At 34.9% G+C, this 72089-nt stretch overlaps 2 protein-coding genes across 2 annotated transcripts in view; both read left to right on the top strand.

The window, feature by feature from the left end:
• ARSH (arylsulfatase family member H) overlaps window positions 1–7151 on the top strand; it is a 37772-nt gene extending 30621 nt beyond the window's left edge. Inside the window, exons 9-11 of the mRNA XM_027842433.1 lie at window positions 1687–1849; window positions 2812–2933; window positions 6757–7151. Coding sequence (XP_027698234.1) covers window positions 1687–1849; window positions 2812–2933; window positions 6757–7124 — 653 coding nt within the window. The 3' untranslated portion in view covers window positions 7125–7151. The remainder of the gene's footprint in view (window positions 1–1686; window positions 1850–2811; window positions 2934–6756) is intronic.
• Window positions 7152–32172: 25021 nt separating this feature from the next.
• ARSF (arylsulfatase F) lies at window positions 32173–68703 on the top strand. The gene is made up of 11 exons (XM_027842439.1): window positions 32173–32219; window positions 33135–33189; window positions 34844–34993; window positions 36258–36379; window positions 47564–47695; window positions 52927–53350; window positions 57107–57243; window positions 59150–59284; window positions 64414–64576; window positions 67626–67747; window positions 68342–68703. Exons 2-11 carry the CDS (start codon window positions 33176–33178, stop codon window positions 68701–68703), a joined length of 1761 nt encoding a protein of 586 aa, XP_027698240.1. The 5' UTR covers window positions 32173–32219; window positions 33135–33175.
• The last annotated feature ends 3386 nt before the right edge of the window (window positions 68704–72089 follow it).

The following is a 72089-nucleotide window of genomic DNA, read 5'->3' as shown; positions in this document are numbered from 1 at the left end:
AGCCTTTTTACAGCAGTACCTATAAAAGTCCTCGTCTTGGGATTGCTTTAAGGACCAACAACACATTGTTTTATAATATCCTAGTAATAAAAAACAATTTAAAGCTAATATGGTGAAGATGGATAATGAATTATATCATTTTGGGTAAAAAAAAAAAAAGGTAGAGCTAAAAACGAATACTCTCACATGTGACTCCTCAGCTGATTGTGACCATCACTCCTACCAAAAAAGAACTTAAATCACTTTCTGCTTATGGTAGAATCAATAGGATGAGGATGCAGCCTCCTCAGTCTCCAAGCGGGCATTACTTATTTGGATTTAACAATTGTTTTATTATTATTTGAAAATTGAATTCTATTACTTTAGTTTGTCTCTCAAACAGTTCCTAGTATATATATATATATATATATATGTATGTATGTATGTATGTATACATACACATATATTATTAAATAATGATACAGAGCCACTTGTCCTAGAATATATTTAGAGTAAGGAGACATGCGTGTATAACACATACATATACATCTATGAATGTATATCACATATACATATACATGATATGCATTCGTGTATATACACAGGTTCAATATATACATACGTATGCCTATACATACACATGACTAAAGTAGTACAGAGTGATTTGTATAAATGTACATTCATCCAAATAGCTTCTCTAAGGGTCTTCTGATTTTTGAAAAGTATCTGTAAGGCTGGAGGCTTTTCTGTCTATACTGTACAATTTAATACTTTTATTCTGTTTATTAATTACTCTGTGTAGTTACGTATACATCTTTGCTTTCCAATTAGATTTTGAACCCCTTTTAGTCAAACCATTTCTAATAGTATTTTCACAGAATAGGTGTTCAAAAAATAGTCATTAATTACTGATCATAATTATTTTATCTACATAATCTAAACCTTAGATACAAATAAGACAATTTATTTATGAGTTTCCTAGTGAGAATTTGTTTTGATCCAGATTTGGCTATAACATTTGGCATGAGAGCAACCTTTGTATTCTGCAAGCATGATTTTCTAATTCATAAAAAAAAATTTTTTTGGAAATGTTGTTATTGTAATATTGCTCCCATCCTAAATAGTTCCCTGTTGGCTATGGAAGCTACATTCTGTAGCCTACAAAAGAACCTATTTTATAGACTTCCTGCCTACTATTCTCTTATATGAATCCTTAGATCCAGTTAAAATCATCTAATACTTATACCCCAAGCATGATTTGTGATATCTTGTTGCTATTTTTTAGCTTTTTCCATCACTCATCTCTTTCTCAAAAATCTGAATGCCTTTCCTCATTCTCTCTATCTCAAAAATTACTACAGATCTTTTTCCTCCATCAAGATGTCCCAGAACACTCTAGTCCACATGAATCTCTGAATTTATAACAACTTTCTAAATCAATCATTTGCTAATTTAACTGAATATAATCCTATGGCAACTTTAGTAGACTCTTTGTCCTATTCATTAAAAACCTTGAGGTTTTAAATTCCCAGGTGCAATGATGAGGTTCTTAAGAAAATTTATCTTAAATTTCTTTGTAGTCTCCATATTGCCTAGGAAAATGCTAGGGCATAGTATATTATCAAGAAATTTTTTGATTTTTGCTTCAATAAATCTATGTACATAAGATCATGCCTAATTATTTGCACTACTTGTTATGAACTTTAGGAGGCAAAGGAATGGGAGGCTGGGAAGGGGGAATTCGGGTGCCAGGAATATTTCGATGGCCAATGATCCTTCTGGCTGGTGGCGTGATTAATGAACCTACAAGTCTCATGGATATTTATCCAACATTGTCTTATGTGGCTGGAGCAATATTGCCACAGGACAGGTACACAAATTTATGATAATTTACTATTTAAATGTATTTTTCTGCTTAAGTAATATTTGAGACCATATCTATAAAATGTGAAGATGCATATTTGTAAATATTTGTGTGTGTTCATGCATCAACACATAGTTAATACAAAATGAAATAGATATTGAATGTGACTATTTTATTTTACACTTTCACAGGGTCTATGCTCTACAAATATAAGATCTAAAAATGTTGGCCTCTTGTTATACCTACAGGGGCAAACTTATCCCCTTGTTTTAATTCCACACCAAAGCTAAGCCTATGTATTTATATTTGAGTAAAGTAAGACAGATTTGATCATTCCAAACACTAGACTCATGAAAATAGCTTTGGTAATGGTGAAAATATTATTTCCAAATTTGCACTGCTTTCAAGGCTCAAAAACTACTGACTTTCAGGTTACTTGGATTACTTCCAGATTGCCCAAATTCTATGGGCAAGATTGTGCCAATAGAAATACAATTATATATCATATTCAAAAGAAAAATACAATATACTTCATGTCCAATTCAAATTATGAAATGAAATTTGGGGGGTAAAGAATGATGAAATTTCGATTGAAAATTCTAATTCTTATCCTCAGCTGACAATTTGTATGTTCTTTTAACATATATACTCCAATATTGAGTTTCCCATTCTTAAAGTTGGGGTCTGATGACCACTTGCCAGGAACATTGTAAAAGACATTTGTGTTTCTGGTGTGGATTGGACTCGCCCTCCAAGGGCCCTTAAAATTTAGACTACATATCTTGCCTGGAGATGTTAAAAGACATTAGGTGTATAATACTGATTTTACTAATATATTTAAGGTGAGAAAATTGTGATGCTTCTTTAACATTTTTGAGATGATGGGCTATATTAGATCATTGAATTTACTGTGCATCACCTAGGATATTCTTCATTTTCATTCTCTTCTATTTTTTTTTCAATTTCAGAGTGATTGATGGCAAGAACCTGAAGCCTTTACTACAAGGTAGAGTTTTTCGATCAGCACATGAATTCCTTTTCCATTACTGTGGAATATACTTACACACAGTACGGTGGCATCAAAAAGACTGTGAGTATTGAGATATACCTGAATGTGCATAAGATTTATTTTACTGTGATAACTTCCTAGATTGCTCAACAATCAAATTACAATAGTACAAATTAAGGATTTTTTTTTCTACTTGAGACAAGACAATGTGACACAAAGGGGGAAAACATAACTACAAGATTTGATTCTTTTAGTTAAATGTATTCAGACAAGCATTTTAGTTTAGTTATACACAGTTGGACTAATAGTGATGTCATGGTGATTTGTACATGACAAAGTGCAAAAGAAAAGAAATGTCAGTGTATAAGTCAAACTGGAGTAATTGATAAAAAAAAAACAACTTAGTTTCTTTGAATTTCTTGGTATGTTACTCTCTATTGCCTTCTTTTAAAAACTTTGTAGTGTTTAATCTCTCCTGTCCATTTTTACTCACTAGAATTCACATAAAAACAGAACTCAATCAAAGGAACAGCTAATCCTTTCCTAGTAGAGTGTGACAGGTGAAATCTGAAATAACTGAGGCAACAAATGTTTGAGCTTTTGAGCATACTGATTTATCAAGCAAAGCATGCTGATTGCATAACAAATCAGGACCAATCTTCAGCTTGGCACTGGACCCCAAACATAGGGGGAGACATTTTTATATGTTAAAAGAAAGCAATGAACAATATATAAACCACTATACAAGATTAGGTGATTTGATTTCTGATTGAAAGAAAGATGATGGATTTTACAAGTTGGGGTGGTGAGTTCCTGTCAGATTGGGAGATGGTCATTGGGTTTAGAGGTCTTTCTTTTCCCATAAGTGGGAAATGCTGATTAATTGCATCCACCTGTATTTTATGAATAATACATGTGGCAGCACATGATAGAATAAATGTTAATCTGATTGGTTCTCTTGATTTTCACACTAAACTAATTCCAAGACATCTCTCTGTTTCTTCAAAAGAAATCCCATTCAGGGTCTTTGGCGTATGGAGAAATATAAATATACTCTGTTTTCCAATTTAGATTTTTTTATCTAACAGAAAATTATGTGATTTGCCCTCATGCAGTTTATTATAGTGTGGGATATCCATCTCATCAGTGTAGACAGGGTCTCTCAAAGCAGAAGCCTGTCTGCATCAATAAAATTTCTCTGCTGTGGAGGGGAAGGTGCTCAGAAAGTATTCTCCATATAACGGCAGAAATATTTTATATCTGTATTCGATGAAGGTGAATTTTCCTTTTCTGTTCTTTTACTTTTATTAACCAGAAGGGGGCATATATTTCAAGAGTGGAATGAGTTTCTTTTGTTATTATCTTGGCTCAAATACTCCTAGGATCTCATTAGGAAAAGTGAGAATAGAATAAATAATTGGATTCTGGATTCTCATTAGGTCCCCTTGGTGATTGTTATTATTTGGGCAATTGTCAATCCATTACATATTGGTCATTTTAGAAGAATCTCATAAAGATCATAGCTGTCCTAGCTGACCGGGAATCCCCAGGCTAATTTACAAGGCATAGGGGTGACATTTCCCCAACATAAGCTATTTCTTCTTTGAATTTCCTTCCAGAAAGAGTAGGTGGAGATGATTGTACCTTCACTCATCCTTTCTGAACATAGCATTGCTTGAGAGCTATTTCATAATTGGCACATCCTTGAAAAACTTTATGATGCAGCTGCAATATTTTTTACCTGATAGTCACCCAGAAATGACAATCACCAGTCAGTTCACATGAAAAAGAAAAGAACTGTGAATAATCTTTTCATATTGTATTTGAAAAGAAAGCAACTGTGAATAACCTTTCCATATCTTATTTATATCCTCTTCAAATATGATAGTTTGAAAAGTGATTTTATAAAAGGAATAAGAAAGATAATACTTATTTAGTAACACATAACATTTCTTGCTTTTCTTGACTGAGTTAAAACTAGTTCTTAATTGAGTCTTTTAATTCCTGTGAATAAGGAATAAAAATTAGGAAGCATTGTCCCAAAGCCTGTGTACCTTGACAGATACTGTGAGTCCTATTGATCATGTGTTGTATGACTAGGGCTCAATAGTAAATTTTTTTTGTTCCTTGGCTACTTTGAGATTTTATTGCTGGTATACTTCTTTTTTGTTTTTACTAAATTCTTACTGATAACTTTTGTTTTTATAATGCTTAAATTTCCTTGAATCCTTTTGTCTTTCTATTTTTCATCCATTTTCACAATGAATTTTTTAAAAAAAGAAAAAGGGGAAAAGGAAAAAAATGAGCACAACTGATCAATTAAAAAATGACACTATGTTCAGTGTTTCAAAGCTATGCAATCCCCACCTCAACTGTCACCCCTGACTCTGCAAAGGAATAGGGGGAGCTTTCTCCCCATGTATCTTCTTGGGAGACAAGCTTATTTTCTGTAATTTTGCAACATTCATTTTGATTGTTTTGTGATGGTTATTTTTTCCATTCACTTTGTTTAGATCATTGTCTATTGTTTTCTAGGCTCTGCTTACTTCACTTTGTGTCAGTTCATGTAAGTCTTTCTGTACTTTGCTCTATTCTTCATATTTGACACTTGTTACAGCGTGGTAATATTCCATTCTATTCATGCACCACAATTTGTTTGGCATTTACCAGTTGAGGGATGACTCTTACTCCTTCTCCTACTATGACTACTGGCAATGAAAATAAACAACTAGCATTTACATAGTGCTCTGAGGTTTGCAGGTTTGTTGTTCAGTTGATTTCAGTTTTGTCTGACTCTTTGTGACCCCATTTGGGGTTTTCTTGGAAAGGATACTGGAATGGTTTACCATTTCCTTCTCCAACTCATTTTACAGATGAGGAAACTGAGGCAAAAAGGGATAAGTGGCTTGCCTAGGGTCACACAGCTAGTAAATGTTGGAGGTCAGATTTGAAATCAAGTCTTCATGACTCAAGGCTCAGTGCTGTATACACTGTGCCACCTAGCTGTCCTATAAAGTTTGTAAAATGATTTATAAATATGAGCTTTTATCTTCACGACAACTCTGGGATTTTTTAGTGCTATTTTTAATCCCTGTTTTACAGATGAGAAAACTGAGGCACAGGTTAAGTTATTTGCTCAGAATTGCACAGTGTCTGAGCCTAGATGTGAACCTAAGTTTTCTTGTCTCCAGAGTCAGAGCACTATTGATTGTGCCACATAATTGTTTGGTTCTTAGTTTTTTGGTGCCATGAAAAGTGCTGCTATATGTATGTTGGTATATATGAAACCATTCTTTTTGCCAATGATCTCCTTGGGGTTATACGCCTAGCAGTCAAATCCCTGACTGAAAAGGTGTGGAAATTTTAGCCACTTTATTTGCATAGTTCTAAATTGATTTCCAAAATGGCTTACTAATTCGCAGATCCACTAATGATTAATTAAATAATAAAATTAATACTAGAGGATTTCAAAGGTCCCCTCTAGCCCTAAACCTTATGATCCTTAATGAATTCACTTACGTGGCATCAACAACTTCACTAGATTTGCAAAAATGTTTAGCTTTACTAATCTTTCCTGGACAGTGTCAAAAGGGCTTTAAAACTCCTCCAACATTGAGTCCTTCCATCTAACATCATCTCTTCCAATTTTCTGGAGTGTCATATAAAATCTTAGGGTTGTTTTGACTTTTTTCTTTATTGTTAGTGATTTGGAGAATTCTATTGGTTGGTATGCATCTAATATATTTTAAAGTTTCTTTTTCAGTTTGTTGAGGTGAGGAACAGAGAAAAATAGTTTTAAGTGATAATACCTGAGGAAAATAACTTTGCTTTCAGAAACTTTTGGAATATTGTAGTTTACTTATATTTATTCCTATGCCTTAATAACTGACTTACCTTTTTCCAGGTGGTACAGTGTGGAAGGCTCATTATGTGACTCCAAAATTTGAGCCAGAGGAAGGCAGAGCCTGCTATTGGAGTGGTCTTTGTCCATGTTCTGGGGACGTCGACTACCATGACCCTCCTTTGCTGTTTGATATTTCAAGGGACCCTTCTGAAGAGCATCTTCTTACTCCTGAAAATGAAGGGCTCTTTGATGCAGTGATAAAGAAAATGGAAGAGGCGGTAAAAGAGCACCGGAGAACATTGATGCCAGCCCCACAACAGTTCTCTGTATTCAACACCATCTGGAAACCATGGCTCCAACCTTGCTGTGGGACTTTCCCATTTTGTGGCTGTGATAAGGAAGATAACACTCTACCTACTCACCTATGAGGAAAACAAGCTACTGGTTACTGAGATCTGCTGTACATATTATTTGAAAGTAAAAGTAAGCATGTATGAAACAAATTAACAGCTTATTTTCATTTGGAATCTGAAAGAATGGCTTTAGGAGCTTTTTCCTTTGGCTATCAGGTTTTTATCCTTCTTTTTTTCTCCTAGGAGCTCAATAAACCAATTTTTTTTTCAGTATAATAAACCCAATGTAAAACATTTTGTTAAGTTCTAACTTTAAAATGTCAACAAGGCATTGCATATCAGGACTTGGTTCAAGATAACACTTTGAGAAATCTTATAATTTGATCAAAATTGCTTATACTTGTAATATCTCAATTTTAAAGTTTAAAAATATTTTCTCTAGCAACTTTTGCTTGCAACTTATAACATGTTCAGTTTTGCATGATCTGCTCAATTTAGTAGTAAATAATAATTAGCATTCAATTTCCATTTGAAACTCAAGATATTTACCACTCCAGTGACTGACATGAAGGAAAGGCAGGGAGTGGCACTGGTATTTCTTTGGAACTCAACATTCTGCTAATCCAATCTCAGCACATGAAAACCACTCCAGACTATTCTACCAGATTCCTGTGCATCTGTTTACCTGTTTTCATGGTTTTATCACCTTTCTCCCTCCTTTCTGTCTTTGATGTTTTCTTTTCCTTCCCTTTCTTACTCTCTGTCTCTAACTGTGTCTGTATCTATTTCTCTGAGTCTGTTTCTCTGTCTCTGTGCCTCTGCTTTATCTCTCTCTGTTTCTGTCTCAGGCTATTTCTGTCTCTCTTCTATAAGCTTAAAGAAAATGCAAGTAGGAGGTTTGGGAGTAGGGTGGATAAGGAAGGGAAATTCTAGACAGAAGGAAGGAGGAAAAGGGGAAAAAATCATAGCACAACCTTATTTTCATTATCTCTTCTGCTTATCTATCACTAACGCTTTATTATTCTCTGTGGAGATTTACAACACATTCTGGAACACTTCCAGAAGACAATAAAAAATTCATTGTAAAAATAGTTGTCAGCATCATATCATGTTCTAGAATTATTAGCAGCATAAATGAATGAATTAAAGAAAGAATAAGAAAAATGAAAAAACTAGCTTATTATGGGGAATTATTTTGGGGCATGTGCAGAATAAGAAGCTCTTATTATAAAGACAAATTGAGCAATACTTTTATGGGTCATCATAAAATTTCTTGCTTCAATTACTCCCTTTCTTTTCATTTCTTTATTTTAATTTTATATTTAGAGCTTCAAGGGATAGTGTAGAACTTTTTTTAATTAGTTGCTCAGTCACCCAAGCTGTGATTTGACAGTGTTATAGAAATAAAAGGCATTAGATAAGCATACTTTTGGCATGCACTTTGACATTTATCCAATTTCACACAGGTGAGTACAGGGCTGTAGAAAAAACATATCCACTCTTTAAACAAGGAAACACGTATCCAAGAGGGTATGATCAACACACCCTTTCAACAAATCCATCATTTGTCCTTCAAGCATTATACTCTCAATGAAGAGTGAATTGCTTATTGTATTTGGTCAAAGCCCATGCCTTGTGCACTCCATTAGTAATATCCAAGCATCAGGATGATGCACAGATTTATTTGCTAAGCATTTGTAAAGTTTTCCTTTTAGTTCATTTGTTAAATATTTGGCAAGTACTTTTTATGTGAAATGTTCTCATAAGGTTCTAGGCTCTGGGGAGATTAAAAAAAAGATGAGTAACAAATGCCCCCTGCCTTCAAGGTTTTTATAAATTAGTAAGTGATATGGAGACATGTTAACAAATAAATGTATTACAAATTGATATGACAAGTATATAAGAAGAGTACAAAGGATAGAGGACCACATACATGTGAGATCATGGAGGCTGGTAACTTAACATCCCCCATTTCCCTTCGCCTCCAACAAATCCAGTCCATAAGAATTGAATGACAGTCCCTGCCCTCAAGGAGATTATAATCTAATGAAATTGTTAGTGTTCTTTCCATAACTATTTCGTAGGGTAAGTGTCCTTTGCAGTGTTGATTCCTCTTTTGTTTTCCAGTTCCCTGACATTTCAAAAGCTTTCTAGGTTTCAAGAAACCTAGGTTTCATGTCATTCAGGTATTTTTCTCATGCGGCAAGATGTGGCATCTGTTTGATTTTCACAATATCAGGTGAATAGAGCCAGAGAATAAAGCCATCAATAATCTTAAAAGTGATTCAGTTCAACAAATGTGGGTTATATAACTATTATATGCCAGCTGTCAGATTAGATGCTAGGAATCCAAAACAAAAAAATAAAAGCAATCTCTAACTTCAAGAAGCTTGCATTCTATTGAGAGGTTTGTCATCAGTCCAAATGAATGGATGTGTTTCTTTAGAAGTTCTATTCATCAACCTGTGCCTTTTCCTTTGTAAAATGATAGATTGCTCAGTACCTGGAACTCAGGAAGCACTACGTAAGTGTTAATGAGTGATGATGTCAATGATAGGTGTGATCAACTATCTATTTATCTATATTTAACCTACTCTGGTTAGCAAAGTTTGGTAATATCTATAGTCTCTTCCAAAAAATGTTGAATTTTAACCACCTACTTGTAACAACATCCTGTGAAAAGGTGCCATCTCTCTATGGAAAGGAAAGAATCATAGCTTGAGAAATTTTATGACAAAGGTAAGAAAAAGAAAAGTATATAGCCCCAGGAAGGTGGCAGGTTGGTAAAGAGGTTCACTTTCATCTGATTCCACCAATAGGTAGAACAAGTCCTTTGAAATTGATCATATCCCTAGATGTACCCAGAGAATTTCATGACACTCTTGTAACATGGAGAAGAGAATATTTAGTTTGCATTACAGTAGCTTTCAAGGATGGTCATGTTGAGGAGAGAAGGAATTTGTTGAGCTTGGTCCCAGTATTCAGAAAAGTGATAGAATATGCAGAATCAAATTTCATTTTTACATCAGGAAGAAGAAAAGATTTCTCACAGACAGAGCTGTCTGAAAGTGAAATGGTTTCTATCAAAAAGTAGTTAATTCTTTACCCTTGGAGGTCTTTAAATAGCTAAATGCTTTTCTGGGAATCCATTCTTCAGGCATGAGTCTGACTAGATAGCTTCTGTGGTTCCTTCCAATTCTAAGATTCATGGTTCATTGCATACTTCAGAACAATGCTAATGAGCTACAAGCACCTTTTCCCAGCATTTCAGGAATGCCATAACCCATCTTTCATAAAATTGAAGTCATTGTTCCTTCCACCCCCCTGGAATGTCACATTCCAGAGGCCATTGCCTCTCCAGCCTAGTCACAGATAAGACAAAGGGAATAGAGAAGACTGAGCTCCATCAAGGAGGATAAGATATGTCATGTTTTAGTTCTTGATCAAACATGTAAGATATGTCATTGTCTTGCCACAATTCCTCTCTTTACTACAATCTATGTTCAGGCTTCAGAGCTGGAAGGAGGCTGACTACAAACCAATATGAAGTCACTGTGGTTAACATAACTATGCCAAAGCTCCTGGTTGCCTTCCTCAGAGAGTCAGCAGCCAATCGACTGAAGAGTGAAAACGGAAGAAAGGATCGCCAGATTACAACTTTAGCCCAATCACTGCAAGCTTAGAGCCTCACCTGGTCATTTACTCTCATATTCTCTTGTCCATTGCATAACACTTCTCACAAAAGATGGTCTGGCTTATTAGCACTAGTACTGATAACAACACATATCTTGCTTAAATATAGTTCCATTTACAAAAATCCCAAGGACAAAGAACAGAAGAAAAGATGCTATGTAAACATGCAAATCTCTATTATAAACAGCCTATTTTTAAAAAGAATATATTAAATTTAAGAGAAAAGTATCAACACTGTCCTACTTGTTTGTGTCCCTTTTTGAACTTCTTTTTGATTCCTTTTGAGCATTTTATATTTCAGTGACATGCTTTTATTTCTTTTCTCCTTTGCATTACTATCAATAACTACCCACTACCTCAAACAATACTTGCCCCTTCCAAAAAAAAATCCTCCTTTGTAATAAAAGTATGATCAAGTGAAATAAACCCAAAGAAGCAATAAAAATATCTAATAAAGAGAAACTGAGGCACAGAGTTTCAAGCACAATCAATTTATTAGCAAGGCTAGCAATTGTCAGTAAAAGGTATCCAAATTTTCTCAGCAACCAAGGACAAAACTAACAGCCAGAGAAAAATATTTTATTGCACAGTTACTATATTTATACTTAGACATATTTCGCTTCTGATTGGTTCATGCCCTATTACCTCGGTTCCTCCCTAGGTGGTCTAACATCACTTGACTAATATCCTTTGGAAAGTCCCAGGGTGGGCAAACATCATATGACCAGATTGACTTACAACCCTTGGAAAGTCCTAAACTTGGTAGTTTCTGAGAGGAGGAGGCTTGTGATCTATATGTTTGTACTTAGGGATGGGTTTATAACATTTGTGGTTGGAAAAGGAGAACTGAGAACAAGGCATCTGGAATTGTGTTCCTTTGTTGCCAATGTTGTCAAGCAGTTTGCAAGAAATGGATGGCAAACTACAAGGGTACAGTACACAACTGAAGTTATAGGCTGAAGGGAGCTCAAATTCATGCAATGAGGGGTCAAACCAATACTTAGTAGAATGATCAAGTCCATTGAAATACAGAGAAAACTTATAAGACTCAATCAGTTCAATATGTATTAATGATCAATCAATTTTAAATCTTACAATTTCACCCTTTGATCCTTTGAGGAAATTTTCTCAATAGAGCACTCATGTCAATAGTCAAGCATTCATGCAGTTTACCATAATACAGCAAAAGCAATAATTACAGAAGCAACATAGCTAATTAAAAGAAATATGATTGATCCTTTCCAAAGCAACTCTCTAATGCTTGCTATCAGTACAATCAAAAGCCAAAAGACAACTCTAAGTGTTGTTAATATTGTTAGTGTCCTTAGGATCCTAGTAACATGTCACTTGCTAAAATAGCAATATTGGGAACCTGGAATCATTGTTCTGATTCTTTTGAAATATGATGACAAACCTAACATTCATAGGGACCTACAGCTTAAGACAGAGGATGTTTAATAAAAAGCACATATTACAATTGCTCATGAACAGTCCGAAAGTCCTTCTCCAATGCTGGTTGAAGTGTTCAGTAGCTAAGTAGATCTTCTCAGGTTGTTTAAGTTCCACTAGTTTGTTGAAAGTTCTTCAGTGTAAAAGTTCAAAAGTCTAGTTGGTACTATAGCCCATGAACTTTGGAGTTTATTCAGCCTGCATTATAATTCTTAGATATAGAAAGCAACAGATGTACTTTTCTGGAACAAGCTGCATTCTCTCTTTTTTTAAATTTTTTTAAATTTAAAAAATTTTTTTTTTGTTTTCAACATTTACTTCCACAAGATTTTGAGTTCCAAATTTTCACCCCATCCCATCCCTCTCCCCACCCCAAGATGGCATGCATTCTAAATACCCCTTCCCCTAGTCTGCCTTCCCTTCTATCTCTCCCCCCCTTCTCTTATCCCCTTCCCCTTCAATTTTCCTGTAAGGCAGGATGGATTTCTGTACCCCATTTCCTGTATTTCTTATTTCCCAGTTGCATGTGAAAACATTTTTTTAAACATGTGTTTTTAAAACTTGGGGGTCCAAATTTTCTCCCTTCCTCCCTCCCAACCAACCCTCACTGAAAAGGCAAGCAACTAAATATAGGTTATATATGTGCAATTATGCAAAACACTTCCATAGTAGACATGCTGTGAAAAACTAACTTTATTTCCCTTAATCCTATCCCTCCCACCCATTTATTCTATTCTTTCTTTTGACCCTGTCCCTCCTCAGAAGTATTTGCTTCTGATTACTCCCTTTCCCAATCTGCCCTCCTCTCTATCATTCCCCTACTCTCTTGTCCCCTTCTACCCCTATTTTCCTGAAGGGTAAGAAAGATTTCCATACCCAATTGAGTGTGTATGTTATTCCGTCCTTAAGTTAAATCCTATGAGAATAAGATTCACTCATTCCCTCTCACCTTCCCCCATTTCCCCTCCACTGTAAGAGACTTTTCTTTTTTTTTTGTGGGATAATTTACCCCATTCTACCTCTCCCTTTCTCCTTCTCCTAGTATATTCCTCTCTCACCCCTCAATTTTATTCTCCAGGTATGACCCCTTCATTTTCAACTCACCCTGTGCCCTCTATCTATCTATCTGTATCTATATATACATAAATATAATTTTTTCCACTCCCACTACCCTAATACTGACAAAGGTCTCATGAGTTACAAATATCATCGTTCCATGCAGGAATGTAAACAGTTCAACCTTAATAAGTCTCTTATGATTTTCTCTTTCCTGTTTACCTCTTCATGATCCACTTGAGTCTTGTATCTGAAAATCAAATTTTCTATTCAACTGTGGTCTTTTCATCAAGAATGCTTGAAAGTCCCCTATTTCACAGAATGACCATTTTCCCCCCTACAGGATTATACTCAGTTTTGCTGGGTAGGTGATTCTTGGTTGTAATCCTATCTCCTTTGCCTTCCGGAATATTATATTCCATGCCCTGCAGTCCCTTAATGTAGAAGCAGCTAAATCTTGTGTTATTCTGATTGTGTTTCCACAATACTTAAATTGTTTCTTTCTTGCTGCTTGTAATATTTTCTCCTTGATCTGGGAACTCTGGAATTTGGCTACAATATTCCTAGGAGTTTTCCTTTGGGGATCTCTTTCAGGAGGATATCGGTGGATTCTTTCAATTTCTATTTTGCCCTCTGGTTCTAAAATATCAGGACAGTTTTCCTTGATAATTTCTTGAAAGATGATGTCTAGGCTCTTTTTCTGATCATGGCTTTCAGATAGTCCAATAATTTTTAAATTCTCTCTCCTGAATCTATTTTCCAGGTCAGTTGTTTTTCCAATGAGATATTTCACATTGTTTTCTAATTTTTCATTCTTTTGGATTTGTTTTACAGTGCCTTGATTTCTCAAATTGTCCCTCTCTTCCAATTTCTCCACTCTAATTTTTAAGGAAGTATTTTCTTCAGTAATCTTTTGGACTTCCTTTTCCATTTGTCCAATTTTGCTTTTTAGGGCATTCTTCTTCTCATTGGCTTTTTGGACCTCTTTTGCCATTTGGGTTAGGCTATTTTTTAAGGTGTTATTTTCTTTAGTATTTTTTTGGGTCTCCTTTAGCAAGCTGTTGAGTTGTTTTTCATGATTTTCTTGCATCACTCTCAGTTTTTCCTCTACTTATCTTACCTGCTTCTCAAAATTCCTTTGAGCTCTTCCAAGGCCTGGGACTGATTCATATTTTTCTTAGATGCTTTGGATGTAGAAGCTTTGGCTTTGTTGTCTTCTTCTGGTTGTATGTTTTGATCTTCTTTGTCACCAAAGTAAGATAATATAGTCTGACTCTTTTTGCGCTGCTTACTCATGATCCTTTTAAAACTTTGGGTTCCAAATTTTCTCCCTTCCTCCCTCCCCACCCACCCTCATTGATAAGGCAAGCAACTAAATATAGGTTATATATGTGTAGTTATGCAAAACACTTCCATAGTAGACATGCTGTGAAAAACAAACTCTATTTCCCTTAATCCTATCCTTGAGATTTAAACTCTTTGTTAAGGTAAAAGTCTGCTTCCAATGTGAAGAGTGTACTGTCCCAAGCTTGAGGATATAGTTGTTTTCAGAGATACTTCTAGGGACCTGTAAATTTTCAGTTCTTCCAAGGTGGTATGATAAGGGGCGAGGTGTTTTCTCTCCACCACCACAACAAGCTCCACCACACGAGCGCTCCTCCTCCCCCCAGGACCACCCCTTAGAACTGTGACCCAGATCCAAGCTCCGGTAAAGCAAGACATTCCTGCCTCAGTACTGGCAAAGAGATCCCTGCAATCTCCCTCTGATCCACCACTCGATTGCCCCTCAGTCTGTGGGCTGGAAGCTCAGGAAAAAGCCGAGGCCTTGGGCAGCTCTCGAGACTTGCGGCTGAAACCTAGCTCCTCTCTGACCGCAGTCACAGACTTTTCCCACTGACGTTCCATGTAGTCTTTGGCGTTCCTGGGTTGAGAAGTCTGGAAACTGCCACAGCTGCCCGCGATTCAGTCCTCTGAGGCCTGCTTCAGGGTTGCTGCGGCTTGCGCGCCCACGCCGCACTGTGCTCCTCTCCCTGCCCAGCAAGATATGTCTTTCTGATCAACCATCCAGGCTGTCTTTGGCTGGAAATTTGTTCTGCTCTGTCTTTTTGTGGGTTCTGCTGCTTTAGAATTTGTTTAGAGCCATTTTTTTAGGTATTTGGAGGGCTTTGGGAGAGAGCTCAAACAAGTCACTGTTTTCCCTCTGCCATCTTGGCTCCGCCCCCCCGAAGTCGCATTCTCAAGTTGTGAAGAGGCTCTTCCATCCAGATCTGCTTCTTAGGTCCCAAAAGATTGTAGGAAGACTTAATACAAGTTCAATATAATTTAATACCACTTTCTAGCTCAAGCCTTATGGTTTTGATTTTATTAATAGAGCTGTAAGAAGAATATGAAATTAAGAACACATAATGCAATTGGAACTTCAGAGAATCTCAATTTTTACATCATGAGGACCTGAACTAGAAAATGTGTCTTTCTTTCTCTTAAAATTATCAGATGAATGCTTCAAATAGGAAAATAATTTCACCGTCTTCACAATTTTTAAGGCAATTTCACATGTAAAGTTCTTTTTGATTTCAAAAACTATGTCATATCTCCCTCTAATTCTCCTCTTATGATGATACTATTCCTATATCATATACATGAATAAAACTACAACTCTGAGGAATATCATGGAAGATATTTCATATTTAAATCCTATAAAGGCAACTCAGTGTTTCAGTACTAGTGGCTGACTGTGTGTCCTCAATCTTTAGGATGTGATTCTATTTTATAAGTTGAATGCTTTAATTTGCACAAAATCCCAATTTTCTAAGTCATAATTAAAGAAATTTTCTATGAAAGGAAAAGGAGGTCCATGGTTTTAATAATGATATAGAGAAGCCATAGCAAAGGAAAAACTCCCTTAACTCTGTTTTGATTTCAGGCAAATGTGACAATTTGTCAATTAAAACTCCACAAGTTTTAAAGTCCAGGCTCAAAATTATTTAGGTGGGAAAATTTCCTGTTGAGGAAGGAAGTAGTTCAATGGAAAACCAAGTTAGGAGGATTCTACCTGCAAAGTCACCCTCTCAACTTTCTCCACCTGTACATATCCCCCTGTAGCAGTCTTTAGATTACAGGAAATGACAGCCCCTGGAATGGTGTATTCTTGTCTTTGAAATCTTATAAGTACACATGAAATAAAAAATAGAAATTAAAGTCTCAAATGCAAATTAAAACCACTCTAAAGTACTACCTCACACCTGTCAGATTGACTAATGTGACAACAAAGGAAAATGATAAATGTTGGAGGGGATGTAAGAAAAATGGGACACTAGTGCATTGTTGGTGGAGTTGTGAACTGATCCAAATGTTCTGGCAAGCAATTTGAACTATACCCAAAGAGTTATAAAATTGATTCTTTGATCTAACAATAACACTGCTAGGTCTGTACCTCAAAGAGATAAAAAGGGGGTAGGGGGAAGGATCTATTTATACGAAAATATTTATAGCAGTTTTTTTGTGGTAGCTAAGAATTAGAAACTGAAGGAGTGTCCATAAATTGGGAAAATTGCTAAACAAGTTGTTGTATATGATTATAATGGAATATTTTTGTGCTATAAGAAATGACAAATAAGATGATTTCAGAAAAAAACTGGAAAGACATGAACTGATTGAAGTGAGCAGAACCAGGAGACCATTTTACACAGTAACAGCAGCATTGTGCAAAGAAGAACTATGAATGACTTGGCTATTCTCAGTAACATAATGATCCAAGACAATCCCCAAGGACTTGTGGTGAAAAACACTATCCACCTCCAGAAAAAGAACTGACACTGTCTAAATACAGACTGAAGCATACTATTTTCATTTCCCTCTCCCTCCCTCCCTCCCTCCATGTCTCTCTCTCTCTCTTTCTCTGCATCTCTCTCTCTGTCTCTGTCTCTCTGTCTCTGTCTCTCTCTCTCTCTGTCTGTCTCTCTCTTTCTCTCTGTCTTTCTCTTTCTCTCTTCCAATCTTCTTGCACAAAATGACTAATATGGAAATGTTGTACATGATTGCACATGTATAAGCTATATCAGATTGTTTATCATCTCAGGGAGAGGGGAGGGAAGAGAGGGAAAGAGAGAATTTGGAATTGAAAACTTAAAAAACCCCTGAATGTTAAATTTTTTTTACATGTAATTAGGGGGAAAATAAAATATTATTTAAAAAATTAAAGTCTCGCAAATTTTATCTTAAATAACAAAACTTCGTTGAAAATATATGAGAGCAGGACATAACTATTGTATTCTTGTGACAATAATCATTAACAGTATTGGTTTTTTATGTGTATATATATATATATATAGTATTCATTAACAGAGTTTTAAAATATTCAGTATATTTGTTGGAAGCAAAATTCACTCTAAATAAACATATGATAGGTTTTAATATTTAGAAATGCTACTCACCCATTGGTCTGCCTTATAGATAGGATGAAAGAAAGGGGAGTACATCTGACCATTTTAGGTGAGCTTCAGAGTACAGTTTGCTAATAGGAGTTTGAAGTTCTAGGAAAAGCTTTAACCCATCAAGTAAGTTGAAGGGAGACGTCCTGCTGACCAGATTTAGCCACACATATGACATTAATGTGTAGATGTTCACATGAGATATAAAGTGAAGGGTGACCACCACAAGAAATGGTGGAGAGATAAAATGGTTAAATGTTTGATAAATTGGAAAAGCCCACAAATATCACATTCTGGAGTTTTACACAAATACAGTGGTTACTAGCTCACACATACAGTTCATACAGTTAATAGTTGGTTCAAAAATGTAACTTCACTAACTACTAATTATTAACAGATATAATTGAATGATTTTCTAAGTGGTGTTAGATGAAACACACTTATTATTTAAAGTTTAACTTCTAAATTTTTTTATTTTGACTGGGAGAGCTCCTAGCTCTTTAAATTGCAGCACCTCAGAGTTTTACAACATGCTGTCAACAGGGCTGGTGAAATCTTGTAACTGAAGTTAAGTAGGAAGTGATAAGGTACCTCACACACAAACATCTCTTGCTTTTCTCTCAAAGGTAAGTCATTTATCATTATTATTATTTTCTTAATTTGAAACAAAAATACTTCCTTAAATATCAACCTAATAATATGTATTTAAAACATGAAACTTATTAGTAATTAAAAGAAAACAGTTTAATAGAATGGATTTTAAAATTATGTTATAGGGAAAATCATCTATCTTATCTCTGGTATTTTATTAATCATATCCAATGACATCTAAAACCCAGTATAGAATTATGCAGTATGGAGTAATTACAATCAATTAAAGAAGTAATAATAGTTCACTTATACAGTATTTACAAAATGCTAGGCTTTTTTTCTCTAATAATATAAAGATTAAATAATTTCAGACACTTGCTTTCTGTGGTACTTCAGAATGTTTAATTTTGGATTTCTCCATTATTTTTTGAACCATTGCTAACTTATATTATAGGGCAGTTATAAATAGTAAGACTCAAGTCTTTCCCTTTTGAAGGCTAGTTTAGAGGAAAATATAACCCATTGAATATTGAGTAGTTTTAAAAATAATCTTGCTATCTTTTAGCAGTCCAATTCATGATACAGCACTCATTTTAGTCAAATTTAGTCAATTTCAAAGTAAGTTCTCACTGTTTTAGACTTTTACAACATAAATTCTTTCATAACATCAATAAGATACTATAATTTTACCCACTTATGCACAGTTACAAGTTTAGATCACAGCTCTGATTGGATGAGTCCTCAAACCTCTTATTAAATCATAAGAATTCTACATTTTAAGACAAAAGGCACTTCATTATTAAAATTTTAAAAGACTATTATCACATTCATTTTAATAACTCAATAGGGAAGTGGCATTTCTAACAGTATTTTGCAATTTTTTTGAGAAATTTCACATAATGGTATGTAATTAAAAACCATATTCTCCTAATTAAAAGATAACTCATGTTTCTAATCACATCTAATATTCTTCCCAATTCCACGTTACAAGAAAAACTACAAGCCTAAAGATTATCTTTTTAACAAAATACCAAGCACTTCAAGTTCTTCTCAAGTCAAATTTCATCTATGCAGTTGGCTAAATCTTAATTTATCCTTCTTAGAAAATTATTTATGTTATTGCCTTTGATATGTCATTTAATCCAAAAACCCAATAACAATAGTCAACATTTATATAGTGCTCATTATGCTAAACACTTTAGAATATTCTTATTTCTCCAACAACCTTGGGAAGTGGGTGCTATTATTTATTATCCTCTTTACATATAAAGAAGACTGATTGAATTCTCTGACATACTACAATTATAACTTAGTTTCAGAACAAAATTTTGGCAAGATTGAATCCAGATTTATAATCTCTAATGATAACAGATAAATTTTTCCAAGAGCCTATTATTTTCACCTCATACTTTAATTTTTCAAAATTCACTATTTTAAATACATATTACTAAATTTCTTAACCCCACAAATTAAAAATGATATTGAGACTATAATTGCTGAGATGTGATGAACAGTAAACATCAAATTGTTTCTAATTAAAATAAATGTAAATTAAACAACTGCACCTTTGACTTACATATACTAGTATACTTATATACATTTTTTTAAAAATTTTAAACTTACATATCAATTTCACTAGGTTCTTTGAGAGTAAAGCAGATTGTGCTTTACACACACAGTAGTGTGACTTGTTTTATAAGTTCATGCTCTAGAAAATGTAAGATTACACTTCCAAGTGATAAATACTTGTTTTACATTGTAAGCATCCTAATTATATGCTATAAAATCTTTGTTTTAATACTCAAGTCAATGAGTCAAAGAACTCACTGAATATTTGAAATAATGAAGTAATTTGAAAAAAAAAAGCTCTTTCAAAATGTCTGTATTTTGTACTAGTATTTAAGTCATGTATTTCTTTTAATTTGATTTTTTTCTAGTCTAAGCATCCTCCATATTAGGTGAGTACACACTTAATTGACTCCTATACTCTTCTATCATACTACCTTCTTGCTTAAGTCTGTCTTCAATAATTCTTACCCTAACTTATAGACTCACTCTTATCGAAATGCAATTTTGAATTAATTTTGCTTCCACTGATTTGAACATAAGTTTACAAAGTTTCTAATTTACCTAAACAAGTGATTTAAAATATAGTGGTATTTCAAAATTTCACTTACTTTTCAGTTACTTTCTGATTTTAAAACAAGCTTTCTTCTTGGCCATGGTCATACTGCAAACTGTGAGAATTCACTAGTTCCAGTTTGCTTTTTCTAATCAGTAAATGCTCTCTGGGGAAAGAATAATAAAAGCAAATTTTACAAAAATAAACAAACCACAATTTGAAGATTTATAAAAAACAACCTTTGACCTCCAATTAGTGTATATTATCACTTTTTGCAATGAGGAACAAGGATTCTTGCTTTCTTGTCTCTTGTCTGCCCACCCCACTCCCATCCCTGGGTTACCCAAAGCCAGAAAGGCAGAAAGAGGAACCCTTTTTTTTTTTGAAGACTTTTTACAATTCTACAGAAAGTTTTTATTCTCTATACCATTTTCCTTTCACTGATCAGACCATAGGAAAAGTTTGATTTAATTATCAATACAGAAACACAGATAAACAGACCCATACGTGGATTTGCTAGCAAGGTTTTTTTTTTACTTATCTCTAATCAGTTTATTCAAAAAGTTTACAAGCAACCTTAAAGTTTTAGTTTGCAGTAATTGAGAAATCCCTTCTTTGAGCCATATTAGAGACCCATATGAGATTTCATGTAATTTGTCAGCGGAACTTTTTGCCCTAATAGCAATCTACAAAATCCCCCCCCCTTAAATACCTGGTGGTAGAGTCTTCCTCTTTCACTCTCTTTAAGAAATTTTCTGCAACTGACAGACCGATTCATACAAAGAAAAGAGAGAAAACAACAACAAAATATGGCTTGCTTGACCTATGGGAATTAGTGAGAGTTAAGTTTCTGCTAGCTGGGAGGGTACACTACACTCTGCCAATTTGGAAACTATAGGCTAGCCTCTATTTCCCTTATGAGGGCCACACCAAATGGGAGGACTTTACTCTACCCTTGAAGGGGTTTTTACCTGCCTTAAGAGGGTCTTCCCAACGGCTTTTAGGGAATGACTTTCTCCATCCGGACTGTGGGAGTTCCCAACTGGGAGCTTTAAGACTTTCCCCAGTAATATGAAGGTTCCTACTTACCTTAGCTCAGAAGTTTTTGAGTTAAACCCAAAGGGTAGTCCAAATTCCCTTCCCTGGAGAAGTACCCTGGAAGGTTAGAGTCCTTCACTCCCATATGAGTTACCAACTGACACATAAAAATCTGTGATAAAGAGAAACTGAGGCACAGAGTTCTGAGCACTATCATTTTATTAGCAAGGCTAACAATTACCAATAAAAGGGATCCAAAGTTCTTCAGTTACAAAAGACAAAATTGACAGGCAAATCAACTCTTTTATAGCATTTGCACATTTACTATATTTAAATATAGACATATCTCACTTCTTATTGGTTGGTACCCTTTTATATCAGTTTCTCACCAAGTAGTCTAACATCACCTGAGTAACATCCTCTGGAAAGTCCCAAGTTGGGCAAACATCCTATGATGAAATTGACCTGGAAAGTCTTGCAGTTTGCAATTTCCAGGGAGGGATAGACAGCCTGTGGTTTACATGCTAGTACTTAGGGATGGATTTAGAACATTTGTAGTTGTAAAGCACAGAGAAAAGGGAAACCAAGAATAGGGCATCTATAGTTGTTTTCCTCAGTAGCTAATGTTGTCAAGCAGCTTGCAGAATGTGGGTGGCAAGCTACGAGAGTGGAGTACACATCTATTTACTTAAGTGAGCTCAAACTCACACAATGAGCAGTCCAACCAATACCTAGTAGATTGATCAAGTCCAATGAAATAGAATGGAAACTTATTAAGACTCAGTCAGCTCAACATGTACTAATGATCAATCAATACTAATGATCAGTTAATTTTAAATCCCACACCACAAATTGTCCATGTCTCAAAATGTATGCCTCATTCTGCACCTCTAGACAATTGCTTCTCTGCTAAAATCTGGGAAGCATGCTTTATCATTAGTTTTTCAAAGCCATGATAGGTCATTGAACTTATCAGAATTCTTAAATCTTTTACAGTTGTTTTTGTTTACATTATTGTTGCTATTGTGTAAAATATGGCTCTTCTCACATTGCTATGAATCAGTTCACATAAGTCTTCTTAGGCTTCTCTGAAATTCTCCCTTCATTTGTAATGGCTAAGTAACATTCCATTATATTAAAATTTATTCATATCATAATATCATATTTTATTCATTCATATATCATAATATCATAATTTATCATAATTTATTCAGTCATTCCTTAATTGATGAGCACTTACATTTTTTTAAATTCTTTGCTATAACAAGAACAAAATGCTGCTATTAATAGTTTTGTCCATGTGAAACCCAACAGTTCTATGAATTCTAAGGGTCTTGGAAAAAGTAATGTTAAAAATTCACCATACTCAAAAAAAGCTATCAGGCCTTGAATACCAAAGGTAAACTTCATTGCTAGCATGCTACACTGAAACAAACACTGGAGTCAGAAAACTTGGGCTGATAAACTGGCATTGCTCTTTCATATCTGTGTGACTTTAGCCAAGTCACCTCAGTCACTAACACTGGGCCTCAAAATTCCTCATCTGTAAAATGAAGGTGTTAGACTAGATGATATCTATGGACACTTTGAGCTTTGACATTCTGTGATTCTGGATGAGCCTTATATACACTGGATCCATCTGGTACTCTGTTAGATGGAAGAAGAATTCAGCTACAACTGAAGGTTTTTGGACTGCTTGGGTTCTTAGCAGGCCATGGTCAAGGGACGTCTGTTAAATGAGAAAGTTGATCTAGTTAATATCTAAGGTCTCTTCTGGTTTTAAAACATCCTCTCTCCCCAACTACCTCTTACCTTTGCTCTTTGTGTTACAGATTGATTGCTGTAGAATTCCTGAATTCTATTGAATTCAGTATTGATATATACTGAAGATCACCCTAAAAAAGATATTGGTGTGAACATCTAGCCATCTAATCCACTTCATATTGCCATCTGTTCCACTGAAATCCTGCCTTTTGTCCTTATCTGTAACATTGCTCTCTGGACAAGACCTCCGTGGACCTTGCTCCTATTCCTCAAGGAAGTTAATTAACTCAACTTTTCTACTTCCCTCCTGAGTCTGAGTTGTCCTGATTGGTGAATGAATGAAAAGTCACCTAACTCATTTCTGGTTAATTTTAGCCCTGCTTCACTTTCTATCAAGTTATCTATCCACATATCTTGCTAATTACCCTACTATGCACAAGAAGACTTCACTTCAATCCACATTCCATATCTTACTCTGGGAACAGTGACATAATCGATACTACCATTGTTCTTACATTATGTGTCAGGAAAGAACTCCTTGAGATGAGTCTATCTTGACTTTTAGACATCAATAATCCTCACAGATCAAGTCACCAGAGACTAATTTGAAGTTTCCTGCATTATTCTTATCAAGGTACATGTCCAGGTTCATAGGTGGGAGATATTTTAGTACACTAAAACAAAAGTTCCCCTGACCAACGCTCATACACACTCACACACATACACACTCCAATGGATGTATGATTCAGTATAATAAATACATGTTTGACTTGACTACTTAGTGATATGCTAAAAATAAATGAAAAAGTCCCTGACTTCAAGGAACTAATAAAGGCAATATAATTTCCTAAGTAACAGCACTAACAAAAGCAATGTAATTTCATAAATAAGAGCACTAACTGGAGGACTCATGATCAACCTCCTATAAAAACTGGAACTAGATCTGATTTTTTGAAAGAAGCTAGAGCTTCTATAAGGAAGAGGTAAAGAGGAAATGTTTTCTAGGCACAGTGCACAGTTCATGGGAAGGCACAAAGATGAGAGATGGAATGTCATATATTGGGAACAGCAAGTAGTTCAATTTAGTTGGAACACAGAGTTTGAGAAAGAGAGTAGTGAGTAATTAGCCTGGAAGGATGGGCTAGGGCCCAATTGTGAAGGGCCTTCAAAATGAAACAGTTTGCATTTTAGCTTAAGGACAAGAGGGAGTCACTGGCATTTCTTATGCAGGGGAATGACCTGGTCAGACTTGTATTTTAAGAATAATGACATTTTGGCATTTGTGTGGTAGATAGAAGAAGGGAGGGACCCAAGGCATACAAACCATTTGGGAGACTAATACAATAATCCAGAAGATAATGAAGTGCTGAGCTAGACTGGTGAACAGATCAGATGAAAAAGATAACGTTGAGATAGAATTGATAAAATTTGGCAGCTGGTTGGATGTAAAGGGTTAGCAAGGGGTAAAGTCAAGAAAAATCAGGAATGACTCCAAAGCTGTTTGTTTCAGTGACCGACAGGGTAATGATGCCCTCATCAAAAATAGAGAAGTAGGGAGTTTTGTGTGTGTGTGTGTGTGTGTGTGTGTGTGTGTGTGTGAGGTAGATAAAAATTATGTTTTAGGTGAATTAAATTTGAGATTCTTATGGGATATCCAGTTGGGGAAATCCAATAAGACTTGGGAGGACAAGTATTAAGTCAGTACCTACCTTGTGCCAGACAGTATACCAAGGGCTTTACAAATATTATCTTGTTTGATCATAGCAACAATCTGGGATCTAGGTGCTATTATTATCCCCATTTTATAGTTGAGAAAACTGAGGCAGATAGAGGTTAACTGATGCCCAGGATCACACAGCTAGTAAATATTTGAGGCACTATTTGAGCTCAGGTCTTCCTGACTCCAGTCTCAGCACACCCTATGATGTGTCATCTAACTGTTTCAATAGGCAGTTGGTAATGCAAGAGTAGAGTTCAGGAGAAATATTAGGATTAAAAATATAAATCCTGGAGTTATTAGCATTGATGTTACAGTTAAACATATGGGAGTTGATGAGAACACTGAGAGAGAAGATGTAGAAAAACAAATAAGTTGGCCCTGTGACACACATATGCATAGTGAGTAGAATAAGGATAATGATATTGCAAAAGAGTTTAAAAAGTAGCTGCCAAAATTATAGTAAGAGAACCATGAAAGACAAATGTGATGAAAACCCAGGCAGAAGGTACATAGGAGAAGGAGTTGGTGAATAGTGTCAAATGCTACAGAAGCAATACATACATACATATATATATATATATGTATATATAAAGATTAAGAAAAAGAACAATTAGTAAATACTAATTAAGAGATAATTGATAACTGAGAAATAAGTCGCAGGCAAGCAATGAGGTCTGAGAAATGAGTAGGAGGTGAAAAAAAAGGGCTGAGTGCAGAGAACTTTTCCTTCTATTTGACTGAAATGGAGGAGATTATGTAGATTGTTTCAAAAGTCAGTGCTATTTTAAACTTTTGTGATATCTTGTATAGGGTAGTAGCTTAAGGGGATGGTAGGATCAGGTGATTTTTTTTTTTTAGGATAAGGAGCTCATTTTTGAACAATTAGGAAGGAGTCAATGGATAAGGAATAATGAAAGATTAAAAATTAAGGAAATAGGCAAATTCCTAGAGAAGTCAGAAGAGGGTGGAGTCAAGTAGAGGGACTACTGTGTTCAGGCATAAGGGGATATCTTTCAGCCTGGAGGAAAGAAGGAAGAGGGTAATTTTGGAGTGATTTGTCATTGTAATATTGGGAAGAAGTGAGAACTTCTGACTGATGGACTCCTTTTTGGTGAAATAATTCTTGAGGTCGTCTGTTGAAAGAAAAGGCAGAAGGGGTTTTATGGAGAAAAGAGATTTGAAGTAGACATTAAGAGGAGTGAACTGAGAATCAATCAGGGATGAGCAATATTGGTGGGTGGAAATGAGTGGGCCAAGTCTGCACAATTTTGACTTCCTCCTGTGTTCACATCTAGGAGCAGAGAAGACAGATGCTAAGATTAATTCAGGGTTGGGCTTTGGAAAAGGATGAGTAGCAATAGGACAAAGGGACAAGGTATTTAAGAATAGAAGGCAGTTTAAAACGAAAAGGGTTAACTACAAAATCAAAGATTTTTAAGGGAGGAAAGTGAGGCCAGAACAGAATAATGGCTTGGTAAGGCAAGAAAAGTCTGGAGAGTGACTAAGGGCTGCAGTGATGGTAGGTTGGAGAAATGGTTTAGAACAGGTATGGGGAACCTGTGGTTTCAAGGTCACGTGTGGTGCTCTAGGTCTTCAAAGGCAGCGCTTTGACTGAGTCCAAGTTGTATAGAACAAACTTAGATCTGTTCTCCAGCAAGCACTTCAATATATAAACTTCCCACCTCTTTTTTTCTTATAGTCTCATGGATGACACATTTTAGGCCACTTCTTGCACATTAGTAAAAAATAGTTTATATATTTTTTTCAAATGTATGTTTATGCAAGCTTGCCTGTTTATACACGTGTGTATTTTAAAAAATATTTATACACATATTTAATACCTTTAAATCATCATTACATTGTTGTATGATCTATTTCCTCCCTGTAGAGTATTTTTTACTTAAAAATTTACATATCTCTGAAAATATGAAGAGGGGAAAAATAATTTCAATTACTTCTTTATTTTTCGGTTAGGCAATGCTTTATTTTTTGGTTAGGCAATGGAGTTAAGTGACTTGCCCAGTGTCACACAGCTAGTAAGTGTTATGTGTCTGTGGCCAGATTTGAACTGAAGTCCTTCTGAATCTAGGGCTAGTGCTTTATCCACTGCGCCACCTAGCTGCCCCCTTAAGTGTTTCTTTAAATTCACCTATATTGAGTTCCAAATTCTCTTTCTCCCTCCCTAAAATAAATAAATAAATAATTTACTTTACTTGGTTAATGAAATCTTTGAATTTAATTATGTATGTATGTATGTATGTACAATGTTGCTCACTTCAATACTTCAGAGATGATTGATTTCATTAGTCTGAATACACCCTCAGTTAACATCACAATTGCTTTAAAACTTAGATGGTTTTAATCAGTTGGGGGAAAAAGTTAATCACTTTATGTGAAGTCTCGTGGTTTTGTCAATAGATACATCATCTGTCACTGATCTCAACCAAAGTCCTTTTCAGTTTGGCAAGACTTGACAGAGAGATGACTCTACCATCATGGCGTTGAAGAATCTAGGGCCACCTCCACACAAAGATAAGGCATCAGAATAGAATTTCAGTGGAATATATTCATATACAAACAGATATAAGCTATTATTATAATTAATATCTCATTGATACAATAATATAAAACACCAATATATAATAAACTTGTTATAGGCAACTAGATTTGCAGTAGATAAGTTGTTGGACCAGGAATTAAGAGAATCTGAATTCAAATATTGCCTTAGACACTTACTAGCTTTGTAACCCTAGGTAAGTCACTTAACCTCTATTTGCTTCAATTTCCTCAACTGTAAAATTGGGATCATAATAGCACCTACCTTCCAGGATTGTAGTAAGGATCAAATGAGATAATAATTATAAGTTATTTGCAAACATCAAAGCAATGTATTAATTATTACTATCATTCAAAAAGTGTGTAATAGCAGAGTACAATGCCATGTTAAATTATATACTATAGCATTAAAATACAAGTGATTTAATAAAGAATATATTCCTTAATATATTTAATGTGGGATGGTGGAGAAGCACACCACATGAGTTGTTGCAAGACATAATGAGTGATAAGAATAGCAAAGACAATCTGATTTTTATTCATATATGTAGTTATACTAAAGTTGCTTTTAAAAAACAGTAGACTGTTGAAGGCTTTTAATAGTGGCTTTTAGAAATTAAGGTAAAATGTTTACTAAAAATTTACTTAAGAAAGGAAATAAAAGTTTACTTATGAAATTTGGTTTTGTTTGGGCTGATTATACAAGTGTAGCATGAAGTTTATTTAAGAATGTCTTCAGATATCACATTTATTTCATAAAAATGCCAGTGCTAAATCCTGAATTTATAGTTCCCTGCTGCAGTTTAGTAATAGATAAAGAAAGTGGTATAGTGGATAGAGCCCTGGGCTTGGAATCAGGAAGACTCATCTTCACGTGTCCAAATTCAGCCTCAAACACATAATAGTTGTGTGACCTTGGGCAAGTCACTTAACCCTGTTTGTCTCAGTTCTGCACCTGTAAAATGAGTTAAGAGAAGGAAATGGCAAACCATTCCAGTATCTTTGCCAAGAAAATTCCAAATGGGGTCACAAAAAGTCGGACACAACAGAAATGACTGATCAACAACAACAAAAGCATTATTTTTAATATGTGTTACAAAAATACAGTAAAATTTTGATTTTTACAGTAGATTACTGTATAGTTTACATATTGTTAAAAAAAGTTTTGTAGCAATCATATCCAATTTATTTGGAAACTATTCTAAGTTCATATTCCTTTAAACTGACTGGTTGGTAACAGTTCCTTGAGCACAGAGAAACTTTCTTCTTTGTCCTTTGTATCTCGCTGTAGCACCTAATAAAATACTGAGAAATGATCTTGACTCATCATGGAATGAACTGACTGTATTCAATCACAAAGGCAATAGAATCAACTGACCACTCTTGGTTATTTAATAACCAAATATAAAAAGAGAGGAGTCAAAGAGCTATAAGACAATCATTTTATTAAGTGACTTTTAAGTGTAGCCTAAGCCTGTGCCTTAAGAATTTTTGCTTGTTATTGATTAATGTATTCCAGTATCTACTAGGCTTTCTTTTCTTTTTTATACAAAGATCACAAAGTTAACATAGCCATCTTCTCACAACTGTCTATGGTAAATAATATAAACAAGTAGTACTGGTACTTTGGAGATTTTAAAAAAAAATTTTAACTTATACTTGAAGATCAAAATATAACATTGTTAATAATATTGAAAGATGCCATTAATATTATTCCATTTTGTATTTGGGGATGAATTAAAAAAACTTTATTAGGTTATTTTATTCAGTAACCATTCTATTATCAAATACAGATGTGAAAAATTGTATAAGTAGATACAGTTTTCTCTGTGAAGAATGGTTTTCAGATTTTGAAGGATGATAGTAGAGTGTTTTTTTCCCCCTGAAGTCTACATTGGTAACGAAAGCTGACGTGTAATATGCTTTCAGGTTTGGAAAGTTCTTTGGATACATTGTCTAATTTGACCTTCATAGTAATACTGGATTCCAAAAGTGTTGCTATTTCCATTTTATGGATGAAGAAATTGTAGCTCAAAAAGTTTGAATGACTATCCAGGTGATCAGGATATAAAGTAGGATTCAAACCCACTTATATCATGCCTCCATTCCTAGAACTTTTTTCCATTATACCCCAATGCCTCTCAAGTGGAAGGTAGAGAGCCATTTGTCATACCTGTTGTAGAAGAGATTTCTGCTTCAAGTATGGGTTGGACTACGTGGTTACAGATTTTCCTTTTAATATTAAGATTTTTTGATTATCTGAATAAAAATGGTAACAGAAAGTTGAAACTCAAAATAAGTGAAAAGCTTGTAAGAGAGCACTTAGTTGGCCTTACTGAATTCAAGTCACTAGCCACCACAAATTACATCTCAGGGAACTCAGAAAACTGTCAAATATGATTACCGAATCAATAACCATGATTTTTGAAAGATCATCAAAAAATGGAAAAGGACCACAGACCTGAAGAAGAGAAATGTCTTCTTTAAAAAAGAGAATCTAATAAACTATAGATTGTTTAACTTAACTCCATTTTTTGCAGAAAAAATAATGAATATATTATTAAAATATGGTTTATAAGCATTGAGAAGGGGAAGTGAAAATGATCAAGAATATCATGGTCTCTTCAAGAACAGAACATGACTAACCTCATTTACTTTTCATGAATTACTCACCTAGTATATCAGGGAATGTATATAGGACCTATTACAAAATAGCTTACCAAGTTAAGTGTTTTACAGATATGATCTCATTTAATGTTAGCAACAACACTGGAAGAAAATCTATTATTCCTATTTTACAGTTGAGGACATTGAGACAGAGGTTAAGTGACTTGCCTACCATCTCATACCTTTTAAATGACTGAGGCTAGATTTGAACTCAGATCTTCTTGATGGTAGGACTAACACTTTATTCACTGTGTCACCAATCTGTCTAACATTAGCTGACGGCATCAGGATCCAAAAAAAAAAAAAAACCTCAATAGATTAGAGGTATCAACTCTTTCTAACGTGACTAAATATAACAGTGAGAGGTGCAAAGTCATACACTTGGGCTCAATAAATCAATGTTACAAGTACAGAATGGAGAATATACTTAGGCAGAATTTTATATGGAAAATGTCTGAGGGTTATGGTAGACTTAAAAGCTCTATATGAGTCTATAGTTTGATATGGTAGCCAAAAAGGCTACTATGAATTTAGGCTGAATCAAGAGATTGTCTAGAAACAGGGAAGTGATAGTTTCACTGCCCTGGTTTCTCTGGCAGTGTTTTCTCCCTCTGGAAATTACTTTCTCTAACTTTCTCTATACTTGGTATTTGCTTATCTGCTATATATGCTGAAATGGCTGACTGCTGTAACACGGAAAAAAAAGCCAAACATCACACTTCCGTTTTGTAGTTATGTGTTAAGAGACAATGATAATGCACGTTTAAGGTATTTAGAATGGAGCCCTAAAAAGAGATAGAGACTATCATAAACTCTAAGCTTCAGTTTTCTCATCTATAGTCATTGGACCTGATGACCTCTATGTCTCTTCCACCTCAAATCTATGAGCCTAAGATGAATGATGTGACTCTATCACATTGATATGTAATAATTCCTAAGATAGTTTGATGTGTAATGATTAGTACTAAATATATAACTCATGAAATTATTTTCCCTTATCTGCTCTGCCAATCAAATCTAACAGACATTTTCATTTTCAACTTTTTCTGATTCTTGGACTTCTGAATGTCACTTAAGAATTTCAAATATTTGTGTTGATCTTAACATTTATATCTATATCTTTATATCTGCATTACTTCAACAATTGTTCTGATTGGTCTACTTAACACAGGTGAATTGCTTATATCATTCTCCAGAAACCTTTACTAATTTTTTTTTAAATTTTTGCTTCATCATCCATTCCACGAACATCCTTGCATTGGCAAATGACCTGAGATACTTCTTTTGTAAGAAGATAAGGACATCCATTTGCTTCTTTTAAGCTGTCTTCACTCACTCCTACTTGTCAGCATTACTCCTAGTTTTCATTAATCTTCTTAATCACTGCCAGAAGACCTTAACCCAGACAATAACTAGCAGTGTGACTTCAGACAAGTAAAATAGCCTCCCTGGGCGTCAGTTTTATCATATGTAAAAGAAAGAAGTTGGACCCAATGGTTAATAACAACACTGTTTTTTCCCCAAAGCAATTGGGGTTAAGTGACTTGCTCAGGGTCACACAGCTAGTAAGTGGCAAGTATCTGGTCTGAGACCGGATTTGAACTCAGGTCCTCCTGACTTCAGGGCTGGTGTTCTATGCTCTGCACCACCTAACTGCCCCCACTGTGCCACCTAGCTGCCCCAATAACAACTTTTCCAGTTTTGAAGGTATGACACTTTAACCTACGATCGTATGTATCTGGCAAGATTGAGTCAAACTTCTATAATTTGGATAGGACTAGATTTTGCCTGTTTGGGTGTGTTATTTGGAGCTAATAATCTTATATGACTAATTGAAGAATGTTATACTTCCTTCAAAGAAGAAAAGGAGGTGGGGGCCCTAGGATGATTAATAGCTCTGCATTTGCATGGGGATGCAAATCAGATACATACATACTTGTGTCTGAATCAGACATGTACCCAGTCTTATCTCTATATAAGGTGAGTATATAAGGCACATTTCTAAAGATCTGGCAAACATTTTTTTCCAGTCAGATTCAAAAAGAAAGATTAACTACATCCCTCTTCTGGGAAACTTAAAACAGGTGAATTGGAGTCATTTGACTATTTTATATTTTTTTGCTAGAGAAATTCAGACTTTATGGTTGTGGTACACAGAGACGGCAAACCGTTTTTGCTTGGTAAAGTTCCATTGGCATGTTCTCCACATTGAAATAAGGAGGACTCCAATAGACCTTCAATTAATAGGATTGAGTTGAATTTTATCAGGGTGAGGAAAATCATTTGGAGAAGATTTCTAGTAGATAGTCTCTTGGGTATGAATTAATTTTGTTGTGTATACTCAGTGGGATGATAATTGGAAGACTGGGTTCTTAGATATTGATAATAGAAAGCAAACCTAGATGTATAAATATGTATGTATGTGATGAGGGAGAGGGAGGAATCTTTCTTTATATTGAGGTTTGACAGCCCTTCTTCAATGCTGTGCTTCTGAGGGATCCCATATACAGAAGCACTCTGACACTTAATGACCCTTAACCCTCAAATAGCTTTGGGACTTCAGGAACCCACAGTAACTGAAGAGAGAATAATAACATAATGAAAATGGAGAGAAGTCATGATGGTCCAAAGTCATTTGATAGAATTTTTTTGTCTGGGCTTCCAAAGCTCTGGAAGTCTTCCCTTTCTTTAGAGGCACCCACACTTTACTTTGAAGAGCTATGAAAAGCCAAATACATATTAGATGAGAGTTTCTCAAAGTGCTTTGGAGAACCCAAGGATTCTAGAATTGTCATAGATTTATGCATTTGAATTGGGGCATTTGGCAAATGGTTAGAGGAAAAATTAAAAAAACAGGTTAGTCAACTAGTGGGGCATTGCTTTATTTTTTATATAGCAACTAAAAACCATTCAATATTTGTGAGAATTAGTGGAAATTTCTTAGAAACCTGGAAGCTCCTAACTTTAGTTACTAATTTACACTGAATTGATTTTTACAGGTGGTTATCACATTCACCAAAGAAGAAAAGAAATATATGCAATGATGGAGCACAGGTAAGAGACAATGCCATTGAAAATCATTCCCTCTCCAATTCTCTCTTTTCCAAAGCATAAGGTTTATGTAGCATTTGAAAAAATCAATCTTACAGATGTGTAATATAATGGGATTCTTCTTCTGATGAACTCAATATTTCCTGTGATGGGAAGCTATGGGTACCTATCCAATAGACAATAAAATTAATAAATGCAGCTGATGATGAAAAAAAGTTGTTTTGTGACCCTGAGCAGGCCTGTACTGGGATTACTCATTGTACCCTCCCAAAGATTTTATAGTCACTGGGCATTAGAAGAAAGGCTGGCAACCACATCCTTTCTTAAATTCCGAAGGTCACACTGAAACAGTTACTTCTCCTCACTTACTGTCTCTAGATGCTTCATTCTGAAGGAACCCAAGATTTCAATGCAAAAGTAGGATTACACCAAATGTTTTTAAAGGTTTAATGGAGGAGATTCATGATTGTCATAAATCTATTTTTTTTTTTATGTGTGTGTGCAATTTGAAAATGAGATCAGGATATTAATCTGCCCCTGGTGGTCTGGCAGTCTTGGTGGACTGGGAACCCTTCCGCTTTTCAGATTAATTTTTATTTTAGCTCCAGCCACCTAAGAAAATTCAGTGAGTCATAGATTGTATAAACATTGCTATTGTATCAATCTACTTTATTAGTTAGGAATACATTCATTAATACTATGTAGTAAGTGAGATTCAGCATAGACATAACCATATTTACTTCTGAAAGGCTATTTCCATTTCTCTCTTACAAATGCCATCTGGCTTTACAAATGACAGAATATGAAGTTATATTACTGAGATGAGATAAAAAAACAAACCCTGGATTTGACTCACAAAAGTAATATAATTTAAGATCTATGTTGATGTTTTTCATTGGCTTCTGTTACTACCAGAGCTTACCTTACACTCAGGTTGACCAGAAGCCTGCTTGGTAGAGTGATTTCAAGAAAACTACAAATATTTCCTCTGACCTTTCCCCATTTTACTTGCTCAGGAGTAGCTGAAACCTCTGTACAAAGATTTATTTTGCCCAATAAGAATTAAGGCTTAATATATACGTGGCCTTGAAAGAGGGAACTTTAAAGTAAGCTCCTAAAGCCTTTCTAGATCCTTTTTTTTTTTGTGGATGGTTGGGGAGAAAGAAGGTGTATACTAGTTATCTGAAAGTGGGGTAGGGGGAAGACACTGCAAAGGAACAGAGCAAGGGAAGACTAGGGACATTAAAGACAAATTCTACAAAAGGAGCTTTGGTATTCAATTGTATAACTTAGTCCATGGTTGTCTCTTATGAACTTGTCATGGGTTCTGGCACCCGTTTCTCTGGATGTCTATGTTTATGCTTATCTGAAATTTGTGTTATGTATTTTTATACTTCTAAAACAAAAATAGTTATGAGATCCATCTAGGGAATTTCTTAACACAAAACCTGCTCCAAAATTCCCTCCAGGATTAGTTGACTTAAAATGAATTTCTCTTCACTGAGGGATAGAAATCAGCAGGACTGAATGCCTGAAATGATGTTGCTCATGCTTTGGCTCATAGCAAAAACAGATAAACTTTTTTATTTTTATCATCAAAAAGTGATTTTGATAAATTCCTAATTCATCAAAACATAATCTTTTTTTCTCTTCATAGCCACTCCCTAATCATTCTATCCCTAGTTGGTCTATTATTGAAAATTTGTGGATCAACAGTTGCACCTGATTCCAAACCGAATGTGGTACTGATAATGGCAGATGATCTGGGAATTGGTGACCTAGGATGCTTTGGCAATGTTACACTTAGGTATGGATTTAGCAAGTTTTAAAATTATTTTGTTGATTAAAAGCTATGAAGTCTATGGCTACATATACCTGTACAATTGGGTTAATTGGTGCTACTTTTTAAAAAAACTTTGCTTTGGTTAAATTAAGGTACCAATTTGACCAAAATGATCATGTTAGTAGTTTCAATAAATGATGTAACCTGTGTCTATAGAAATAATTGCAAAGACAGTTAGGCAGTGCAGTGAATAGAACACTGGGCTTGGAGTCAGAAAGACCTTAAGCTCAAATCTGGCCTTGGATACTTTCTAGCTGTGAAATCCTGATTAAGTCACTTAACTTATGTTGGCCTCAGTTTTCTCCACTGTAAAAAGAGGATAATAAAAGCACCTACTTTGTAAAGTGCCTATTGCAGTGCCTAGCACATTGTAGATGCTATATAAATTCCAGTTATTATTAGCTATTATGTTAAAAGATGAAAGGAAGATTAATCAGAAAGTCGAAGTTTTTTTTTTATTTGGAGCTTGTTTTGGTGAGAAGGATGATTTTTTTTTAAAGTCTAGTGTATGAATAGCCAATAAATTAAGTTTAAAATGCACATTCATGAGGGATTTACAAATAATATGATGCTTTAATATCAATGCTATGTTCCAGGATCAGTTTAATGAATCTAGAAACAATTGAGAAATATTTAATCTAGAAGAGAGAAAACATAAAAGAGCGATGTGTATTTGTGGGGTTTTCATCTCAAGAAAGAATTTACTGTATTCTATTTGAATCAAGAAAGTGACTGTAAGTAGATAGAAAGTACAGAGAGAGATGTAAGCTCCAAAAAATAAAACTTCCTATCAATTAGAAGGCTCCAAAAAATTGAATAGATTATCTTGGAGATTGATGAATTGTCTTTTACTGGTGGTATTTGAACACATGTGTGGGTAGTGTAGAAAAGCTTGTTTGGGTAGAAGTTGGAGTAACCAATGTTTCCTCACAGTTTTGATAAGCTATTATTCTATTAATTGACATAAATGCACTTAAGTCTGTTACCATTTAATAATTTGGAAAAAAAAAAGCAACTAAAAATGGAACCCACAACACTTTGATCCTAGCTTTCACTTTCTAAGGTATCCCTAGTTAATGTAGCATCCTGGTAGGAAGGGAAAACAATACTGGAAAATCTATGTTGTCTAAATGTTCTGTGAGTATGAACTTAAGCAACATTAACTGAACATTCTCATATAACTTGAGTTAACTTAAAACATGTTTACCCCCCCCCCCCCACTTTTTAGGACTCCTAATGTTGACCGTCTCTGCAAAGAAGGTATAAAACTCACTCAGCATATTTCTGCAGAAGCAATGTGTACCCCCAGCAGAGCAGCTTTCCTTACAGGCAGATACCCTGTCCGAACAGGTTTGAAGATCTTTAAAGTATTGTGTCATTAATTGTTTGTAGAATTTTGCTTCATTGATATCAGAAAATAGCATAAATCTTATAGTGCAGTGGTGTCAAACTCAAAGAGAAATGGAGGCTGGTAACTGTTACATAAGGATCTCTACAGGCCACACATTGACTTAGATTTGAAATGTGATGATGTCTATGTTTAAATTGCATGTCTAAACTGTCTGTTTAAATTATTTTGTTAAATATTTCCCAATTATATTTTTATCTGATTTGGACCACACTCAGAAGTGTTGTGAGTATGTGGCCCACTGGAGATTGTTTTGACACCTCTGAAATAGTTGAAAGAGTACTAACTCTGGCATTAGAGGATCTTGGTTCAAATCCTACTTCTGACACAAGTCATTTAACCTTCTTGAGTCTCAGTGTTTTCATCTGTAAAAGGAGTGAATTGATCTACATCACTTCTAATATACCTTCCAGTAGGGGACAGATACATGGTACAATGAATAGAGCACCGAGCCTGGAATCCCAGGAAGACTTGAGTTCAAATCCAGCCTCAGATACTTACTAGTTGTGTGACCCTGGGGAAGTCACTTAATCTCTTTTCCCCCTCAGTTTCCTCATCTCAAAAATGGAGATGATAATAGCACCTACCTCACAGAGTTGTTGTGAGGATCAAATGAGGTAGTAATTGTCAAGTACTTGGTACATAGTAAGCCTATATCAATGTACATAGATATAGATATCTATACCTATGTATCTCATCATTATCATTATTATTATTAACTCCTATGAACACCATCTAAAATTAATACGAACAAAGGTGTTTAAATTTAAACCCTCCTAGGGTAAAAACTAGATATGTTAATTGAACTTTAAAAGAGTTGTAAAAATAGTCTTATTGTACTCACTGTCCCTTATATTTAGAATATAATCCCTCCCTATCTCAGGTTCATAGAATTCCTGTATTTTTTCAAGACTCAAGTCACCTTCTACAGGAGGCCTTACAGATTAAGGTGAACTTATATCTACTTTGTGTGTATCTTGAAATATCTGTACATGGACATATTTTGTCACAAATTAGAATTAAATTCCCTGAGAGTGGTAATAGTTTTTGGGTTTTATTTGTATCCTCAACACTATCACATAGCACCTAACACATAGTACTTACTAAATGTTCACTGATTGATTAAAATAGCTGGACTAAAAAATTAGACTGGGTTCAGTTCCTGACTCTGCTCAAACTAACTGTAGAATTTGGGAAAGTCACTTGAGTTCTCTAACCATGTGTAAATAGAATATTTTAAATAGGGATTATTTCATTCTTTATCACTTATTTTTGTGTCATTTCAGTGGTGTAGACAATAGGTGATGAGGGCCAGGAAGGCAGTGGCTGTGAGAGAAGAGAGAAATTGTCAGATATAAGAAAAAGCATTGGCAATTTATTGGATAAGCAGGGTGAAGGAATGAAAGTAAGAATTTGAAGATAAAGCCAAGTTTACAAAAATGGCAGATGGCAATAACAAAAGTAATAGGGTGCTTTAAATGTTTACAAAGTACATTCTATATGTTATCTCATTTGATTGTGATACCATTAAGGGAGAAAGAGAAGTTAGAAATTGGGAAGAGAAGTACGTGGTGGGGGAGGTGTGGAAAAATGAACTTTGTCTTCTAAACTTCCAACTTCTCTATTTCTATTGATGATATCATGATCAAATGAGATGATATATACAATATACTTTGGAGACCTTAAAAGCTCTATGTTGAGTTTGAGATGTACTCAGGACATCCAGTTTCAAATATCTAATAGGCAACTGGTGATACAGTTGAGAAGATTGGAGGAAAGCCTGAGCCTGGAGATACACATTCGTGAGTTTCTTGTATAAGAGATGATAATTAACCAAAGAGAGCTAATGAGGTCACTAAAAGAGAGATTGGAAAAGGACAGCTAGGTGGCACAGTAGATAGATCACTTAGCTTGGAATCATCTTCATGAGTTCAAATCTAGCCTCAGACACTTATTAGTTGTGTGACCTTGGGCAAGTCACTTCACCCTCTTTGTTTCAATTCCTCAACGGTAAAATGAGCTAGAGAAGGAAATGGCAAACCATTCTAGTATCTTTGCCAAGAAAATCCCAATGAGGTCATGAAGAATCAGACTCTTCTAAAATGACTGAAGAGAAACAAAAGAGATAGGAAGAAATTGAAGTGAATGGAGGTAGGGTGATTCAGGCACAATGTAGGAGAAGGCAGGTGGGGATGAGGTCAAGTGTACATACAGAAGGATAGCTCGTAGAGAGAACCAATACAAGAGATGGATAGGGATGTATGGGGAATATCAGATATATGGACTAGTTTGGCTGGAATAGAGGGGGAAGGAGAGTAATGTTTTTTTCCCCTATATCATTCAGGTCTGAACTGGAAGAGAGTGTTTACAAATCACTTTATGTTATCTGGTTTTCAGTGTCCTTATTTTCTCATCTGTAAAATGAGAGGACTTGGTTTGATGACCTCTGTGGTTCCTTCTGGTTCTAAGTCTGATACCTGCTTCTTCTAAGTTCTGCAGATATTATTGCCCTATTTAAAAGATGATGAATCTGAAGCTTAGAGGTTAAATGAAGTGCACAGAGGTTAAATTACTATAGTTGGCAACAGAAGAAATCTGAACCCTTTTCTTCTTGACTCAAAATCTGGTGCACTATGTACTTCCCCAATAATACTTAACCTCTGGGGGCTGTTGAAAGAAAGAGTTGGCAAATCATGAAGTGGTATAGAAGTATGAGCTAATCTTTTGTTTTATTTTTAAATAAGTTTTTATTGATATATTCTGTTTGTTGCATCATGGTCATTATCCCAAGTATCCCTCCTCCTTCTCCCTGGGAGCAATCCAATATAAGAAATAATGTTTTTAGAGAGAAAAAAAATAGCAAAACTGATAATACAATGAAAAAGACAAAAATGTATGCAATATGTAACACCTATGTATCTCTCACCTCCATGAAGGGGCAGGTGAGGATGTTGTCTCATATCTCTTCAATGAATCCTGCTTAATCTTTTCTTTATCATTTTGTTACATTGACATTTGGTTTTTGTTTTTTTTTTTTGGTGTTGTTATTTTTTACATATACATTGTTATAGTTACTATCTATATTGTTTGATCCTACTTACTTCATTCTGTACATCTACAACACTTCATACAGATCTTTCCATGATATTCTGTATTCATTACACATATCATTTGTTACAATACAGTAATATTTCATTACATTCATGTACCACAATTTATTTAGTCATTCCCCAATTGATAGGCATCTATTTTGTTTCTAATTCTTAGCTAACATGCCCATACACACAAACACAGTCTCACACACACACACACACACACACACACACACACATACACACACACCACTATAAGTATTTTGGAGCATATGAGGATTTTCTTCTTATGGACTGCTTCCTTGAGATATCAGCCTAGTAATGGAATTTCCGGTTCAAAGGATATGAATATTTTAGTTGCTTTATTTGCATAATTCCAAATTACTTTCCAAGATGGTTGTGCCACTTCAGAGTTTCACCAAAGATGTATTAATGTATCTACTATTCAACTATTCCTTCAAGATTGACTGACAATTTTTTTGGTCACTTTTGCCAATTTTCGTGATGTGAAGTGAAATTTCAGGATTGTTTTAATTTTCATTTCACTAATTATTAATGATTTTGAACATTCTTTTACAAGGCTGTGAATTCTCTTCAATTCTTTTGAGAATTGTTTGATCATGTCCTTTGAACAACTATCTTTTGGTAAATGGTTATTGGACTCCTTTCTATATGTTTACTAATAGTTGATATATCTTGGATAGCAAACTCTTATCAAAGAAATTTGATGCAAAATTTGTTATAATAGGTGCATTGATTTTGTCTATTGAAAAGCTTTTTCATTTAAAGTAATTGATATTATCTTTTTCATCTTTTGTATTTGCCTGTATCTCTTGTTTGGTTTTACATATATATATGTATGTATATGTATATGTATATATATATATATATATATATACCCACACACACACATTACTCATAGCTGTGTGAGTATATGATCTGTTTGTCTTCTAATTTTTAAAATTAATTTTTAGTTTTCAACATTCACTTCCACAAGATTTTGAATTCCAAATTTTCTCCCCATCTCGTTCTTCCCCCCACCCCAAGATGGCATGCATTCTAAATACCCCTTTCCCTAATCTGGCCTCCCTTCTATCTCTCCTTCCCTTCTCTTATCCCCTTCCCCTTCAATTTTCCTGTAGGGCAGGATAGATTTCTATACTCCATTTCCTGTATATCTTATTTCCCAGTTGCATGTGAAAACAATTTCTTTTAACATTTGTGTTTAAAACTTTGGGTTCCAAATTTTCTCCCTTCTTCCATCCCCATCCATCCTCATTGAGAAGGCAAGCAACTCGATACAGGTTGTACATGTGTAGTCATGCAAAACACTTCCATGGTAGTGAAAAACTAAGTATATTTTGCTTAATCCTATCCCACCCACCCCCATTTATTCTATTCTCTCTTTTGACCTTGTCCCTCCTTAGAAGTGTTTGCTTCTGATTACCCCCTCTCCTAATCTACCCTCCCCCGCTCTTTGTCCCCTTCCCTCCCTAATTTCCCGTAGGGTAAGATAGATTTCCATACCCAATTGAGTGTATATGTTATTCCCTCCCTAAGCCAAATCCGATGAGAATATGTATTCTAATTTTTTTATAGTATGGTATTTAATATTAAGATTGCATATCCATTAAGAATGTATTCTGAAATATGATACAAGGTGTTTGTCTAAGTCTAATTTCTGTCAGTCTACTTTCCAGTTTTCCCAGCAGCTTTTATCAAAGAGAGATTATTTTTCTCTAAGTAATTAATATTTTCTGCTTTGTCAAATACTGAGTTATTAAGTTCTATTGTTTCTGCTTCTCCCTTGAGTAGTCTGTTCTGTTGGTCTACATCTCTATGTTTTAATCAATACCAGATAGTTTTGATAACTGCTGCCTTACAATATGATTTGATGTTTGGAAGTGCAATTTCTCCATTTTCTCTACTTCTTTTGCATTTGCTTTAGTATTTTAGATCTTTTGTTTTTCCAAATGAATTTTATTATTATTTTGTCAAGTTCGATAATGTATCACCTTGGTAAATTGATAAATATAGAATTAAAAGAGTAAATTAATTTCAATTTTTCTTATATTGGTGCAGCCTAGCCATGAGCAATATTCTTCCTTCTATTTTAGTTCTTTATTTCTTTAAGGAGCATTTTGTAATTAAATCTATACAAGTCTTTTGTGTGCTTTGAGAGGTTGATCCCGCGGTACCTAAGTGGTGCAGTGGATAGAGCACTGGCCCTGGATTCAGGAGGACCTGAGTTCAAATCTGGACTCAGACATATAACACCAGCTATGTGACCCTGGGCAAGTCACTTAGCCCCATTGCCTAGCCAAAAAAAAAGGTTGATCCCCAGATAGTTTATGCATTTTGTAGTTATTTGGAATGTGATTTCTCTTTCTATTGTTGCTTCTTGTGTTTTGTTTTTATTATATACAAATGATGTTGATTTTTGAGGCTTTATTTTGTGGCCTGAAGTTTGTGGAAACTACTAATTGCCTTAGTTATTATTATTATTTTTTTTGCTGATTATCTAGGATTTTCCAAGCAAACCATCATATCATCTTGAAATATGGATAGTTTTAGCTCCGCTTTATGTATCTTTATGCTTTTAATTTCTTTCTCTTGTTAAATTGCTATCATTTCTATAATCACTCCCATATTTATTAAAAGAATGTTTTTGAGTATCTCTATTTCATATTGTGCTTGTTTTTGATTTAAGATAGATTTTTTTGTGACACTAAAAATGTTCATTTTGTGCCCATACGTTATACTTTTTTTTTTTTGGTATAAAAGTGATGTACTTTGTCAAAGGCTTTTTCTGCAGCTAGTGAGATCATATGGATTTAGATGATTTGATTTTTAATATGATTGATTATGTTGTTTATTTTCCTAATGTTGAACTATCTTTGCATCCTTGATATAAAATTCCTTTGTTCATAATGAATGAGTTTTTGAATAAGTTTCTGTAATTTGTTTGACAGGATTTTGTTTTAAAATCTCTAGTGACTATTAATTATACTGGCCTATATTTTTCTTTTAGTGTTTTATTTTTCCCTAGTTTATGTACTAAGATTGTATTTATGTCATAAAAAGATTTTGGTAGGGTAAACATTTTCTCAACTTTTATAACTAACCTGCAAAGCTTTTTAAAATTTTGCTTAAATTTTCCTGCAGAAAATTCCTCAGTAACAGAAGTTTATGTTTTCTTCAGCAGTTTTTTTTAGTAACTAGATCTATTTCCTTTTCTGAGATTGGATTATGTAAGAACTCTCTCTGTTCTACTGATAGTTTGGATATTTTATACTTTTGAAGGTATAACTTTATTTCTTTTGTTTTGTTAGCATATAACTGTGCAGAATATTCTTTTTATTTCTTCTGATTTTGCTATTTTGGGCATTTTATTTTCTGCTCTGATATTTTTAATCAGATTAACTAAGAGTTTACCAATTTTATTAGTTCTTTCAAAGAATCACCTTTTAGTTTTACTTATCATTTCTATGGTTTTTTCTTCATTTTAAATTTATCAATTTCCCCTAATTTCATTATCTTCTATTTAGCACTTACTTTAAATTTGTTTATTGGCTTTCTAATTTTTAAAATTCGTATGCCATTCATTAGTCCTCTTTTTCATTTTGTTAATGCATGTTTGTAGTGATATAATTTTTCCTTTGATTACTACTTTAGGGCATCTCAGAAATTTTGGTATGTTGTTTTATCATGATTTTTTCTTTGACTCATTCATAATTTAGAATTTCATTGTTGTCTCTATTTGGGTGTCTTTTGTTTGTGGTTCCCCAGTCTATTTCATTTTTTTTATTGTTTTATAATCTATAAAGAATTTATTAATTGTTTCTGCATTTTTACTTTTGTTTACAATATGGTTTGAGCTCAGATTTGCATAGTAGGTATTCCTGGGCTGCATCCTGAGCTCCATTGCTCTTCAGAATATATTATTCCATTCCCTCCTAACTTTTCTGGTGGGTGCAAAATTTGTATTATTTGAATTTTCTTCTCTTTGTATTTGAAGGTCTTTCTCTGGGTCACTTGCAGTATTTGTTATTTTGAATAGGAACTGTTAAATTTAGCTACTATATATATTAAGTTTGCAGGCTTGCTTTTTTTTTTCCCCTAGACGCAATCTGTGAATTATTTAAATTTGTATTTAATTTTCTATGTTAAGAAGTTCTGAGCAATTCTATTTTGTTATTTTCTTCATTATGGTATTAAGATCTTTTGTCATTTTGTGTTCTGGGAGATCTATAATTCTTAGGTTGTCAATATGCATTCTGTCTTCAATAATTAGTAAGTTTTGCTTGCATTTTGGGCATATTTTCTTTTAATATTAATGTTTTTTCTTTCTTCCTTTTCTACATCAGACCTGCACAACTTGGCGGTAGGTAGGGGCTAAAATTAAAATACACTAAACTTCTTTGGGTTGCAGATAGGTTAGACTAAAGACAGACTGACAATGGTTGGTTGCTGTAGGTCATGTAGCAAACAGGAGAGAGTGTGCAGTGGCAACCCTGCATTTTTTGTAGGCCTCCTCAAATCCTTTGTCAGGCTGCAAGCACTCTCCAGTCCGTATGTTGTGCAGGCCTGTTCTAGACTGTCCGTGACTTCTTATATTTGCATTCCCTATCCATTGTTTTTTCTTTTATTTCTTTGATGAGAATTTCCACCACAGATTCCAGTTTTTTTCTATTCTGCCCAATATTTTTGCTTTGCTAGACATAAATTTTCCTCTCATAATTCCTATTTTGAATCACTCAGGAACAGTGTGTTGTGGTTCCAAGTTTTCCTCACATTCCAGAGTCTGTCTTAAGTGATGAATTATTTTTCTTTGTTTTGCAAGTATTTATTCATGGGTTATTGAATTTGTTTACTAGACCTGGAGGCTGTATCTCCTTCTGTTATTGTTTTTCTTGTTGATATTTCTGTTATATTCAAGTTTTTTTAGTTTTCTTGTTCCTGAAATTGTTGGTGATTTCAGTCTCTCTCTGCCCCCCCCCCCCCCAGCTCCAATGTCCAGGATTGTTTACTTCCTGACTCTTTCCCCTCTGATGGTGGCTTCTTTGGAGGCTAAGTCTCAGTGTCTCAGACTTCTCCCATATTGGACAGTTCACAGTTTTCCAGCCTAGGTCTCTGTCCTGAAGCGACTTTTGGGGGATCAGAAGTGGCTCCAGCTCTTCTCTTTCCCTCACACTTAATGGAGTTCTGCTCCCCCTCGCCCCTCCACCACAAGGAGTCCTGTCCACTTCCCAGTTTCTTAGTTCTCTGGCCTGTCACCTGCAGTTCAGACAGCTTTCACTCTGGTGCTAGTGGGTTGTCCTCCCCAGTACCAGCAGTTCAAAATTTTGCAGCTTAGCCTCTAGCAGACTTTTGCTCCTAAAAGACTGAGACTGCACTGGGTATCTGTCACAGCTTTGGGAAACTTCTGAAGCCCCGAGCCTGAGCCTTGACAACCCCGGGGAAAAGGAAGGATGAATCAGGGTGAGTGTTGGGCTTTTTTGTGCTTTCTTGGATCTACTAGTGCAGCTTCTCTTCCACTAGCATGGTAGGTGTGCTGAGTGAGCTCAGAGTCAGTGAGCATCAAATCATAGGCTTTTAGGGTTTTTTTTAAAACTTCTTTTGGATTCTGGTTATTCCAGTCCATGGAGACAGCTGAAATTGCCTTATCTGTGGTGTATAATTTCTATTTTGGAGAGACCTAAGAGGTCATGGGAATTAGAGAAACTATCTAGTCTTCAATCTTATTATTCATATGATCCAGAAGTCCATGAACTGATTATTAAGGTAAACAGACACAGGAAAATTACTGTTACTAAATTTAGAAATGTTCTTGGATCTCAAGGTTTTCTTATCTATTTTATGTCATTGTGTGCATATTACTTCATCGCAAGCACTTCAGACAATTTATCTCATATATATGTATATATGGGGAGGAAGGATTATTATTTGGAAATAGTATTTTTTTCAGTTCTTCCAAATCCTAGATCATATCTTTTGCTTGTGAAGTTTTCCAAATCTTTTTGGGCATTCAGAATCTCCTCCACAACGAAAAACAAACAAGAGCAAAGAATACTTTGTTGAATGAATGAATATCTAGAGAAATGTGCAGAAATTTTATAGTGCATTTGTGTGTGTGTGTGTGTGTGTGTGTGTGTGCGCTTTCTAGGGGAAGATTTTGATATGTTTTTCCAAGTGTGAGAGCTATTCTGTCTTGACATGTGTTGAAGCCATGGCTATTTCTACCTCCCTATCCTGAGAGGCAGAATCAAATCAGTGAGTATGAGATGCTGGGGTTATATTGTGATTCACTTTTCATAAAAGAAAAGGGGAAAAAAAACATCATGTTATAGCATATAGAGAAAAATTTTGGAGTCAGAGAGCAGCAAAATCTTGCTTCTGATATGTGGAATGAATACTAGCTCTAAAGTCAGAAGATCTGGATTCAAATATTGCCTCTGGCACTTCCTACCAGTGTGACCTTGGGCAAGATGCTTATCCTCTCTGGGCTTCAGTCTATTTACATTCAGAAAGAGAGGGCTAAACACTAATCCAACTAGATAATTTCTAGGTTCCCTTCTAGTTCTAGATATATGATCCTATGTCATAGTCTAACTCTGTGACCATGGGCAAGTCATTTGACATCAGAGGCAATGTTCTAAATTGCACATAAATTGCTGATTTTCCATCTTTGTTAAAGAATGCTTCCTTTACTGATGAAATCACATGTCTGAATCACACAATGAAACCTCCAAAACTCTCTCTAGGGAAGAAAGGAAAGAAGGAAGGTAGGTAGGTAGGAAGGAAGGAAGGAAGAAAGGAAAGAAAGAAGTATGGAAGGAAGAAAAGAAGGAAGGAAGGAAAGGAGGAAGGGAGAGATGAAAGGAGGAAAGAAGGGAGGGAGGAAGGAACAAAAGAAAGAATGAAGGGAGAGAGAGAGAAGAAGGAAAGGGAGGGAGGAAGGAGAAGGAGGAAGGAAAGAAGTAAGAGACGGAGGGTGGGAGTGAGATGGAAGGGAGAGATTGAGAGCAAAAATAGAAAGTAGAAAAACACCTAGGATAGTCAAGAGTAGTATTTTCTCAATCTCTTTGGAACTGGGTTTCTATTGGGAGAAGCAGAGTCAATGTCATTAATACTGTGAGGACTGTTAGGATTTGAACAATGTTTATCTTTCACCTGTAATAGCTTGACATAATGGATGGAGTTTATTGTTTATTGAAAATCATTTCCCCCAAAAATTAACCAACAAATTCATTCATTCAACAGTATCTTCCATGTACAAAGCAGAAAACTCTCCCTGAGCTTGCATCCTAGTTATGAAACCAAGATATGATATGTACATAGGGAAAAAAATAACTAACTCAAATAACTCAAAATAACATAAAGTAGTATTTAACAAGTGAGATGCAGTATGGTAAGGACCCAGCTGGAACTCAGGAAGACTTGGGTTCAAGTCAGACCTTTGACACATATCAGCTGTGTGACCATGAGCAAGTGCCTTAACCTCTCATTGTTCCATCAAAATTTGAAATTACGGACAAGTTGTCAGTTTAAATTTACTGAAGGGATTTCCATACTAATAGCTCCTACACCAATGAAATCATGCATCTGGACCTATATATCTATTAAATGCCAAATAAATGAGTAGCAAAAGAGCACAGTGGGCTCCTAATATCAGGGTCAGAGGTGACACTGAGCAAAAGGGTAGGGATTAGATAGAAATTTGACTCAAAATGATCTAGTTTCAATTCCTACTGCTGAAGGTACTGGCTGTGTAATCATGGACAATTAACTCCTCATTTCAAGGAAACAATTCTCTAAGGCAACAAATTGTAGATTAGTTGAACTGCATTTGTAGAGAGAGTTCACTGATAAGTAAATCTGGACCAGGAAAAAACAAACAAACAAACAAACAAAAAATATCCTTAAGCTGAGAAGGAATGCAGTTTGTAGCAGAAACTGGAAAACAAAAATAAAAACTGTGGTCACATGGCTCATGGCTGGACTGACCATGTTTTTTTTTCACTCTAATTTCAGGGATGGTCTCTAGAAATAGCCGCCGTCCCTGTAGTGTATTCAACTCACTTGGGGTCCATGGAGGGCTCCCTCGGAATGAAACCACATTTGCAGCCACCCTAAAGAAGCATGGTTATAGCACAGCACTGATAGGTATGTGGAAATCACTTTCAAAATTGCTTTTTCTTCTCATTCCTTCTTCCTGTCCCTCTATCCCTCCCAAAAAAGTTATAAGAAGTTGCAATACTGGCAGGCTGTGTATTTGAGGGAAGATCATTTATTTTAAAAGAGTTGATTGACATTAACAAATTGAGAAACTGAAAATAGCTATTCAACTTAGCTAAGAGTTTGGAAATGTATAATCAGATGTGTAATCTTGGCATATAATTAAATGTTTCTTTGTGTTCTTTTAGTGTAACATTAAAAGTACTGAAAGTACTCACATACAACTGAAATCTCATCATTGCAGGTATTCCCTCTGTCTATGCAAGTCTTAAGTCATCCATGCCTTCCCACCCTGGGCAATCATTGTTCTTGTTCTTTCATCAGTTTGATTCAGAAGCTTTGCCCAGGATCCTGGTGGCATTTCTCACTTTGTCCTGGCATCTGACTATACCAGTGGAGTTCATTACTGGTTGATTGAATGATGTGCTTGACAATGATTATCCTGCACTTTTGCTACACAACCAGTTAGTCAACTACATTTATTCATCACTTACATTATGCCAAGCATTGTATTAAGCACAGGGGAAACAAAGAAATGCAAATACATTCTCCCTTCCCTCCAAAAACTCAAATAGCTCCTTCACTTTTTCTAGTCCATTCTTTGAGAGTGTCTTTTACTGTCATTCTCTTTTGTAATGCCTAGCTATAACCTGCTCATACCCACCATGTGCCTCTCTATTAACCTCAATGCTGGCTCAAATTAAAGTTACATGTCTTTATGAGCTTTCTCTTTGCTCCAGACATTGCTATTGTTCCTTCTTAAAATTCCCTCCCCTTTACTGATCTGAATCCATCACCTGCCTCCAAGTCAGGATCAAAACTCTGCACTTATAAGAAGCCTTATATCCTATCAGCCCTACCTGACTAATCACTTCCTTCTGCTGCACCTGCAATATCATGTCTGCTTCATTGGCACAAGGACTATTACTGGCAAGATGCCCATCTTTGTGCAGTCTCCAAGAATCACTGCTGGCCACCTGATGAAGGATTTTACTCCACCTTCCTGCTAATGAGAATCAGGAACTGGGATAAGATCATCCCTCCCCCTTATACACACACACACACACACACACACACACACGTGCGCGCACACACACACACTATCATGCACACAGACACAGGCACACACATATATACACAACCTTTCTTACCAATATTAGTATTTAATGTATTCTCAGAGCCACCCTAGCTCTTCCCATCCTACCTCTCCCATACTGTCTTAGAGAAAAATTTTTTATTTAATTGCCAATGAAATTTTACCTCTATGAAAATATAAGGGATTGAGGAATTGGAGCTGAGAGGAAATCCAGCTATCAGCTAATCCAATGCCTTCATTTTACAGGAAAATAAATTGAGGTTCAGAGAGGCTCAATGACTCATCTAAGGTTATCCAGCTCATTAGTGGCAAAATGAGAATTAAACAAAGGTTTCCTGACTCCCACTTCTTTGGGCTTTTCACTATATCACACTATTATTCACAGACTCTTTGGAAAGAAAACCATTCCAGCTGTGCTGTGATTTTAATTTACTCTTTACCCTGCTTCCCCACCCCATCTTTCACAACATACTTTGGATAGAGCCATAAAGATGTGTGAGATACCTATAATTGTGTTTCTTCTCTATCACCTGGCTAATATCTATCTGTTTAGGAATAAGTATAGAACAAGTGCATACAAGTATATCAACACATGCAGCTTGCATTCTCACAACACATTTCAAATAGCATTTTAATATAAATTTTTTTTGTTATTTAAAAAACCCAAACCCCTATGAGCTAGAAAAGACAATGTAATCTCTGATTTAAAAACAAGGAAACAAAAAAACGAAGCTAAAAATGAGCATCTCCTAACAACTCAGTTACCTTTGAGAAACAAAGCAATCTTTGAGGAGTAGGAGATGAACTACTTGGAAAACAAAAGACCTTGGTTCAAGTCCCAACTTGTGTGAATTTGATGAGAAATTTCCTATCTCTGGGCTCAAGGTTTTTCATTTGTGAAATTAGGATGAGTGGGATACATGGTCTCTAAGTTCTCCTTCCAGTCTATCATTATATTACTTTGTAAGTAATGAAGACATTTACATCATATGGCAAGTGAACAGAAGAAGAACTGTAATTCTGTCTCCTAATTCTAGTTAAAGCTCTATCCTTATGTTCTCTGTATTTTTTTTTGACAATTCCCTGAAGTTCCCTGTGCCTTTGTTCATCTCTCATGAGAGGCCCCCAGGATAATTACCTCAAGTTTAAGTTATTGTGTAGCCCTGCATCCACTGAAAATAATAGCTCACAAATTCCCATTGATATACTTAAATGTCTCTAGTCAGTCAGATGACATAACTATTTCACATAACTATTATTCATAATAGTATAGTAAAAAGAGCATGGTGTATAATCTTTGTAATATATTATAGTTTTAGCTAATATTTTATTTAGGATTTTGGCATCCATATTCATTAATGAAATTGGTCTATAGTTTACATGACAACTTTATTATATATTTAAAAGGAAAAGCAAGTTGTACATGATAGATTTGCAGTTTCATGTATAATCATCTCTTTCTTTTTATTCTACTATGTTATGGAAATACTTTTATTAAGTTCAGAATAAAATAAATGAAATTTTTTAAAAAATAAAAGAAATGACATAATAGAGAAATGTCCCCATATACCTAGAGCATACTGTCCCATAAATACAAACATCATAAGTCATGATATGGGACATGCATAGGGTTCATCAGAGGGGTATACACATAGGGAACTTATATATCTAGGACATATGTGCTGAGTGACAACTCACTCTTCTGGTAATGCCATTGCACAACTCTCACTGGGCTTGCTCCCTACTGAGTGTGGAATTTTACTTCCCTGGTCCTTATTGATCTTCTGATGACTGCTGGTGAACACTGATAATGTAAACCTGATATTGCTTCACTGGCAATGGTGGGTGTTTATTCCACTGGTCTCATTCTCATGGTTTCTACTGGGAATTGTTCCCTGCTACCAGATATCTCATGTCAAGTTTATTTATTAGTACAGGTTCTCGGTTAGGACCTTTCCTAAAAGCCTCACAGCTTTTTGGTCATAGTCGCCATATCTGGCGAACAAAAGGCTGACAGAGTACTCTAAGGCTAAGATTAAGTATTTTCTTTAGGACTCTATGTCTAGGCAAACACCTACTTCCTCAAAGAAAGAAGTTTCCCCAAAGTCTTTTCTGGTTTAGCACACAAATGAATATAATACAAAATAAGAAACTATGGAATGTTCTCTACTCACTTCTCCATCGTTCTTGTTCTTATTATGCATGTCTGTGAGTAGCAAAATCCTTATTGCTTTGGTGAATAATTTTGGCTAGGTAAGTATAACTCTCATTGTATACTAATATTTGAAATAAGGATAACACAATTGCTCTAATCACCTCAAAAATATTTATGGGGCAATTTAAGTCAGAATAGCTGTATAATGAATAGATAATGTGATTGAAAGATCCTAAGAATCTTTTCCTCTTATAAGTACTATCATATCCAATTAGCAAAAGTCAAGCAGAGTACTTCCAGGCTAAGATTAAATTTTTTCTTTTGAATTCTGAACTGTACAAACAACTATATCTTTATTATGAGACATTCCCAAGATCCTCTCTGCTTTTCATACAAATAAATTTAAGCCACAACAAAAGATAAGCTAAGGTGCTCCAGGTGTTCTAGGATGCAGATGACATTGCACTGATTGTATCAAGCCACTGGATATTGTAGAGGCTTCAGGAAGAGATCTATAATCACTTAAAGAACTTTGGCTTTTCCATCAGCACAGAAAAGACCAAGTATATGAAGAATTCCTATTGTCTAGATCAACAAACATTTGAGTTGATACCCTCTAGAACTTGCCCAATGGTATTTATATCAACAAACAATATAGATGGCCAATGAGCTGATCCTAGTGGTGAAAAGTAGTAGGAAAGGAGGCTAAATTGTTTTCATAAAGTTGTAAAACTTTTTCACTGATCACATGTTTCAAACAAAACCAAAGTATCATCTCATCAATAAGTACCACTTTATGATTGCCACATAATGGTGCATGATATGGAATATGATTGCCCCTAAAGAACCTAAAGAAGGGAATCACAGAAAGGATAATTAAAAGGTGCATGGTGGGGGTGAGTGGGCTTCAACATATAACCAATAAGGAATTCCAAAGAAGTATAGAAATAAAGAACATCATCAAGGATCATCAAGAAGTATGAAAGGATGAAAAGATGAGCTGACCACATGGTGAGAGGTAGGAGACAGCAGAACATTCTATTTGTGCCTTCACTATATCTGGAGGAAGTAAAGAAGGCCTCCAATATGTTGAAGTGATTTCCTAAGTTGAACATTTGAAAGAACATGGAGAAGAGTCATACAAGATGGACATGCCTTGTCAGGTTCTGATAAACATCATTGAAGGGCACTCCCAAATAGAAGAGCTAGCTGAGTATATAGATAAGACTACTTCTTGACAAGGTCACAATTATGTTATTCCTCAAAGACAACCTTTAAATAATTTTTTGACAATTTTATTGGAAATATACTGCAATTTACTCATGCTAGCCATGCATGTGCCCATTGTCCTATGGAATATGTGCTGTTTTAATTCTTATTTAAACCAACAATCATTTGTTAAGCTTCTAAAATGTAACAGGTACTGGGGATACAGATATAAAAAAATAAAAATGAAAACTCCCCCTGCCTCCACAGAACTCATATTCTACTGAAACCCATGATCCTTTGTCATTCACCAAGAATTTTAAATAATTGTTAATAAGAAATTGCCATTTACATGGTTCTTAAGGTTTGCAAAATACTTTACATGCCTTCTATTGAGCCTTCTCTCCACTGCTATACCAAAAATATATCCATTCTACTAATCAGAAATAACCCTCCCAAAAAAACCCCCTCCAAAACAAAACACTGTGTAATAAATGAATCTGTTGAAGAAAAGCTTTTTAGGAAAGAAAATGACTTTGCATATATTGAATTTAATAGACATTTATTCAATGCCTATTATATGCATATGGTTTTAGATGACTTCTTTTTTTCCTATTTGGTTTTCAAGAAAAGGAAGATTCACCAAAAATGTCTTTAATACAGTATAAGGTAATATTTTCTATTTTCTATTTTTACTTTCAGGTAAATGGCATCAAGGTTTAAACTGTAAATACCGAAATGACCACTGCCATCATCCTAACCACTATGGCTTTGACTATTTCTATGGCACGCCACATACACTTTCTTTTTCTTGTAAGCCAGATTCCACCCATGATACAGAATTAACCTTAGCAAGTAAACTTTGGTTTTGCATGGAGCTAATCATCATTGCTGTGCTTACACTGACCGTGGGGAAACTAACTCATTTGGTCTCCGTAAACTGGTTGTTTATTATCTGCATTATTTTCTTTGGCTTCCTTGTGGCCTTTTTTTGGTTCTTCAGTTTTCAAAATTCTATGTATTGGAATTGCATTCTCATGAGACAACAGGAAATTGCAGAGCAACCCATGAAGGCAGAACGAGCTGGTACAATTATGATGAATGAGGCAGTTTCTTTTATCAAAAGGTAACAATTAAATTTTCTTTAGAGGCCTCTTTCTTTGGTCCTGTTTTTATTCATGTTTTAATTTAGATGCCTTAATGCAATGAATTTTTTACTTTGAGTTGGACAAATTTTTGACTTTGGCTTTGAATTTAATGACTCCCTTGGCTGTGACAGTGAAATGGCTTTGTGGTCCTGTAGAAAGGGCACTGGATTTTTTTATTGATTTCAGAATTAATTAAAATCAAAATTAATCTTTGAGCTCTAACCTTATGGTCCTCTAACATATAACAGACATTTACAATAATAATAGTTATTTATATGATGCTTTAAAGTTTATATAATTTTATATACCTCACAACAACCTTGTGAGGGGGACTGCTATTGACATATTCATTTGATAAATCAGGAAATTGAGGATCAGAAAAGTTAAATGACTAGGGTCATATAACTAGTAGATGTTTAAGGCCAGATTTGAACCCAGGTGTCCTTGATGACCAGTCCAGCACTATTCTCTGCCTCTTAAGTTATTGAAGAGCAACTCTGTGCAATGCCTTGTGGTAAACACTATAGGAGATAAAATGGAGGATAGGTTCTGTTTTATTTTACCTGTGTGGGGGGTTAGGGAGAGGCCCATGATAGTGGCAGCATATGGTCTAGGCCTTGAAAAATGGCTAAAAATTGGAGGGAGGAGCTTTAAATAAAACTATTCCAGAATGAGGAAACCAAAGGGTATCAGAAATTACATCAAAAATACCTAATCTTTCATGTTCTTGATTAGTAGTGACAAAAATTAGCAATATTTTCTTGGGAGTTTTCTGACAGAAAGTTATTTTAATTCTCTGGGGAAACATTAAAAACAGATATAATCTCTTCCAGTGATTAGTCATTATGTATACCATTATTTGGTATACAAAATAGAACTTTGAGGCCCAATTCAAATGTGGGAGCTGAACAGCTCTTTGGAGAAGGAAAAATAAGAAAGAAAAGTGAGGGAAAAGGGAAAATTAGCACTGTTGAACAGTTTACTACTACTGATAAGTTAAGTGGCAAAACTAAAATGAACAATCATGCCCCACCCTCTATCTCCCCCCCAAAAGATGGAAAAATCAGTCACTCTTCAACCCCAACCATTTAGGTACATTGTTCTCTTTGTATAGGAGTTATAAGGAACTAGTTCAACAGGTTCATGGTGGTAAAAAATACTTATGTAACCCAGTAAAGAACAGTTTAGTTTCACTTTAATCTAGTTAGGTGTTTATCATCCAGAAATTTCATAAAAAGTTATCATGACTTCAGAAAACCAAACTAAGGAAATCTTATCAGCAATCTCATCATGAAATCTGACTTTGAATTGGTATTAAACCTAGGCATGCTACACAGATAAAATAGTGTTTAGGTATATTTTCCTATTTTATTTTTCCTCGCCTCTTCATATCCAACTTCATAGATTTATTCCATAGTTTTTGAGCACCAGTTCTTTCCTCAATATAGGAATATCATTATCTTGTAGCTATACAGTGGTCATCATTGTTGTTTAGTCATTTCAGTAGTGTCTGACTCTTTGTGACCCCATTTTAGATTTTCTTGGCAAAGACACTGGAGTAGTTTGCCATTTGTTTCTCCAGCTCATTTTACACATGAGGAAACTGAAGCAAATAGGGTTAAGTAACTTGCCCAGAATCACACAACTAATAAATGTCTGAACTCAGATTTGAATTCAGGAAGAGGAATCTTTCTGACTCTAGGCCTGGTACTCTACCCACTATGTCACCTACTTACTCCTACACATATGTTGGGCATTACCCAGCTCAGGAAGTCAACTAGTATTTATTAAGTGCCTACTATGTGTCAGGAAAGTACTGAGGATAAAAGGAAAGGCAAAAACAAACAAAAACTTGGATTTTGTTCTTAGAGAGCTTCCAGTCTCCTGGGGGAGATAACATGGAAACAACTATGTACAGAAAAGATATATATCTATAGCTATATAAAGAGATATTTATATAGAGAGACACACATACATATGTGCATATGTGTATTTCTTATACACATAAACATATATAGCATGTATATATACATATAGACATATACATTCTATATATATGATCTCTATATGAAATATGTATACATATATATATATTTGTATGTGTGTGTTGTGTGTGTATGTGTATGTAATTGGGTGCAGCCTTAGAGGGACAGCCCTATGATTAATTAATTTGCTTATTCTAACTCTTGTTCGTCCAAGTTCTTGCAGAAAATTCCGAGAGAATTCTGATAATTACGAGAGAATCCTTTGGATCATGGATTTACAGTTAGACATTACTTTTAGATCAATGGTCTAAATGCCTTCATTCTCTGAGGGAAACTGAGGCCCAGAAAGGTTAAATGAGTTACCCAAACTCACACATTAGTAGGTTGCAGAGGTGAATATGAACCCAGGTACTCAGGGTCTAAATCTTTGTCCTAATTATCAGTTTGCATCCAATTTCTCATTTTACTGAGTCACCATTTTTCAATATTTCAAGGTTTTATTAATGCCTTTTGTACTCATATCACAGTACTATTTGGATGGACTCTCCCTCTTTTATCTATAACCTCTCAACACTTCCCTGCTTTCTTGTGTCTGAGTGACCATTTTTAAAAATGAACATTTTTCTGGTTGTATAGTAGTATAAACGCTTGGTATTCATTAAACCTAAAATATCTAGAATTATATAATTGACTGATTTACTCCAGAAATCTCCAAGAGAATTTGAATATAAACTATTAGTATTTGTCATATTGGTTATGATTCTATCTCTTCAAACCCAGTTTCATGGAAGAAATAAAATAAACCAAAACCTTATATAGCTACTACATCTCTACAACAACACTTTTATCCTAACACTTTCAAAAATCTCAAAGTACAGTCATTGCAGAAAGTTTGATAGTTGTAGGACAGATTAATGGAGGAATTGAGGATACATTCTTTGACAGTGCTTTCTTTTCTATATTTTCATCCAAACATTTTCAGCTCTTGGTTGAGTTATTATTTTAGAGAAAGAGGTTGGGATGGTGGGGAGAGTTTAACATTTAGGTCAGGAAAACCTGAAATAACAATCTTACCTCAGACTTTTTCTAGCTCCATGACCAAGGGCAAGGCACCTAAGCTCTCTATTTCCTCATATGTAAAATTTGGATGATAATAACTTTAATAGCCTACAGACATATAGGCATGTCAAGAAGGGTATGCTAGCCTGCCTTTGGTAGATTGCCCACAGTCTTCCTCTGAAGAAGAAGGGAGAAGCAATAGTAATGGTCCCCACATCCTGTCTGTATGGTGTGCCAGTATACCCTTGTAGGTATGTGTGTTCTCCTAAGGGTGGTTGTGAGGCTCAATTAAGATAATATATGCAAATCATTTGCAAAGTTTAAAGTCTCTATTAATATCATTATCATCATCATCATTATTATGATCATGCATCAATGAAAAGAACAATTTGTAAAGAGATTTTTATTAATGATTGTCTATAAGCTTTAAATAGAGGTTTTTTTCTAAGTTTTCTGGGTTTCTATGGAATGTGCTGATCAAGAGTCCTTTCCGTAATTTTTATATAGGACTTTATTGTAATTATATGGAGGACACCAAGAATAATCTAATCAATGTGAAGATAAGGAAAAAAATTTATATTATCATATTAATTATATTATCACAATTTCACAATATATAACATTATATTAATCTGTGTGTAGTTAAATTTTTAATCTCATGCAAAATCCCATTTGTTTCTGTCTTTTTAGAAGCAAAGATAGACCTTTCCTCCTTTTTTATTCTCTTTTACATGTCCATGTACCTCTTCCCACAACAAATGAGTTTATTGGAATTAGCAACCATAGCTTTTATGGAGACAATGTAGAAGAGATGGACTTTCTGGTGGGTAAGTGAAAGAACCTATTCCTATTACACAACATGTAGATGTCTGAGATATAATTATGAAGCTTGTCTTCAGCAGTCAGTCAGCTTCCTCTTTGTACCTTGCTGCCTTGGAAAGGACTCCCTTTCCCTATCTTTTCTTTGTTCTCAGCATCTTCCTCCTCTCTCTTCCCTTTGTTCACATTAGGGAGACACTGAGCAGCCTTCTGAAGATTTGGGAGTATTGGTTGTAGCTATAGGGAATCCATAATAGCAAAAGACACCTTGCATTTCACACTGCTGCCCTGATTCTTGGGTTGTATCAGTAAAGGAAAAGAGAAGACACATACATTGCTCGCCACTGTCACTGACTGGTAGAGCTATCAATTAGCATGAGAGGAGATATGAAATGTGATAAAAACTCTAATTAACTGGCCTGAAAGTGATGGAACATTCACTCAACCAATAATAATTATGGAAAGAGGTATTCATTAGTGTAGTCTTGCTTCCCATTGCCAGATCTTTTCATATCATTTTACTGTCTTAAGTTACTGAGGGCTTCCTTTTTTTTGGAACAGTACCAGGACTTGGGAGCACCCTTTGTTTCAATGTTTCCTTGAATCCTGACTTATCAAAATTGATTTTTCCTGTTTCTCATTCTCTATCTATTAGCTTCTTAATAGCATAGAAAAATGACTAAGATCACTCATGTTGCATAGGGAAGAATTGAATATCATCTATCTATCAACCAACTATCTATCTATCTATCTATCTATCTATCTATCTATCTATCTATCTATCTATCTATCTATCGTCTATCTATTGATGTGCTGTGGTAAAAGTTTAACAACTGGTTTAAAATATATGCACAATTATCATTTATTTATTTAAGGATTTGTTGGCAAATAGCATTGGAAGAAAGGAGGCCAGTGGATAGAAAGTTGAACTCAGAATCAGGAAGACCTGGGCTCAAGCCCTGTCTCTGATACATTCAGCCTGTGTGGCCTTGGGCAAGTTACTTAATGTCCCAGGTAACACTAAGACTATAAATTGCAAAGCAGGTAAGCTGGTATATTGGCAGGAGGCGTTTCCTTCCTAGGATTTCCCCAAACTAATATAATCATACATGTCAAAAAAACCCAACTCTATAAAATAGAATTTATACTTTGAGAGGAAATGAATAATCTAAGCATAATGGATCTGGTGCAGCTTGCTTGAGGGATGTCATTACTCCATATGAAGGACCCTTGGTAGTTGCTTCAGAAGAATTGCATTGACATATAACTGAATTTCATTAGAGAGCTTGTGGAATACATGGAGAGCATTCTGTAACTAAGTCTGGTGGGCTAACCACATAGAATAGTTCTATCAGTTTAGCAAGCTGAGAGGTTTGTGAATGTGTTAGATCTTCATGATATAATAATGATATTTTATAGAATATCATGCATGTCCTACATTACATTACCTTTATCTCCTATCAAAATGTGTATTACATATCTGTATTTGTCTTACAGTAGTTTCTATAAAATGTGACTTTACAGGTTCAAAATTAAGTTCATTTTCTATCAGTTGATAATTGAGATGGCTTTTGTAAATCATTTTCCTTTATAGAAATGTTGGTCATTCATAAGATAATCAATTAATAAACATTTATTAAGTATCTACTATGTATCAGCACTATGCTTAGTGCTGGGGATACAAAAAGGGACAAAAGATAATCCCTGATCTCAAAGAGCTTATAATCTATGGAGTAGACAACATGCAAACATATATACAAAGTGAGCTATATACAAGATAAATAGGACATAATTAAAAGAAGGTACTCATATACATTATTCTTTTTACACTTTTACAAAATATTAGATAATAATAAAAATATTAAAAGCTTTACAATTTATGGATGACACCAATTACATTTTTTTTCCTTGAAGGCAAAATTCTTGATAGTATTGATGCAAATGGTTTGACAAACAACACAATTGTGTACTTCACCTCAGACCATGGAGGGCATCTGGAGGCCATGAGAGGAAGGGTTCATGTAGGGGGCTACAATGGAATATATAAAGGTAAGAAGAGTGAAGAGTGTTGGAGGATTGTTTTAGGCTTAAACTCTTTGATGCTGTGTTCTTCTTGGTCAATAACTTAAGCAGATAGTAAAGCAAAGTGACCCAAATCAGCTAATGCTGCTATGGAAAAAAAAAAATCTTACTTGAATTCTGGAGGGGTTGGTTATAAGGAAGTTTTTCTAACCTGTTCTTATGAATGTAAAAAGGACAAGCACACACTTCTTCATAAAAGAGATTTTTTGGTGTAGACATTTCTTTTCATTCTTATACTTTAGGAAATATTGAAGGTAAAGAGTATGTAGGAAGGAGGATCAAGCAACAGGAAGAAGGGAAAAACAGGGAAAGGCATCAGTAGGGATGACTTCTGAGGATGCCTCTAATGATTAGGTGCAATCCTTGACCTAGTTTCTAGTGATAATAGGAAAATCAGAGCCCTGGAAAAGGAACATTGAGTAGGAGATAGAAAATGGCTAACTTGGTTTTAACTCCTGGAGTCATGCACATTGGATGTCATGTCATTGTTACTATTGTTGTTGTCGTATTTTGAGGAAAAATCCTTGATATTTGATGCCAATGGCTTAGAAACAGCACGATCATCCACCCCTTCCTTCCCTATCTCCTTGCAGGATATTATTTATTTGTAAAGTTTGGGACCCTTAAGGCATAGTAAGAGCTCACATTTCAACAGTGTTTTTCAATAGCACTTTTCTCAGAACAGCCCAGTGAACATTATTGTTGCTATTTGATAGAGGAGGAAAAAAGACTGGGGATCTGAGAGGTTAGATGACCGGTCTATGAACTATGGCACAGCTAGTTTCAGCCATTCAACAAATGTTAAGTGCTTACTGTATGCCACGCACCTTGCTAAACATCAGGGATACAAAGAAAGGCAAAAACACATTTCTGGATCTCAAAGAGCCCTCAGCTTCCTCATTTGTAAAATGGGGATAACAATAGTACCTACCTCCCAGGGTTTTTGTGAGGGACAATGAGATATTTGTAAAGCACTTTGTAAAAATTAAATACTAGCTGTTAGTATATTTTATATATATATATATAGATATATATATATACACATATGTATATATACGCACACAATATTATATGACAACAACAATAACAATAAGACAGGCCTTCTGCTTAAGGTAGGATTTGGGCTGTCTTCAGCCAGAATTCCAATTGTGGGCTGCAGATTCCTAGTGTAGCACTCCTTAATTATACCACATTACCTCCTTAGTTTGAGGTAACATATCAAAATGATAAAAACCATTAAAGGTCTTGAGATCTACTGACTCTGTGATATTTATAGTAGCTCACTCAAAAAAAAAATTCTCAATATCTCTAAGTTCAGAGATTCAGTCTATATAGTTGTTATGGTCCTGCTGTCTCCTCTGACTCTGAAACTAGTGGGGACATGTCTTTTCATTTGGTTACACTTGGGTTATTGCAGGGATAATTCCATTCAGGTACCCTCAGGGATAAAGCCTCTTTTCCAATCCTACTACCACCAGTGACCCCATTTTTTCTTGCATGGTTCTATTGCAATGGCTTATCAATCTCCCCATCACTGGCCTCTCCTTTTTTCAATCCTTTGGACACAGTACAGAAAGCTTAATTATCCTAAGCATTTTTTTGATGATATAAATCCCCAGCTGAAAGACCTGTAATTAGCTGACTGCTAATTTAAATCCAAATTCATTTTTTGGCATTCAAGCCTCTCTATGTTTTAGCTCCAACCTAACCTTTTCTTCCTCCACGCCCTTCAGCTTCATTATACTATGTTTCAATTACACTGGATTAGCAATTGTTTGAATAGACCTTGAGACATTTCCCATCTCTTCACCTTTATGTAATATTCCCTCTATCTGACTTTCAAAGTTTTATTCATCTCTCAAAGCCCAACTCAAATGCTACTTCCTTCATCAAGTACTGATTGTTCTTCATAGGATATGATCTATCCTTTGAAGCCTACTAAAATTTATGCTAATCTATGATTTTTATTATATTGTGCCTTGCATTATAGTTATTTGAGCAGTTGTCTTATCCCCTTACAAGTCAATTTAGTTAAACAAAGATTTCTTGAGTCTCTTATGCATAAAGAAGGAACTCTGCCAAATTCTGAGGATACAAAGATGAAAAAAAAATAAGACACATCTTTTTGATCTCAAGCAGTTTTCAATCTAATGGGGAATGCGCAGGAATGAAATATAGAGTTATATTACATTAGAAAATTAAATACATGGATAAGTCAGAGTAGCTTGAGAGTTTCAAGGGAGGGATATTTTAAGTTCCTCGAAATCAAGGACCAAATCTTATTCATCTTTGTAGCAACTGCAGCACCCAGCAGCAAACTACGTCATTAAATTGAACAGAAGGAATTATCAAATCAAACTTAATCAGTCAGTAAGCATGTAATAAGAGATTATAATGTGCCAAGAACTGTGCTAAGTACTGAGAATATGAAGACAAAAGTGAAAAAGTCCCTGCCTTCAAAAACTTTACATTCTAATGGGACAAACAACATGTAAACATATAAGTATATGCTAAATATATACAAAATGAATACCAAGTGGTTGTAGGAGAGAGGGCACTTAGTATAAAGGAAGATTGGGATAAATAAGTAATGAGGAATCACCAGAAGTTATGAGGAATAGATGGATTGGTTCTAGTGTCTGAAGGAATTCACTTGGACAGTCTCTAATTTAAAGAAAGGCATTTTTGGGGTGACACACCCAAGCAGTCCGTTTCCATGTGGGAAAAAACAGAGCATAGAAGGCAGGCACTGCCCCCCTAAGGGATGCAGAGCAATTGGCCAGGTTAAAGGTCTGGTTTAAATAGAATTTTACAGAATAGGAGGAACAGGAACCAGAGAAGGGAGAAGGGGATATCAGGGATATCAGGTAGTCTCAAAGTGCTTTTGTCATACAGATAAACAAAGAGAATAGAAAAGGGGAGGGGAGAGTTCTACTGTAATGTCAGGCTGATTGGTGGTACTTTGTGAAAGCACACAGCTAAGTCCATGGTGTGGGGCTTTCATGCATAGTCTTCTTTGATCACTTTTCTGGCTGGTCACACCCTGCATCTTATCTCATACGTCACATCTTGAGTCCTGCTTGCTCCATCTGTCTCCTTTCTGCCTCACCTTGTCGAAGGTAGAACTTAATCTGACCCTTGAAGAAAACCAGAAATTTCAAGACATTAAAGAGAGGACGTAATGTTCTCTACATGTAGGGGACAGCCAGTGTGAAGGCACACAGACAAGAAATGGAGTGTTGTGTATACAAACAGCAAAGAGTCTTGTATGGCTGAATTATAGAGTTAAGGGAGGATAGTGACTGAAAAGATAGGAAGAGGTCAGGTTATGAAAAGCATCATATGTCAAAATGAGAAGTTTCCATTTGATCCTGGATACAAGAAGGAGTCCCTGGAATTTACTGAGCAGACCTCTACTTTATGAAATTAAATTGGTAGCACTGTGGAATATGGATTAGAGTGGAGAGAAGTTTGAGGCAAAGGAGAATACATAAGAAACTGTTGCGATAGTGCAAATGAGTTGTGATGTAGGCCAGAACTAGGGTGTTAGTTGTGTGATTGAAGAGGAAAGAAAAGATGAGAAAGATTTGTTAGGCAAGAATTAACATATATGGAGCAATTGAATATGAGGAGTCAAGGAAGATACTGAGACTTCAAGCCTGTGTGCCTAAGGAGGATGGTGCTGCCCTGAGTGATATTAAAGAAGTTCAGAAGAAGCATGGGTTTTGGAGGGGAAACACTGAATAATGAAGGACACATAATTACCTATTAGATGTGTTGAGTTTGAGATGCTTCTGAAACATTCAGTGCTAAACATTTAATAACCAACTGGTGATGTGGGATTGGGGGACAAGAGAAAGATTAGGACCGAATATATGAATATGTGATAATAGTTGAGATAATAATGGAAATGTGATTGTCATGGTGATTGAAAGAGACTGCAGAGATAAATTGTGTTCTAGATTTCAATTAAGAGACATTAATTTCCTTCAACTTCTAAGATGGATCATTGTATGTAAGTTTTTTTTTCTTCCTTCTGTGGATTCAGGTTTGCACAACACAAAACTTTTCAGTCATCCCACATGATACCTAACTTTGATTTACAAATGCAAGCAAGGATGACCGCATAAAAATGTTGATTTTTTCTGTTTTTATTTTTGTTTTTGTATTCTAACAGTGTCTAATATTTCCTTTTCCTTTTATTAAGCAGGTGTTTGTAAACATGTTGCTTGTTTTCTAACAGACCTCTTCTCTATAACAGAAAAACTCAAAGCTTATGCCTTACTAATACCAGAACTGAGTAACCTATATTTTCATATGTCTCCATCTATGAAAGAAAATGAATTTCCTTCCTGAAGTACAGATCTGACCATGGCAGATAAACTCCCTATTGCCTCTATGATCAAATATGAAATTTTCTGGTTTCTTTGCCCCAGAAAAACTCCCTATTACCTCTATGATCAAATATGAAAATTTCTGGTTCCTAAAGACCTTTACGACCTACCTTCTTTCTACCTTTCCAGTATTCTTATGCTTTGCTTACCCTCAAATACTATGATTTTGCAACACTATTCTTGCTGTTCCTTGCCCAAGATTTTTCATCATTTTACTCCGTTCCTTTTCACTGTCCGTACCTTTTGCCTGGAATACTTTCCTTCCTTACCTTCACCAAATGGCTTCCTTAGCTTCCTTTAAGACTTTATTCAAATCTTAGCTTCTTCAAGAGGCCTGCTGTGGTCCTCCCTCACTGCTAGTGATTTCTCTCTGACATTACTTCCATCTAACCCGAATGTATTCTTTGTACAAAATTGTTTACATATCTCCCCAACTGGAATGTTAGCTCCTTGAAACCATGAACTGTTTTTGCCCTGTTTTGTATTCCCCATACTTAGTCCAGTGCTAGACATATATTAAGTACTTAATAAATGCCTGTTGCCTGATATTTGGAGATACACACACACACACACACAAGCCTACATGTATGTATGTATATACACAGGATGTCCCAAAAGTCTTAATGCTACTTAAGCTTTGTAAGCATTCTCACTGCTAAGAATATTTTAGGTGGATATGGTGATTTGTTTTTTAACATGTAGGTGGAAAAGGAATGGCAGGCTGGGAAGGTGGAATCCGAGTCCCAGGGATTATTAGATGGCCAGGAATGTTGACAGCTGGAAAAGTTATTGAGGAACCTACAAGTTTGATGGATATTTACCCAACTCTAGCTGCACTAGTAGGGGCAACTTTGCCTCAGGATAGGTAAGAAAAAATATCTAAAATACTCATCATCTTTACTTTCTCATAAAAGGAAATAAAAATTTTAAAAGTTTAGTTCTCTTCTCAAGACTTTCTTTGCCAAATATCTTGGTAGTTTTCTCTTTGCACATGGTTGTATCTATTGATTGTATAGACAGACAAGACATATCTGATTCCACCAACACAGGGAAGCTTTGCATAAATAGATCTTGATTCATTAATCATGTTTTTGTGAATCATTATGAAGATGAGAAAGTATAGGACAGATGAACATAGAAGATGAGACTAGCTCTTCTTGTATATGGGTAGATAATTATTCTTATAGTCTCTAATGTTCAAGATGCAAAGTCATTATGAAATAAGAAAAGGGGTGGTATTGGTGACCAACAACTAGTGGTTCTTCCAGTTCACTCAAGCTGGTTCTCCATGTTTCATCAGGAACTATCTTATGATACTTTTAAGTCCAAATAAAAAGTTGATTTCTTAACATCTGCATATATCCTTGACTTTTAAATAGAATTCAGTTGAAGGCAGATGTTTTTAAAGTTTTTTTTAACTTTTTTTTTTACTCATATCTAGGAAGTTATATTGCCAGAGAAAAATTAGATTGGTTCTGTTTTTGTTAATAGAACCATCTTCATTCATTCATTCAATATGTTGTGTATATTATATTACATTAAATTATAATTGTTTTAATAAAATAATTGCTACTTCTTTTAATAAAAAAATTTAGAATTATCTAGTCCACTAAGTAGGTCCATTATTCTAGGAACTAAGGTTTAGTATTTTTTTTGAATATTTATTATGGTAAATTGCATCTCTCCAGAAAAAAATCACAAATGTTTGTGCAATCTTTCTAGTTATAGAATTCATTAATTTTAAGATAAACTGTGACAAGTAGAAATTACTTTAATAGAACAAGAAAATCTGATGTGAATGTATTAAAGGAAAATAACCTCATTGTCTGAGCTAGGGGAAATCAGAGTAAATCACCAGGTTGTTTTTTTTTGTTGTTGTTGTTGTCCTTTAAAATGCTCATTAAATTTTTAGAATTTTACTTCTCTAAAAATATATTACTTTCTTTATTTCAGCATTAGTTTCAAGAAATTTGAGTTTTTTTAGAATTTTTTCAAGTGTCAAATTACATTTTCCAAGGAAATTTCCAAGGTTTTATATGTGTACAGAGGAATGATTTAAGTTTTACAATAATATCAGTATATCTACCTTGGACAAAATCTCTGACATCTCAAAATCTTTGAGAAATATAGGATTTTCTACCTAATGGTTGGTGTTCAAAAGTGGATTTTAAGTGTATTTTTCTTTCTTTCTTTTTTAAAAAATTTAGTTCAATTCCAAATGCTTTCCCTTCCTCTACCCCTTCCCCACTCATTGAGAAGGCAAGAAATGTGATAAAGGTTATTTTTCTATAAATGTGTACATGATTGATAAACACAGTTTGCAAGTAACATTCTGTAATGTCTGAAGGCTACATTTAAGATCACTATTTTATTTTTCTGAAACCTTAAATATTCCAAATAAAATCCTGCTTTTCTTCTACTATGTTTAGGTCCTAGTAGGAATAATGTATAAGAGAACACAATTGATTCCAAATTGGAAAAAAATTATTCAAGAAAAATTATCAGACATGGTTCATGACTGTGAAACTGCTCTTTTTGCAGACTTCAGAGATATTGCTCTAAATAATAATGCTGCTACAAATAACCAGTGATCCTACTGGTTATATATTGCCTCATATTCACCTCTGAAAATTTTATCAACATGTCTGTATCTAAGGATTCAGCGTGATTCAGAGGAAAAAAAGTATTGACTTTGGGAATAAGGTGACATAGGTCCAAACCTTAAAACTCCAGTAGCACCAACTCCAATCTTTCTTTGAAGGCCTGTTTTTATGTTTTATGTGTGACTATTCCTACATCGTTCTGGATAGTAGCACACATATAATAGCTTAAAGACTGAGCATGACTAATGTGTAACAGAGAAGAACAATTAGCAAATTAATAAATTAGGTTTCTATATATGCTTATATTAGGGGTTGAGGGAGGAAAGACTCACAACTTTGTCTCTTGTACCTCTTTCTCTATGTGCCTGATCACATTCTGATTTGTACTATGTTTATTTGTATGTATTGCATTCATGAGTCTTAACTCCCATGCGGGATTATAAAGTTATGCGAGGGCCATGCTTTATTTGTCTTTGTATTGCCTATAGTCCTCTACTAAAGTCATACTTTGATGAATCATTTGATTTGGAGATCACCTATGATTCTTGAATGCTATTGTATTAAATCATAAGCTCTAGAAGACTGCTGCACTTTGAGTATAGAGTTAGTGATGCCTGTGGTCCAAGGGTCAAACTTAGATAAATTTGGAAAAGATTGGCTCATGGCCAAAAAGTTGCTTGCCAGGTGGCGAGTTATTTTAGTGCAGAGGTGTAGCATGAGTACATAGGCTATTTAATGTTTATGTAGGATTTGCTATGTATGTTGATGGGAACAAATACTGACTTTTATGAAATCATGAATATTTTGATTCTACAAGAATTCCCCCCATGACAAACATCAAATAGTGGGCACTATATAAATGTTAACTGAAGAAAAAATAATCACTTATTAGTTTAAGATTCTGTGGTGTTTCAATCATAGGCTTTGGAATATATGAAAGTTTTCTTGGGAAATATAAATTGTGAAACTGAATGATTTTTATGGGAAATTGATTACATAGGGCTTTACTAATATCCACTAAGTTAATTAAGGTAGAAGGTCTCACTTAAAACAATATAAACAGAATTTTAATTAATCCATGGGTTAACTTTTCTTTACCGCAGTAGATACTACCCAGTATTAGTCTTTAAAGCTTATTTATCTTTACAATATATCTATATATGTATGTGTATTGGTAGGTTTCTATCATTTGTGTTTTTAATGACTGAGTCTGTTACAATAGCTTGTAATCTCCTTGAGGAATAGAATTACTTTCTTTATAATACTTTGATATTTCCAAGATTGTGAAATCAGTTCTTTTTGTTGCTGCAGAGTGATTGATGGACGAGATCTTATGCCCTTATTGAAGGGAGAAGTTCAACACTCAGAGCATGAATTCTTGTACCACTACTGTGGCCCATTTTTACACGCTGTACGGTGGCACCCAAAGAACAGTGAGTATTAAATATGCATGTAGTGGGAAATAGGCTTAAGGATCAAAATTCTGTTTCCACTCCTGGATATGTGACCTTGACTATGTTGCTTATACTCTTTGGGTGAGTTTTTTTTTTTTAAATTTATTTTTCTCTTCAGAAAAAACAAAGGGATTGGGTTGGTTGACCTCTGAAGTCCTGACCATTCTGAACATCGTACAATGTTACCTGATGCAATCCAACAAAAATATGTGTGATAACTTCTTTCTAAACTTCACACCTTCCTGAAAGTCGTTACAATTAGTCTAAGATGTAGGGAATATTTTAAAGTAATATTTGTTTTGAGGAATGGATCAAATCAATGCTATTTTGGGAGAAAATGAGATGAGAAAAGAGTTGTAGTTTTGTATCGAAGGGTTATTACCACAAAGAAGGAAATGATTTCCTAAGAGTAAGGAGATGATCATTTTATCAGTTTTGGAAAGGAGATATGTGAAAACAGTTGTACTTTAGACAAAAGACTAGCAGTGTCATATGTGGGAAAATGGGGAAGGTTTTACATATGATGTGGTTTCTCTAACAGAATATATGTGTTTTTTCCCCCTTGACCTTTAGGTGATGCCATTTGGAAGGTCCATTTTGTGACTCCAGTTTTCCATCCCAAAGGAGCAATAGGTTGCTATGATACCTTATTTTGCCCATGTGTAGGGGAAAATGTTACACATCATGATCCACCTTTGCTGTTTGAAATCTCAAGGGATCCTTCTGAATACAAGCCCCTCTCCCGAGACAATGAACCCATCTATGATACAGTGATAAAGACAGTAAAAAGAGCATTGAAGAAGCATCGAAAGACACTCACACCTGTCACAGAGCAACTTACTTTGTATAACAAAGATCTAATATGGCTGAAGCCATGTTGTGGTGTTTTCCCATTCTGTCTGTGTGATAAGGAAGTTGGAAATTTTACTATGTAATTATATCTAAAAATATAATAAGATGCTTCCCATTAAAAACTGCTTCTTTCAAAATTTTATTGACTAATAACTAGCCTTCCAGTAAAGTTACAACTTATTCAATAACTTTAATATTCAGGAGCAGCATGATACAATGGGTGGAGTGCCCAATTTGGATTTAGAGACCTACTGGGTTCCTAATTCTGGGTTGCCACTAACTACATGTATAGGCTTGGTCATGTGTCTTAACCTCTCTGAGTCTCAATTTCTATATCTATAAAATGATAAAATTCTTTTAAGATCCCTTCTAGATTGAAATGAATGATCTCATGATCATGTGACTTTCTGTTCACTCACTGACACTTTTGGAACTCTACTAGTGAATGACCATTAGACTTTACATTTTGCTTTCTCAAAAATGTGATGAATTCAAAAGGGGCAAGAATTTCTAGTTATTGGTTTTTTTTTTTGTGTGTGTGTATATGTGTGTCCTCTGCAAAATACTCATCCATACATAACTGTAAAAGGTTTTTAAGATGGTAAGAGTAAAAGTAAATAAGAGAGTCAATAAATAAGCAAGATACAAACACTATTACTACAAAATATTTAAAGGAATCAAAGAAAATCAAAAGAAAATCAAAGAAAATCAAAGAAAAACACCAACTCCAAGTCCTCTTCCAAATGACTGAGAATGCCACCTCTCCTCAAAAAGTATCTAACACATACAATGCAAAATTGGTCTTAGAAAAATACAACTACTCCAAAGCAATGTTAAGAAATAATAACGTTGCTAACAAATTGGGATGCCAAAAGTACTTTGATGCAATTAAATTTCTTCCATGAAGAGAAAGGTGGGCAGTTATATTGCTATTAACATGGGTAGCACAAATATCTATTTCTGTGGCTGTTTTCAATTCATGTTGGTACTTTAATATGGACAAAGGAATTTTCTTTCACACAAGTGAGAGAGGGAAAGAGCTGTTGGTACCTATTGAGAACTAGAAGGAACAAAGAGTGCAGCTGAATAATTTCTTCTTCTAATTCTTCCTTTAAGTTGTCAAAATCAACTTTGTCATGAATGTTTTCTATTATTTCTTCTTCAATATAATTTTGTTAAAACTAGAAGGAACCACCAACCTCCTTATTTAAAAGATGAAGAAATGAGAATCCAGACAGGCAAAGTGATTTCTTCGAGGACACAATTAGTAAGTGGCAGAAGCAGGAGTAAGGCATAAGAGTAGGACATATACTCTTGAATATAGTATTCAATTGTTTAGCAACACTATGATTTAGTATTAAAAACATTAATCTGGGTCTGGCATTAATCTCATCTCTGCCATTAACAAGTGGCTTTGTTATCTTGGGCAAAATAATATGAGAAGAAGCAGTGGGGTGTCGTCAAATGGCAACAACTCTTGAGTTAGAAGACCTGGGCTCATCTACTGCCTGCGATACTTACTGCCTATGTGATTTTGTAAAAGTCATTAAGTCTTCCTGGGTCTGTTTCTTCATTTTTAAAATTAATAAGTTGGACTAGATGGTCTCTGAGGTTCTTTTCTAGCTCTCAGATTATAATGATACTTTCCAGGCTCCAATTTTCTCATTTGTAAAATGAGGAGGTAGAAAAGATGATCTCTCTGTGTTCCCGTCCAGATAATTATTGAATGCTTAATTTTTAGGCATATGAACAAAAATATTTCCATGCTATTAATTCTCAAGTAAATCAATAATTACCCCTTTACATAAAGCTGTTATGCTATTTTAAACTTTCAGTATTTCCCCCTGTTGTCTTATATTATCTCCTCAACTAAAAAAAAATGCAATTTCATTATTATTAGTTTATCCTATCCATAAAATGAAAGTATAAAATATTTTCTTCATTTAATGTAAGTTCTGAGAATTTCTGCTTATTACAATGCTATGTAATTTATAGAACCAGATGTAAGTTTTAACTAACTTTAATTTTACCACTAGAGGGCACAATGGTATAGCATAGGAGAGGGGAACTGGTAAAGAACTAAAGAATTTAATTTTGTTTGCTTTTTAATCAGGAGCATACATTTAAATTACAACCCTCTGAAATAAAATTTTGCAACAAACCCTCCCATGTCTCCACCCATTTCATGAAATGCTTTTGTGTATGCTGGTGGAATACCTGAGACCCCTGGAGAGATATCTGTGGTGTGGTGAAAAGAATGAGGGATTTAAAGTCAAAGGATTAAGTGCCTGAGTAGGAATCCTGGCATTGTCACTAACTAACAACGTGACTCTGAATAAATCACTTCACCTCTCTGATAACCAGTTTCTTTATTTTTAAGTACAAAAAGGGATGATAGCTAGAATTCTTTTAAACTCAAAAACCTACGATCCATAATTGATTCTCACCCATCTCTAAGCAATATTGTAAATAAAAAGATGTTGGCTTATCATAAGGAAGAATTTCAATCAGTCTCTTTCTTCTTGTCTGGTTACCAAACTCCCTGGGACATATGCGCTGCCACTTATGTATGCTGTGAAGAAGGCATCCTGAGGCCCCACAATACACAAGAACAAAGCATCCATAAGAAGAAAGGGTGATATTGAGACTTCTGATAGTTTACCTTTCCCAGTAGACCTCTACTTATCCTTTCCAACTCTATCTGGATTAATTCTCCAAAGTTATTATACTCCCCCTCTCTCTAGTGTCCCACATTCCAAACACATATATGCAAACATATATATGCACATACATAAATATATACATATATGCACACATACACACATATTGTATGTACATATATGTATGTATATATAATTATATTATATGTATATATAATCCCAAATATAATAGGAATTTTATATGTCATGGACATAGAAATAGAACATTTGCAAGTGATGGCAAGGTGAAAGGTAAAATCGTTGCTATGTGTAAACAGAGGAGTAGGTCAAGGGAGCTGAAAAGATTGAGAAACTGAGAGGCTAAGATTTTTGATGGAATGTTGATATTTTTGATGATGGAATACATACATATACAGGTATGTTTTTATGTATTTCATCAAACACATACACACATATAACGTGTCTAATTATAAACAATATAGCTATTTACATAGAGAGAGAGGGAGAATATATAGTTCTCAAATGTAAGTATATATATATTTAAACATCCTATATAGGGTATGTGTACATATTATGTATGTATGTATGTGTATATATTTATGTAATATTACACATATTCCATTAGATATCTTATTCCATCAAAGATCTTATTCTAGCTTCTCAGTTCTACAATCTGTTTATCTCCTATGGCCTACTTCTTTACTCCTAAGCTTACATGTAGGGATGGTCATAACCAACATCTTTCCATCATTCACAAGTGTTCCACTTCCATATTCATGATCTGTGAAATTCTTATTTCTTATAATCAT

This window comes from Vombatus ursinus, unplaced genomic scaffold (assembly GCF_900497805.2).
Source record: "Vombatus ursinus unplaced genomic scaffold, bare-nosed wombat genome assembly UNPS02014872.1, whole genome shotgun sequence".
Taxonomy (NCBI): domain Eukaryota; kingdom Metazoa; phylum Chordata; class Mammalia; order Diprotodontia; family Vombatidae; genus Vombatus; species Vombatus ursinus.
This window is presented reverse-complemented; position numbering and strand designations above follow the sequence as displayed.

Bases quoted from the DNA above. Each gene is read 5' to 3' on its own strand.
- ARSF (XM_027842439.1), top strand. The intron at 64,577-67,625 runs GTAAGAAAAAAT...TTGTTGCTGCAG, and splicing joins GCAACTTTGCCTCAGGATAG to AGTGATTGATGGACGAGATC. The intron at 67,748-68,341 runs GTGAGTATTAAA...CTTGACCTTTAG, and splicing joins ACGGTGGCACCCAAAGAACA to GTGATGCCATTTGGAAGGTC.